The following is a 72,089-nucleotide window of genomic DNA, read 5'->3' as shown; positions in this document are numbered from 1 at the left end:
CAACTGTTTTTCATTGTTACTATGAATGACTGAATGACAAAATTATTTAAAATCCAACAATGACTTGATTGGTTAGGGGAAAGACATGCATCACTTCCTGTGTAATGTTTCCACCCATTTTCAACCATGTACTTTATGCAATCTAAAGATTTATTTGTTGGCCTACTTTACGGCAACCATTGCTTAGTGGTGCCATATCCCAGACACAGAATAAGCCTAGACCATGACTAAAAACATTCTCAATAGAGATTTTCCATTGAAAGAGCTATTTCGTCCAGGACTAGGCTTAATCTATGTCTGGGAAACAGCCACAACAAATTCGCGCTACCTTTAGCCACCTATAGCTAGCAATCAATGGAAGTGATAGGGAAATTGTGCAGGGTTTTTTTTATGGAAAAATGACCTTTAAGTAACATCAAACCAAATAGGGAGTTTGTTTGGCCATGAAAATTCCCCCTATCATTCTCATAGAATTTTTGATAGATGTGGCTAAAGTTAGCTGAAGTCTGTAGTTCATGTTTAGAGAAAACCGACCAACGGATTACATTTTGTAGTGACACATAGGCTACTTTCATGGAGTTAACATGAAGTTGTAAAATCCTGACTTTCCCTTTAACGCTGAGTGTGAAGCATAATGTGTAAGGTTGACTTACATTTATTTTAAGGTTTTAATATGCATTTTAATATTTTGCAACATTATCAGGTCAAATACAAATCCAGATTCTTTCAATTTTATTGACAAATGTATGAGACTCTTATCATATTCAAGAACAAAATAAGTTCAAATTACATTGATAATGCAATGAGAAATACCAAATATTTTTGCAAATATATATTTTAATAGATTTATGAAGTATGAGTTCATTCTATGATACAAGTTCAAATTAAACTTTGTGAACAGGGTTATAAATCTAAATTGTTCAGTCAAAAACGAAATTTGAAATGTATATGCATTGTTCTAAATGGTATGTAAAAAGAGATGACTGAACTAGATTATTAATTTCTTCTGAAGAGTTATGACATACAGTGCATTGGGAAGTATTCAGACCCCTTCCCTTTTTCCACATTTTGTTAAGTTACAGCCTTATTCTAAAATGGATTAAATAAATGTTTTACCTCATCAATCTACACACAATACCCCATAATAACAAAGCAAAAACAGCTTTTTTGAAATGATTGCAAAGGTATTAAAAATATTTACATAGGTATTTAGACCCTTTGCTATGAGACTCGAAATTGAGCTCAGGTGCATCCTGTTTCCATTGATCATCTTTGAGATGTTTCTGCAACTTGATTGTAGTCCACCTGTGGTCAATTCAATTGATTGGACATGATTTGGAAAGGCACACACCTGTCTATATAAGGTCCCACAGTTGACAATGCACGTCAGAGCAAAAACAAAGCCATGTGGTCAAAGGAATTGTCCATAGAGCTCCGAGACAGGATTGTGTAGAGGCACAGATCTGGGTAAGGATACCAAAACATTTCTGCTGCATTGAAGGTCTCCAAGAACACAGTGGCCATCATTCTTAAATGGAAGAAGTTTGGTACCACCAAGACTCTTCCTAGAGCTGGCCTCCCGGCCAAACTGAGCAATCGGGTGGGAAGGGCTTTGGTCAGGGAGGTAACCCAAACCTGATGGTGACTCTGACAGAGTTCCAAGGTTCCTCTGTGGAGAAGGGAGAACCTTCCAGAAGGACAACCCACTTTGAGGTTGCCAAAAGGCACCTAAAGGATTCTCAGACCATGAGAAACAAGATTCTCTGACCTGACAAGATTGAACTCTTTGGCCTGAATGCCAAGCGTCACGTCTGGAGGAAACCAGGCACCGCTCATCACCTGGCCAATACCATCCCTACAGTGAAGCATGGTGGTGGCAGCAACATGCTGTGGGGATGTTTTCAGTGGCAGGGACTGGGAGACTAGTCAAGATCGAGGTAAAGATGAACGGAACAAACTACAGCGAGATCCATCATGAAAACCTGCTCCAGAACCTCAGACTGGGGTGAAGGTTCACCTTCCAACAGAAAAACGACCCTAAGTACACAGCTAAGACAACACGGGAGTGTCTTCGGGACAAGTCTCTGAATGTCCTTGAGTGCCCAGCCAGAGCCCTGACTTGAACCTGATCGAACATCTCTGGAGAGACCTGAAAACAGCTGTGCAGCGACGCTCCACATCCGACCTGACAGATCTTGAGAGGATATGCAGAGAAGAATGGGATAAACTCCCCAAATACAGGTGTGCCAAGCTTGTACTGTAGCATCAAACCGAATAAGACTTGAGGCTGTAATCACCAAAGGTGCTTCAACAAAGTAGTGAGTAAGGGTCTAAATACTTATGTAATTTCAGTTTTATTTTTTTATTTAAAGGACATCTTCTAAAAACCTGTTTTTGCTTTGCCATTCCTGGGAATATTGTGTAGATTGAATTAGGGAAAAAAAATATTTAATCAATTTTAGAGTAAGGCTGTAATTTAACAACATTTGTAAAAAGTGAAGGGGTCTGAATACTTTCCGAATGCACTGTATCTGAAACACAGTACTGACACTTTTCTGAAACAAAGTTCACTCCCAGTCTGAACACCTGACATCAGAGTACACACTCTCCTGTGGTGTCTCTCTCTTCCTCTTTTAGTTTCTCTCAGAGAAACGCAATGCAGCATAATTAAACATATTTGCATCTCCATCCTAAAAATAACAATTCATGTTTAGGTATTTTGGTCAAATGAAACCGTGATACATATAGAACCCCAGTGATTATAATGGCCCTGAAAAAAAAGTATTATTGTAAAAAGAGACAGGAATATCAGATTGGGCTATACACAACCATTACAAGTTATGTCAACAGTTGTATTAAAAGTACTTACCTGACCACTTGACTGTTCACTAGTGGTCACACCTGATTCTCTGAGAGGCACTCACTGATTCCATGGATTAAAATAACAAAAGTCCAAATGAAGCAGATCTGTAACGACTTTCGTCGTCGGATGAAGAGTAGTCAGACCAAAGCGCAGCGTGGTAAGTTTTCATACTTTTTATTGAACTGAACACTATAACAAAAATAACAAAGAGAATGAACGAAACTGAAACAGTCCTGTCAGGTGCAGAAACACAAAACAGAAAATAACTACCCACAAAACACAGGTGGGAAAAAGCTGCCTAAGTATGAATCTCAATCAGAGACAATGATAGACAGCTGCCTATGATTGAGAACCACATCCGGCCAAACAAAGAAATACAAAACATAGAAAATGAACATAGAATGCCCACCCAAATCACACCCTGACCAAACCAAAATAGAGACATAAAAAGATCTCTACGGTCAGGGCGTGACAGTACCTCTCCGGCCGCAAAACCTGAACCCATAGGGGAGGGTCTGGGTGGGAATTTCTCCGCGGTGGCAGCTCTGGTGAGGGACGTAGACCCCGCTCCACCTCTGGCTCGGCCCACTTAGGTGACGCCTCTAGAGCGGGGACCCTCGCCGCCGACCCTGGACTAGGGACCCTCGTAGCGTGAGGGCCGGACTGGGCACCCTTGTAGCGGGCCCCGGACTGGGGACCCTTGTTGGGAGCTCCGGACTGAAGGGCGCCTCTGGAAGCTCCGGACTGAAGGGCGCCTCTGGAAGCTCCGGACTGAAGGGCGCCTCTGGAAGCTCCGGACTGAAGGGCGCCTCTGGAAGCTCCGGACTGAAGGGCGCCTCTGGAAGCTACGGACTGAAGGGCGCCTCTGGAAGCTACGGACTGAAGGGCGCCTCTGGAAGCTCCGGACTGAAGGGCGCCTCTGGAAGCTCCGGACTGAAGGGCGCCATTGGAAGCTCCGGACTGAAGGGCGCCATTGGAAGCTCCGGACTGAAGGGCGCCTCTGGAAGCTCCGGACTGAAGGGCGCCTCTGGAAGCTCCGGACTGAAGGGCGCCTCTGGAAGCTCCGGACTGAAGGGCGCCTCTGGAAGCTCCGGACTGAAGGGCGCCTCTGGAAGCTCCGGACTGAAGGGCGCCTCTGGAAGCTCCGGACTGAAGGGCGCCTCTGGAAGCTCCGGACTGAAGGGCGCCTCTGGAAGCTCCGGACTGAAGGGCGACTCTAGAAGCTCCGGACTGAAGGGCGACACTGGAGGCTCTGGACTGGAGGGCGTCGCTGGAAGCTCCTGACTGGAGGGCGACACTGGAGGATCCGGACTGGAGGGCGTCGCTGGAGGATCCGGACTAGAGGGCGACACTGGAGGGAGGAGACGCAGAGACAGCCTGGTGCGTGGGGCTGCCACAGGGCGCACCAGACTGGGGAGACCTACAGGAGGCCTGGTGCGTAGAGGAGGCACCGGATGAACCGGGCTGTGGGGGAGCACTGGAGCTCTGGTGCGCAGCCTTGACACCACTCCTCCAGGCTGAATGCCCACTTTAGCCCGGACCCTCCAGAGTGCAGGCACAGGTCGAACCGGGCTGTGGGGGAGCACTGGAGATCTGGTGCTTAACACTCGCGCCTCTCCATTAGGCTCAATGCCCATTTTCGCCCGGCACGGGCGGAGCGCAGGCATAGGACGAACTGAACCCTCCCAGCGCCCCGGAGACACAGTACGCAGAGCCGGCGCAGGATACCCCGGGCCGAAACGGCGCACCGGAGACCAAATGCGCTGAGCTGGCACAATCCGCCCTGGCTGGATGCCCACTCTCGCATGGCACTTGCGGGGGCTGGCATATAGCGCTCCGGGCTATGAGCGCGCACTGGAGACACTGTGCGCTTCACCGCATAACACGGTGCCTGACCAGTACCACGCTGCTTTCGGTAAGCATGGGGAGTTGACTCAGGTCTATCGCCTGACGTTTGGGGCTGCCTCTCGTGCTGCTGCGCTGCCTTGCCTCATATCGCCACCTCTCCGCTTTAGCTGCCTCCAGCTCTTTTTTCAGGCGGCGATATTCCCCAGCCTGTCTCCAGGATCCCTTACCGTCCAATATCTCCTCCCAAGTCCAGGAGTCCTGAACCCTCTGCTCCTCATTACCACGCTGCTTGGTCCGTTGGTGGTGGGTAGTTCTGTAACGATTTTCGTCGTCGGATGAAGAGTAGTCGGACCAAAGCGCAGCGTAGTAAGTGTTCATTCTTTTTATTGAACTGAACACTATAACAAAAATAACAAAGAGAATGAACGAAACCGAAACAGTCCTGTCAGGTGCAGAAACACAAAACAGAAAATAACTACGCACAAAACACAGGTGGAAAAAAGCTGCCTAAGTTTGATTCTCAATCAGAGACAACGATAGACAGCTGCCTCTGATTGAGAACCACACCCGGCCAAACACAAAAAAATACAAAACATAGAAAATGAACATAGAATGCCCACCCAAATCACACCCTGACCAAACCAAAACAGAGACATAAATAGATCTCTACGGTCAGGGCGTGACAAGATCTCACATAGATGCATGGGAAATGTCTCCCTATACACCACATTAATCAGAAATGTGGTGCCCAACAATTGGCAATATTATAGAGCTCACCTTTACAATGTTCACTTTCTGCCTTTGTGATCATTATCATCTGTAACAGAAATACAATCACACAGACACACAAACTGATGTCACTCCCAGTGCAATGACTATGATGCTTTATATAATACAAAATAAAATAAAATAATATTGATAATATTGTTTCAACGGGGAGATCCAGGATTAGAAAAACAAAAACAAAATGACCACCCCACCACTTATGTTGATAAGCAGCTAAAGGACAGGGCTGAAGAAATGTAGTTTTAACCATGTTTTGAGGCTATACAGTGTTTGTTTACAATGACATTATTTACAAACAATGGAGTAAAACAAGCTCCTGAGACATCTACTGTATAAGCTACAGTATATTATTTAAGAATCAATATCTATATATCATCAACATGAATTGAATCCAAGATTGTCCCCTTTAACACAATGCACTTCCATAAGCTACAAGCACTCTCCTACATGAGCCACTATGATTTGGATATAACAACTCACAATATAATATTCAGAAACTACAAATATCAATTTTTCTTCCTTTGCCAAACAGGATCTCTGTGGAAAAAGAACAACCTGTCCTGTTCCATTTCCAACCAATAAGCAGTTAGTGTAATCATAATGGAACAATAAATTCTCCCCATTCAAGAAACAACTCTAAAACATATATGAATGAGAGAGCCTACAAACCAAAATAACTTTAGTCCTGTGTCTTTATGATCCTGATCTTACTGTTTTGCTGTTGTCACAACATATTTAAGTAATAAACTTGTGGAGGATATGTATCTGAGACTACAGTTCTATAATGCTTCTCTTACTGTAATCTGTTGGCTCAATGCTTTAGGCTTACTAATTGATACCATACTTATGTCATATGTCTCTATTTGACCATAATGACTTTTGGGTGGTTTATTAGGCCTGCCTTTATGAGGAGTAGCCCACCCATCTCAGTTTGCCTCTCCTCAGTAAGATCTTAGCATAATCTTAACATAATGACTTCATAAAGTTACATTTTTACGTTAAAGAGATATTATACAGAAATATTAATTGACATGATGGTATAAAAATGCTGCTTATGACTTGAATTATGAATAAAATGGTTATAACGATAATTTGACTTTGACGGACAGCAAGAATTTGACCTCTTGTGAAATGAATAACAACCCAAAGACACTATACTAGAAATATTCAGTGATATCAAAGTATAATGATAATACTATAACATTCCTTTATTGCTTTAATTAGATGAGTGATAATGTATAAGAACAAAAATATTTTGCACATATGAACCAGATATGCTATGGTTCCATTCAACATTTAACTCAATGTTGCCAACATTTACATTTACATTTAAAGATGTTTTTTTTATTTTTTTTTATTTTCAAACAGTCCATTTATATTTTCCAACTGGGCTATACGTTTGGGTGAGATTTCTTTCTCGCCTGAGTAGCCTTGTTTCACTGCCCAAAATAAAATTAAACTATCTCGTGTTAGCGAAATAACAACACAATGTCAAATACAGGTAGCCTAGCCTAAATAATTAATAAGAAGGGACTAGAAGCGTCTTATATGATGAGCTACCGAGTGGCTAGGACAAGTAAGCCCCATACTATTGTGGAGGATCATACTGGGGGAAAGGCCCAAAAAACTATAAAGACAATGCCTCCAGCAAACAACACTGTTTCACGATGCATCAGTGACATGGCAGGAGATGTTTTGAAAGAATTACTGCATCTCATACAAGCCAGTGAATTATATGCGTTACAGCTGGATAAGTCAACAGACGTGGCGGGGCGGCGGGCCTGGCACAGCTCCTGGTATATGTCCGTTATGTTTATGGGGGGTCATTTAAGGGAGACATCCTCTTCTGTAAACCACTGGAAACCAGGACAACAGGAGAAGATATTTTTAAAGTACTGGACAGCTTCGTGACTTCAAATGGACTTCGGGGTTCAAGATGTGTTGGTATGTGTACTGATGGTGCAAAAGCCACTACAGGGAGACATAGTAGAGTGGTAACGCGCGTGCAAGCAGTTGCTCCCGACGTCACTTGGGTATACTGCAGCATCCACCAAGATTCTCTTGCTGCCAAGCGAATGCCTGACAGCTTGAAAGACGCTCTGGACACTACAGTGAAAATGGTTATCTCTGTTTAAGCAAAGTCCCTGAACCCTCATGTATTTTCTGCACTATGCAATGATATGGACAGCAACCATGTAAAGCTTTTACAGCATACAGAAGTGTGCTGGTTATCAAGGGGCAAAGTACTGACACTTATTTTTGAATTGGGAGAAGAGTTATAGTTTTCTTCACTGACCATAATTTTCACTTGTCTGACCACTTGCATGATGACGAGTTTCTCACATGACTGGCCTATCTGGGTGATGTTTCTTCTCGCCTGAATGATCTGAATCTAGGATTACAGGGCTCACCGCAACTATACTCAATGTGCGGGACAAATTGAGGCTGTGATTAAGAATTTGGAGCTCTTCTCTGTCTGCATTAACAAGGACCTTCCTCCATGCCCTGCCTCCAGTCCACTTACCGATATCTGAACAAGAGAGCCTCATCGAAATAGCAACAAGCGGTTCTGTGAAAATGTAATTTAATCAGAAGCCACTCCCAGATTTCTGGATTGGGCTGCACTCAGAGTTTCTTGCCTTGGCAAATTGCGCTGTTAAGACACTGATGCCCTTTGTAACCACGTACCTATGTGAGAGTGGATTCCCGGCCCTCACTAGCATGAAAACTACATACAGGCACAGACTGTGTGTGGAAAATGATTTAAGACTGAGACTCTCTCCAATACAACCCAATATTGCAGAATTATGTGCCTGCTTTCAAGCACACCCTTCTCATTAACCTGTGGTGAGATATTCACAATTTTCGATTAACAAATAAAGTTGTATATGTAAGATGGCTAAATAAAGAGCAAAATGATGTATTACTATTATATTATTATTTGTGCCCTGGTCCAATAAGAGTTTTTTGTCACTTCCCATGAGCTGGGTTGTGACAAAAACTCACACTCATTCTTATGTTTCATAAATGTATCGTATAGTGTGTGTGTATGTGTGTGTGGAAAGCTTACAATGATGGCAAAAAACAACATTTGAGAGTGCGCTGACCCTGGTGCTAGAGGGGGTACGCAGCTGGAGGTTGAATGTTTGAAGGGGTACGGGACTATAAAAAGTTTGGGAACCACTGGTCTATGGTATTGCATTAGGATATTGTAGTGTAATATTGTAAAAGTTCATCCAAAGCAATGTCTGAGAAACACCAAAACTCTTACATTTTGTCTAAATGGAGACGCTTGACTGAGATAATTTAGTCTATGCTGTATCTGAAACAAAGTTCAGTCCCAGTCTGAACACCTGACATCAGAGTACACACTCTCCTGTGGTGTCTCTCTCTTCTTTCTTCCTCTTTTAGTTTTCCTCTCAGAGAAATGCAATGCAGCGTAATTTAACATATCTGTGTTTGGCACCTAAGGAATAGAGTACAGTAAATAATAACTCCATTGTGCACAATAACAGAAAAGTAAAAATAATAACATTAACAATAATATGGTCAAGGGAAATGTGCATGCTGAAGCTAAGATTAAATTCTTAGCACAGGGCGCTGGACTGTCTACAACGCAGCTTTTAAAGTTATTTTCCCTGACATTTTAGGATATCGTATTCCCGGTAAACGCTGCAGATGTCAGCTCGGAAATTACCTTTTAAATTTAAAGCGTGCTATAACAAGGATCTAAAGTAGATCAGATTGAATACCGGTCTTGGTGTCATATTTTTTCATAATAGTTAATTACAGGTAATGGCTATGCAAAACCAATGTTTTAATAAAACAAAAACATTTCTAACGCCTTTACTTTGTAAAACCAATAACTAAGCTGATGTTTTCAGCATGTTTACATTGTAAAAGGTATTATTTTAAGTTACACTACAGATTTCTGAACAGCTTGTGGATATGAGGGTAATTTAACATCTTAAAGCCCCATACCAAAAATGAAACTATACATTGAAATAAAATTATTTTATCAACTGAGAGCTATTTTTATCAACTGAGAGCTGGCCACATAACACTGCCACAACATCTTATGGGTTACTGCTGTACTGAGTGATTTATTCACAAATATACACTAATATACACGTTCCTCTGTAACAGGTAATGCACCTCTTGTTTTCACACATTGGTTAATATAGATGTTACATACCTGACCACTTGAATGCTCTGATGAGAGGTTTTCATCACGCTGAATCAACAGATAGAAACCCAAGCATGAAAATGGAGATGGAATATACAGTATAACACTAAGCGCTCAATCAGAACATAAAGTTATATTTTATTTTTAAATTATCATAGCTTACACATTTGACACAAAACAATAGATATGTATCTGTAAAATGACTTACCTTTACAATGATCACATGTTTGTCTCTTGGTGTTGGTACAAGTTGGAATAAAACGTACAATCCCACACACAGCCACTGCTGCTCCCAAGCTGAGGACAATGGGATCCACTGTCTTTCCTGGTACGGAAATACATTCAACATACTTTTTATGTTAAGCATGCATAGTTGATAACACAATTTTTTCCATTTTGACCCATTCAAACTTAATAATGGTATGCATAAAATATTCTTGAATGTTTGCATAAAGATTTTCAAGTGTAAGGTGCTTTATCAATTTAACAAGAAGCTGTACCTTTAATGACGTTTTGTTCCGTTGCCAAACAGGATCTCCCCACATGTGGCCACAGCACAGTTGTAAGTCGCAGCATCAGAGAGGCTGAGGTTGTTGGAGAGGCTGTAGACACAGCTCTGTGTAGGAGAGGGCCTCAGGGCTCTACCCACACTCATCACTTCTGTTCCCAGGGGTGTAAATGACTCCTGGATGAGATTCTCCTTTGAATGCTCTGAACCAGTACACACTGTGTTCTCCTGTACAGGTCTCAGAGAGTACTGTACACTGTAGAGTCACAGAGTCTCCTGGATGGACTGGGTCAGATAGTCAGACCTCTGTCCGTTTCCTAAATTAATCAAAACATATTGAGTAATTATCAGACTTGCAAATAATATAAAAGATTTTATTGCAATCTTCTGTTAGCTTAGAAATCACAAAAGTGGCGAACATATGTTTTGTCATATCGCTGAACAAAATATTGCCTAATTGACATGACTTATCAATAGAAAGTACAATTATTTTACCTTTTCAAGACAGAATTGTGCCATCTCTAAATTTCACAGTAATCTCTCTTCCAATTGCACAATAGTACATGACTTAATCTTCTGGGAACGTCTTCATGAGAGTAAAGCGAAACATCCGTTGAGACAATTTTACATGGAAGTGTGAATTATTATATCCAGAGTGAAACACAGGCTCTGTTAAATATTTCTGCATTGATGCGACAAGTTGTGGAATACCTCCCACAGGTTGCTTGTACCAGTGCATTTGCTCATATGAACTCTTCTACTGGGAACACATAGCAGGGTTACAGGATCACCAAGTTGAACAGTGATCACTGGTTTTAGCAGGTTAACATGGTCTACATCTAAATCAAATGGAAACAGAAACACAAGCATACTGTAGCTATCACACATACAAGGACAAATGTTAAACAAGACAAAACAATTGTCTGTGAAAACATTTCAAATAATAGAAAATCAAGATGTGAAATATCTTCCAGATGTTTTACCTTTCTTTTGCTTACTTTGTTTATTAACACTGACTCAAGTTATTATTTATTTGTAGATGGTATGTGTGTTGGCTGAACTTTCTAAATGTCAATTTATCCTACCCTTCAAGAAGCTTGAACTGTTTGAACTGCACGGTTCCACAACAAGAACAATTTCGATATACTACCAGTGATGAAATTGTACTTAGACTGCACTGAGAAGAATCACAGCAACATCTAATCTGATCATCATGGTTTGTAGCCGCTGGGCTGGTAATGTTGCTTTGGTTTGTGCTTAAATGACAACTAAATATGAAACATTCAAACTTCAAAACATACCTCCATTGGCTGCAACATAGTGTTCAATCCTTTCTGTAAAATGGTCCAACCCGTGACCCATTTCTACGGTAAACCTGACATGCCTGTTATGGCATAAGGTCACCACTGTAGCTTTCACGTTACTGTTTAGTATGGTGTCTCATATATTGTTTATTTTTAAGTGTCTAATTGTCCTTTTATCCACAGTACTTTTTTGTTGTTGTATGGATACATGTGTATAGATGCTGTAATGTATTATAGATGACCCCTGTACCATGTTTGACCATGATTGTTTTTAGTGTCTCAAATGTGGTCTCAATGTGGTTTTTAAAAAGTCTGTATTTTGTATTATTATATCATTGTGGATTGACACTTAAAAACAATTGCGTAACTGTAACAATACCAATGAATTTCTTATTTTTTCTGTCTGTCTGCAAAGTACAATTGCTCTATATTGCCTGCCCTTTTCACTCATCTTGTTTCATTTAATTGTTTTTGGTATGAAAAGATCTGACTGAAAATTCATTTGTTTCCTTGTATGTGTTTTGACTACAAACTATTTTTTTCTTAATTTGTTACAGTTCAGATTTCATGGGTAAGACATTTAAAGACCTGCATCACTATACTGAGAGCTTGCCATTTCTAAAAGGACATATTTGGGTGTTTTTGGAGCCTTTGTTCATGTTTTTATTCAAAAACATGTGAAATCAGAGAAAGGCATCTGGGCCTTTCTATAACATGCCATTTACATAAAAAATAGAGATTTGGTTTAAAAAAATAAAACTTCTCCTTTAACCTTGAGACTCTCTTGGGCCAAGGTGGACAATTGGGCTTACAAGTCTCAGCCAGGGTTATCTCATCAGAGGACAAGTTTCCAAATCACCTCCGATACACCTGGATTCTACTCTAAAGTTCTCTTTGGAAGGCACTTCAATTGTGTTTTTAAGATGATATATAATGACATATAGCCTTCAGTGGCAAAGTGTGGCCTCACCTGGGGACCCCGGACCTAGAAGGTCACAGACCGGAAGCGGTGGTGCTCTCTTGTGGATGCCTTATGTGCCTTAAAGCACGAAGAGGATTACGTAAGTAAGTTGAGTAGCAAAAATGGTTATCTACACTGCTCAAAAAAATAAAGGGAACACTTAAACAACACAATGTAACTCCAAGTCAATCACACTTCTGTGAAATCAAACTGTCCACTTAGGAAGCAACACTGATTGACAATAAATTTCACATGCTGTTGTGCAAATGGAATAGACAAAAGGTGGAAATTATAGGCAATTAGCAAGACACCCCCAGACCACTTCTCAGTTCCTATGCTTCATGGCTGATGTTTTGGTCACTTTTGAATGCTGGCGGTGCTTTCACTCTAGTGGTAGCATGAGACGGAGTCTACAACCCACACAGGTGGCTCAGGTAGTGCAGCTCATCCAGGATGGCACATCAATGCGAGCTGTGGCAAGAAGGTTTGCTGTGTCTGTCAGCGTAGTGTCCAGAGCATGGAGGCGCTACCAGGAGACAGGCCAGTACATCAGGAGACGTGGAGGAGGCCGTAGGAGGGCAACAACCCAGCAGCAGGACCGCTACCTCCGCCTTTGTGCAAGGAGGAGCACTGCCAGAGCCCTGCAAAATGACCTCCAGCTGGCCACAAATGTGCATAATTACTAGCAACGATTAGCTGAGATAATGGATGGGGTGGACATGCCGAGAGATGAGTTTGGATTGGTATTGTGAGCTGCTCAGTATGTGTAGACAATCCTGTCTACTGCAGCTTTTTTGATGTCATGATGAACTGCAAAATTGTGCTACTGCTCTCCACTTTCTGGCGAACGATTGTGCCATGCTGACTCTCTGACTCTGAAAATGAATTAGACGATGATGAAATCACTGATTTAGGTAAAATAATTTTATTTTAACCAGACATTGTGGAGTCTTCTGAAGACAATGATTAGGAAAAAATGACGATCAACATTATTTTTGTCATGGAAGAAGTTGACTGAGTTTTAAAATCAGTGGAATGCCCGGTGGAAGCAGAGTATGATAGCTAAGGAGATGGAGAAATTCTGGTGTTTGATTGCAATTATGCAGAGGGAGTCGAAAGAGAACACAAAAGGCTGTTGTATAAAACCACTCTCTCCGGATTACATCTTCAAACTAAGGGCAACAATGGCATCCGTGTCAGAGAGGGAGAAGCATTCATCCATGTATATGGGTAAGTGTAACGGTCGTCTGTTGAAGAAGGTGTGGACCAAAGCGCAGCGTGGTAAGTGTTGATGCTTGTTTTATTAAAACTGAACACTATAACAAAAATAAACAAGAGAATAACCGAAACAGTCCTGTAAGGTGAAAACACTAAACAGAAATGAACTACCCACAAAAACCCTGTGGGGAAAAGCTACCTAAGTATGGTTCTCAATCAGAGACAACGATAGACAGCTGCCTCTGATTGAGAACCACACCCGGCCAAACACAAAGAAATACAAAACATAGAAAATGAACATAGAATGCCCACCCAAATCACACCCTAATCAAACCAAAATAGAGACATAAAAAGATCTCTACGGTCAGGGTGTGACAGTAAGAGTCCAGCTAGCTACATTTTCAGATTTTATACGGTTTGTCAGAAAGTTGTTTTCATTGCACGTTAAAGCATACTGTTAGCTAGTGTATGATCTGTGTAGTAATATTATAAGTACCTCAAAATGCCATTTTCATTGCTAGCTCTAGCCTAATGTTAGCTAGCTTGCTAACATTGTACCTAGAATGTTATCTTTAGCTACATGCAGATTAATGTATTGTGGCTAGCTATGACACTCAGTTTGGGTTGGGATTATTGCCACATTGAAAACAACTGAGAACTCGGAAATCTCTGACTTCCGACTTCAGTGCATTCAAGACAAATGGGAACTCTGAAAAAAACTGAGCTCTGACTGGAAAAAAAATAAAATATATATTTTGAACCGTCATCCAACTTGGAATTCCAACTCGGGAATTCACTGAAGATCACTGACATTGATTGATTAATTGATCGAATTCATTAGCCAATTTAAATTAATAAAACATATCTAAAGGCACTCCAGCCGATGACGCCTGCACATACAATTTAAGAAAATTGTATGTGGTCCATCATGATTTGACCTCGTATGTAAGTTTTCCAGTTGTCTTGAATGCACCAGCTACATGTCTAAACAAAAGACTCCACTTTGCCAGATGATTACATGACCCATGAAGTTAGCCAGGTGTCTCTGGATGTGATTACGGCAATCTATTGTATTTCATGAACATGTGTACATGTCCAGACAATAGTGACCCATCTACTTAGCTAGATGTGGCTGGGGGTGGTTATAGCATTTCTTTCACAAGAACCACCGATTTAGAGAACTGTGTCTGGTTAAGAATCATCTAATAATTGAAAATATATATGCATTAACCACTTCACTGTATTGTTTACACCTTCTGTATCCTATGTGATATGTATGTGACAAATAAATGTAGATTTGATTTGATATAGTGTGTTTCCCAGAGACGGTAGTGTGAAGAACAACATGACCTGCACCAAAGTCAGATTAGCAGAATTACTTTCCCATTGTTACTAAACTCTAGTGTATGATATATTGTTGTGTCTACATTTATCCAATGTAAAAAAACAATTTCAAATTTTACTACATAGGACCGAATCGAGCCGGTTGATCACAAATGATTGTGCATCTACAGTTGAAGTCGGAAGTTTTCATACACCTGAGCCAAATACATTTAAACTCAGTTTTTCACAATTCCTGACATTAAATCCTAGTAAAATCCCCTGTCTTAGGTCAGTTAGGATCACCACTTTATTTTAAGAATGTGAAAAGTCAGAATAATAGTAGTGAGAATGATTTTTTTCAGCTTTTATTTCCTTCATCACATTCCCAGTGGGTTAGAAGTTTACATACACTCAATTAGTACTTGGTAGCATTGCCTTTAAATTGTTGAACTTGGGTCAAACGTTTAGGTAGCCTTCCACAAGCTTCCCACAATAAGTTGGGTGAATTTTGGCCCATTCCTCCTGACAGAGCTGGTGTAACTGAGTCAGGTTTGTCGGCCTCCTTGCTCGCACAGGCTTTTTCAGTTCTGCCCACAAATGTTCTATAGGATTGAGGTCAGGGCTTTGTGATGGCCACTCCAATACCTTGACTTTGTTGTCCTTAAGCCATTTTGCCACAACTTTGGAAGTATGCTTGGGGTCATTCTCCATTTGTAAGACCCATTTGCGACCAAGCTTTAACTTCCTGACTGATGTCTTGAGATGTTGCTTCAATATATCCACATCATTTTCCATCCTCATGAAGCCATCTATTTTGTGAAGTGCACCAGACCCTCCTACAGCAGAGTTCCCTGACAAACATGATGCTGCCACCCCTGTGCTTTGCGGTTGGGATGGTGTTCTTCGGCTTGCAAGTCTCCCCCTTTTTCCGCCAAACATAACGATGGTCATTATGGCCAAACAGTTCTATTTTTGTTTCATCAAACTTTGGACATTTCTTCCAAAAATACAATCTTTGTCCCCGTGTGCAGTTGCAAACCTTAGTCTGGCTTTTTTATGGTGGTTTTGGAGCAGTGGCTTCTTCCTTGCTGAGCGGCCTTTCAGGTTATGTCGATATAGGACTCGTTTTACTGTGGATATAGATACTTTTGTACCCGTTTTCTCCAGCATCTTCACAAGGTCCTTTGCTGTTGTTCTGGGATTGATTTGCGCTTTTTGCACCAAAGTACGTTAATCTCTAGGAGACAGTGAATCATAAGTGAAATAATCTGTCTGTAAACAATTGTTGGAAAAACTACTTGTGACATGCACAACATAGATGTCCTAACTGACTTGCCAAAACTATAGTTTGTTAACAATAAATTGTGAAGTGGTTGAAAAACGAGTTACAATGACTCCAACCTAATTGTATGTAAACTTCTGACTTCAACTGTACCTTGGTAGTCTATTGGCCATTGCCATGTTGTCAAGTACCTCAGTAAACATTTGTGCCATATAACCTACATAATTGATACATTGACAAGTACAGTTGCTTTAAAAAAATACCTAAAGGAAAAACTGTGTTTAGGAACAGATTGAAATTTACTGTGGGGGAGAGGTTTCCAAAATGTTTTTCTTTTGGGAGGGTTGTGTGTTTTTGGGGGTGGCACAGGAGAGGGTAGTGCATTTTTTCCCTGGTTTACATTTGCTCTTCTGCTCATATTTTCCCTATAAACAATGGCTTGACTAACTTTTGATATTACCCTCATAAAGTCTAGAAATGTTTGTGAAGGTTTGGTATTGTGTGGCTATTATTAATCTTTAGCTACTGCAGGCCTATGGTATGAAGGCAGTGTGCCCCGGCGCTCCAACTGTTTCTGACAGTTGAACTTGAGGTGAGTAAGACTGTTTCAGGCCTTTCAGTAATTTTTCAGAGTTACTCCTATAATCTAACAATATAATGTTTATCTTTATACAAAATATTCTGATCGGAAATGTACTAAATCAGATTTCCCCCTAGCTGATCATTGTCTTTAGCGAGCACTGATCGTAGTTTAATGAAACAGGCAGGGTGAGTGAGCTCGTCTGTGGTGGTCAGTGAGCACTCAAACTAGCCCTGCGTGGCATCAACTGTGCCACAAAAGAATGCTACAGTTATTGTTATTTGTGGTTGTAAACATTATTTTGAGTTACTTCTATGAGCGGGGAGGATGTTCAGTTTATTTTACAGTAGAAGGGGAAGGTCATGTGAAAATATTTTTTACTTTGGGGAGGGGGGGGTGCTTTTTTATGACACTTTGAGTTGGACCAGCCCCTCACCCCAATACATTTGTATCTGTCTCTTAGGTAACCAAACAGGTTGTTGGTGGGAAAATTCAACAGGTAGTGTAGCATGATTTAGTTTTCGCCAGCCTATCAGATAGGTCTGTGAGTATGAACCTGCCTATATTTACACTATGTCCAATTTTGCATTTCATGGGCAGAGGACAACTGCACCAGACGTGTAAGAGCTACTCACCAAGATGGTCAAAATTGGAGTGATCGTGGTACTTCTCAGTGTGATGTGTAAGTGAAATTCCAACCTTGACCTATTTTTCAATAATGAATGGCTTAATTCCAAGACCCTAGTTCTGGACTAAAACTATTCTTAATGGAGATGGCCTAATCTGTGTCTGGGAAAGCTGCCGTTTATCATGTATTTCTGATATGCAGTTCATGATACTAATTTGAAATGTTAAAGGAAACACGGTGCATATGGATAAAAACTGTGGACATGTTTCACCTCAAACACAATTGAAGGTGTTACAGAAAAAATATTTACAGAAAAATATTTTCCCATTTAAGTTGAGTGTTTCTTGTAAATGCATTGCATTATAACTTTATAACGTAGGCAATAGTTGTATTTTAATTGCCATGGCTATAAAATGTGTTTTTACAGATGTGACACAATGCAGTGATGTTCAGTATCAAACTCCAGTTCGGGAGGTTCATTCTGGGGACCCAGTGACTCTCTACTGTGTTTTTTCAAAGGAAGATATCAATATGTTCTGGTACAAACAAATGGTTGGGCAAAAGCCTCAAAGTATTGTAACAATGACAAAATATGATATGCCTGTATGGCACAAGGACTTTAACCATTCACGTTTCAATGTGGAGAAGGCTGATGCTGATGGGATGTATCGACTTGCTATTACAAACACGGACCCAACAGATGAAGCTGTTTACTATTGTGCAGTGAGAACAGCCTATGAAGTCAACTTTATCAATGTGAGTCTTTTACTATTGAAAGGTAATCATAGTGCCTAAATACTATTAACATTAGTACATTTACATGTTATTCACACAGCTCCTTTTGTACCCACTGTGTTGTGTTGATTGTTTTAAATGCCAATAGTAGCATACACATATGTGTTATTACAAAAGAAAAACTCTCATTAATGTATACAATTAGCTGACAAAACTGTGCTCTTTGAATCTTTGTGAAGCATGTGATACATTAGAGAATGAAAACATGTATACCATTTAGGTAAGAATCACCAAAGATCACACTGCCATACTGTGGTGCAGAGGCCAGTGTCTGACTCAGTCCATCCAGAAGACTTTGTGACTCTGTAGTGTACAATACTCTCTGAGACCTGTACAGGAGAACACAGTGTGTACTGGTTCAGAGCCAGATCAGAAGAATCCTATCCAGGAGCCATTTGCACCCCTGAGAACAGGAGTGATAAGTGTGAGAAGAGCCCTGAGACTCCCTCTCCTAGACAGTGATGAATCAGCGATACATAAATTGGCTTAATTATTTATTTGCAAACTAACTAAATCCTCACACAGAACACGTAAACAGACACAGCATAGGTTATTGATTCCATACATAATACAATGAAAACAGGTCCCTAGTGGACTAACAAAAGCATGACCGTTCGGTTACACAATGGAAAGGGAGGGGTATGTAAGGAGATGGAGAGACAAAGAGAGTCAAGTTATCGTACATATATTTGGGAGCTACACTCACGGGAATATGAATACTTTGCACATGAACGACTGCTCATTCGGAAAAGAAATGCAATGTATATATTTACGCATAGATGTCTTTGTCGTCTCACTGTTGAACTCGATGGTTCAAATCAAATCAAATCAAGTTTATTTTATATAGCCCTTCGTACATCAGCTAATATCTCGAAGTGCTGTACAGAAACCCAGCCTAAAACCCCAAATAGCAAGCAATGCAGGTGTAGAAGATGGTTCTATGGAAAGTGGTTCGATGTAAGTCTCTGGTTGTCCACCAGAGATCACAATGTCCTAATTTGTAGGCTTCTTTTGTTTTGGAGTGTTCATTGGAATAGGTACTTCAAGTGTACCACACGGTGTTCAGAGGGATCTATTCTTCCCTCTCGTCTTTGGTCAAATGTACTAGACTACATACACAGCTGCAGACTGTGAATGTTTGGTCCAGTCTTTACCTTCTTCATTCGTTGAGAGTTTCAGAGGGTCCTACCATTCTCAGCTGTGTAGCCACCGATCCACCCTGTCTGGTTGTGTATTTTTAACCATTTCAACGTGTGGGCCACAGCCTCACGTTCTCTAGTCTTCAATGATTGATTATTCAGGGTTCAGCTCCCGACCACTATACACGCCAGAAGTAACCTGGCATGTTTTAGTCTAATGTACATTTTGTTAGCGAGTCCTTTTAAGCATTCTGGCCTTGGAGGGCGTTCCGTCATGTTGACACAAACTCTGAGGTCACTTGTGCGTGGCTACTGACTGGGCACAAGTTTGCATGAAACACAATTCTTGTTTAGAAGGCTAAAATCACATTTTTATATTTTCAAAAACAGTTTAATCGTTCTTCATATTGTATTAACAACATTTAGATGTAAACCTGATATACTCTGTATACAAGCTCTTCAAGTTACAATGTTCCCGTTATAACGTCTTTCTATCAATTTTAATGACATCACAAAATATACATACATTTTCCATATTCCATCTCCCATCATTCCCAACATTCGGATGTTGAAATTTATTCTCCCAGTGTTCCTTGTTTGATGTTGAAGTTTTGGGCAAGAGTCTATGTGTAACACAGGGATTTATTTCCCTTCTCATACTAAAAACCCAAAGGGAGAGTTTCTGCAAGGTATTTACGACCAGTTGTTAAGTCATAAAACCAGCCCAACTCCCCCTCCTCTCTCCTGTGGGAGATTGGGGGTTTGGGATGTCTGTCCGCCATGTGCCAAACTGATCTGGCACCTTTGATCCTGACCAAGGAGAGAGAGTCATGACACTAGCTTACAAAAAAGTATGTGAATACTATCTTACTTAATGATCAACATCAATGCTTTATTTTTCACTGAGACCAGCCATTTCAGATGTCTGCTATGCTACTCTACTATTCTGTAACAAAGACTTGTGGAAATGATTCGCTCATCTTGTGAAAAAAAAGATTCTGTCCATGTTTCTTCTCAGGGATTCAGTGGTGACTGGCTACAATACACTGGAGTGACCTTCACCACCAAGACAACTGGAACCAGGAGAAAGAAATGAAAGAACAGGGAGCATCCAGTCGGTCAACCATTTTAAGTAGCAACCTGACAGAAACAAGCAATCTTTTTTTATAGTCATCGATTACAGTTTGTTTTCTACAGTTTAAAGGTGTGTAATAAACCTACATTATATACAATGTTTAAGAAGTCATGCTATCTTATTGGTGGTTTCATGGGTTACAGTAAATACCACACCAATAATACATTTAAGAAAAATTATTAAAACAATAAAAATAGAACCATTGTGCAATTATACATTATTGAAAATAGAGAAAAATGAATCCTTGTCCAAGCCAGAATGCCTCACAGTGGCAGTAGCCTATCTTCCGATTCTATAGCGGAATGCAGCTTGATGTACAAGTACACCTCCTGGACAGGACACTTATCCCAATCCATCTCCTTTATGCTGAGTGCCAAGCAGAGAGGCATCCAGAGGTAGGTGCTAAACAGCTTACTGACTGTACATTGTACTGCATGATATTATTTATTTATTTATTTAACCTTTATTTATCTAGGCAAGTCAGTTAAGAACCAATTCTTATTTACAATGACGGCCTACCCCAGCCAAACCCAAACTCGGACGACGCTGGGCCAATTGTGCGCTGCTCTATGGGACTCCCAACCACAGCCGGTTGTGATACAGCCTGGAATCGATGCGAGAAGGAATACAACAAGTTGTTTTTATGTGGCTATGAAAGTGAGCAGTTTGTGTGTGATCAGGGGTGTATTCATTCTGCCGATTCTTTGTAAAATAAATCTTAAATGGATGAAAACGGAATGTAACGGGGAAAAACATACCTGAATGTTTCAAAAATAAACTCTAGTTTGTAACTGTTTGACTAATGATTGCACCCTAGATCAGCTAGATGCAGGCAAAAGTGTGCAAGGCGGTATTGAATGTGTCCTTGTCTGTCCATGTGTCACTGTCTGTCACCTCAAATCTTTCTCTCAGCCTGTGCGCACCTACGTTGTAAACTTTCATTCATAGGCTAGGTTGTGGCAAACTCGTGATGGGTATAGGGACAATTTTGCCACTGTCTTACTTGATAGAAAATGTCACTGTATCAGTAAGGCTAAAATGTCATGACTGTTTAAACACATTATATATTAAGAAAAGTTTATTTACCAAACTACACCCATTCCTCTGCACATGAACAAAGTTCAGTCCCAGTCTGAGTACCTGACATCAGAGTACATACTCTCCTGTGGTGACTCTCTCTTCTTTCTTCCTCTTTTAGTTTTCCTCTCAGAGAAATTCAATGCAGCATAATTCAGGGTATCTGGGTCTTGTTCCTGTGAATCATCATCATGTTCTTGGTTTTTGATACAAATGTAGTCATAATAATAGCCAGATAATTAGAGTATCTATTATCATATTGGATATCACCTACCAACAGGCCAATATTATAACAATTGTATTTATTTACCTGATCACATTCGGTGCTTGAGTTGTCATGTCCAATATGCTGAGCAACACTCACTGCTAACATGAATAAAAACAAGCATGACCATGATAAAAGTCAAGATAGGTAATAGACAGAGATGTTTTACTTGATAACAAGTATTGTGTATTAATCGTAAAATGTATTAGGTGTTCATCTACAGTTTGTAATACCAGAGAGCTCACCTTTATTATGTTCACAAATTGGCTTTGTATTTCTGGTGAAGACAAGGATAATGATCACAATCACACAGAAAACTGATGTCACTCCCAGTCCAATGACTACATGATCCAGCGATCTTTCTGAAAGGAAGAAAAAATGTAATAATAAGAGTCGACATACAGTATACCATTCTTATATTAAAATGGTAAGAAAGATATACAACCCATATATAAAAAAATATTGTAAGAGAGAAATAAATACCACCCTTATATTGAAATAAAATAGTAAGAGATATACACCACCATTATTTTAAAATAAAATAGTAAAAAAGATATATGCCACCGTTATATTAAAATATAATAGTATGAGAAATATATACAACCCTTATATTAAAATAAAATAATAAGAGAGATATATACCACCCATATATTAAAATAAAACAGTAAGAGATATATTTATACCACTTTTATATTAAAATAAAATAATAAGAGAGATATATACCACCATTATATTTCGTTTAAATATTAAAAGAGATAAATACCACCTCTATATTAAAATAAAATGTGAAGAAATATGTACTATCCTTATATTCAAATAAAATAGTAGTAGGGATATATACCACCATGTATATTACAAAAACATTGTAAGAAATATATACATATATATATATGTTTCTTTAAATAAGTTATTCATAACTATCAGCAGGTTGTATTGTATTTTGTTTACAACATCTAAGAATTTATAGCTGAACATTCATTTCTGGTCAATGATGAGAATATTGTTATAGCAAAAGGCACATAGCCTTCAACCACTGTGCTGTACACTGTCTGTACAAAACATTGTCCACAGGTGCCAGGCACACTGGTTTTAGTGTGTCAAGAACTGCAACTCTGCTGGGTTTTTCATGCTCAACAGTTTCACATGTGTATCAAGAATGGTCCACCACCCAAAGGACATCCAGACAACTCGACACAACTGTGGGAAGCATTGGAGTCATCATGGGCCAGCATCCCTGTGGAACGCTTTCGACACCTTGTAGAGTCCATGCCCTGATGAATTGAGGCTGTTCTGTGGGTAAAAGGGGGTCTAACTCAAGATTAGAGAAATGTTCTTCATGTTTTGTACACTCATTGTATATACACCTCTTAAATATTACTAAACCTTCTATAATTCCGACACTATAACACATAATATTCATTTCTTACCAATATTTAGGTTTGTTCCGTTGCCAAACAGGATCTCCCCACATGTGGCCACAGCACAGTAGTAAGTCCCAGCATCAGAGAGACTGAGGTTGTTCTTGGAGAGGCTGTAGACACAGCTCTGTGTAGGAGAGGGAGTCTCAGGGCTCTTCTCACACTCATCACTCCTGTTCCCAGGGGTGTAAATGACTGCTGGATGGGATTCTCCTGATCCGGCTCTGAACCAGTACACACTGTGTTCTCCTGTACAGGTCTCAGAGAGTACTGTACACTGTAGAATCACAGAGTCTCCTGGATAGACTGGATCAGAAACTGGTTGCTGCACCAATGTAGGGTGATTGTGTCCTATATTGTGTAATTGTATTTGGAAAATAATTATTCATAAGCTTGTAAAGTGGAGACGTCATAGAACTTTAAGTAGTAAACATTATTTTAGGCACATGGCAGTTTTGGAAACAGTGCTTTGCTTGCTAGAAAATAGTGGTGCGGTTGCTAATTAACTGTATACCTTTTATTTATTTGTCAGTTATTTTTCTAATTTATTCACCCCACAGTCAGCCAAGATGCTTAGCTAGCCAGCTTAAGAGTTGTTTACAGTAAAAGTTAGTTAGCTACCGTTTCTACACTATTTTGCTAGCTATACCGTAACATTGTCATTTCAAAATCCTGTCTCCAAAAATGACAAGTGTCTTTACATTTTACCATTATGACACGCATCCATGAATATCCACTTTCTAAGCATACAGCAGCAAGATTGTTTATACTTTTTCTGAACATCTACTGTACATGGCAGTGTACATCTACTGTATGTATAACAATACACAAAAACACTTGGTGAACATTGAAATACACAGTTAAAATTAAATTACCCTTCACAGCCAAAAATGTTGCATTTCCATAGTTCATCCCATACATTGTCCCAATTCCACAAAAGTATGTTGCCTCATCTAATGTGCTGATATTTCTGATTTTGAGATTATACCCATATTGAGATTCCTCCACATGGAAACGTGGGTTCTTAAACTCTCCTTTAAGTACAGGTTCTGATGCATAGGATACAGATGCGACAAGATGGGGCAATTGGCCAACAGTTTGTCTGTACCAGTACAGGAATTGTTCAGATTCCGCTTTAGGACATGGCAAAGATATAGTGTCTCCAAATAGACGAGTAGTCACTGGTATTGGTTGAGGAGTGTCTTCAGTCTGAATCATGTCTGCCAAAATGTGAACGTAATCAGATGTCAATTTCAAATGGACAATGTTCATCCTTTGAATAACACTGTATTTTCTTAATTAAGTCATCAAACTACTGCAATTCAAATTGTCTGAAGATATATCGGTCACATTGCTGTCCAAACTGAATATATTTCATTACCTTTAGATATGACTTTCCAATAAGATAGTGCTATTCTTTGCGAATTTCAATTTTACTGTTCAGTTAAATATTATGTGATATTAGGACATGCACTTACACACTTGAGAGAGAAGTCCCCAAAGAAGGCAGATTCTGATCATCTTGATATGGACTGACTGTAGCTTTAACAACTGTTTTTCTTTGTTACTATGAATGACTGAATGACAAAATGAAAAGAATTGTGGGCTGTTTAAAATCTCAGAAAGACTTGATTGGTTAGGGGAAAGACATGCATCACTTCCTGTGCAACATTTTCACCCGTTTTCAGCCATGTACTGTATGCAATGTAAAGATTTATGTTGTGCACACATTTTTTGGCCTACTTTACAGCAAGATATTGCTTAGTGGTGCCATAAATCCCAGACACAGATTAAGTCTAGACCACAAATAAAACCATTCTCAATAGAGATTTTCCATTGAAAGAGCCTAGTCCAGGACTAGGCTTAATCTGTGTCTGGAAAACAGCCACTACAAATTCACGCTAAATTTAGCCACCGATAGCTAACTATCAATGGAAGTGATAAGTCAATTATACAGTGTTTTTTTATGGAACAATCACTTTTAAGTAACATCAAACCAAATATAGAGTTTTTTTTGGCCATGAAAATTGCATGATTGCCCCTATCATTCCAATAGATTTATAGCTAGCTGTGGCTAAAGTTAGCTGAAGTCTGTAGTTCCTGTTTAGAGAAAACCGACCAATGGAGTACATTTTGTCTTGACTACTTTCACGGCGAGGAACCATCTTACATGAAGTTGTATAATGCTGAGCTTCCCCTTTAATGCTGAGTGTGAAGCATACTGTGTAATGTTGACCAAAAAAAAAAAAAGGTTTTAATATGCATTTTAATATTTTGCAACATTATAGGGTCAAATAAAAATGCAGATTGTTTACAGTTTACTGACAAATGTGTGAGACACTTACCATATGCAATAACAAAAAATAAATAATAATAATACATTGATGATACATTGAGAACTACCAAATATTTTACCAAATACACATATTCACAGTGGTGGAAAATGTATTTAATTGTTATATTTGAGTAAATGTAAAGATACCTTAATAGAAAATGACTTGAGTATAATGAGTACGTTTGGGTGTCAGAGAAAATGTATGGAATAAAAAGTACAATATTATCTGTAGGAATGTAGTGAATTATAAGAAAAGGTTGTCGAAAATATAAATAGTAAATTAAAGTACAGATACTAAAAAAAAAAAGACTTAAGTAGTACTTTAAAGTATTTTTACTTAAGTGCTTTAAACCACTGCATATTCACAGATTTATGAAGTATGTGGTCATTCTATGATACAAGTTCAAATGAAACTTAATCAACTAGGGTTATAAGTCTCTGTTATTCAGTTAAAAACTCAATTTGAAATGGATATACGTTGTTATAAATGGTATATCAACCAAGTATTATAAAAATAGATGAATGAACTAGATTTTGTATTTTTATTTTACCGTTATTTTACCAGGTAAGTTGACTGAGAACACATTCTCATTTGCAGCAACAACCTGGGGAATAGTTACAGGGGAGAGGAGGGGGATGAATGAGCCAATTGTAAACTGGGGATTATTAAGTGACCGTGATGGTAGAGGGCCAGATTGGGAATTTAGCCAGGACACCGGGGTTAACACCCCTACTCTTACGATAAGTGCCATGGGATCTTTAATGACCTCAGAGAGTCAGGACACCCGTTTAACGTCCCATCCGAAAGACAGCACCCTACACAGAGCAGTGTCCCCAATCACTGCCCTGGGGCATTGGGATCTTTGTTTAGACCAGAGGAAAGAGTGCCTCCTACTGGCCCTCCAACACCACTTCCAGCAGCACCTGGTCTCCCATCCAGGGACTGACCAGGACCAACCCTGCTTAGCTTCAGAAGCAAGCCAGCAGTGGTATGCAGGGTGGTATGCTGCTGGCAAGATCCTTAAATCTTCTGAACAGTACTGACACAAACAGTTACTTCGTAAAGTATTCAGACCCATTCACTTTCTCCACATTTTGTTAGGTTACAGCCTTATTCTGAAATAGATTAAATGGTTTTTTTTCCCTCATCAATCTACACACAATGCCCCATAATGACAAAGCAAAAACATTTTTTTTATCTTTAGTAATGTTAGCAAATGTATTTTCATAAGTATTCAGACACTTTGCTATGAGACTAGAAATTGAGCTCAGGTGCATTCTGTTTCCATTGATCATCCTTGAGATGTTTCTACAACTTGATTGGAGTCCACCTGTGGTAAATTCAATTAATTGGACATGATTTGGAAAGGCAAAAACCTGTCTATATAAAGCCCCACAGTTTACAGTGCATGTCAGAGCAAAAACCAAGCCATGAGGAAAAAGGAATTGTCCGTATAGCTCCGTGACAGGATTGTGTCAAGGCACAGATCTGGGGAAGGGTACCAAACAAAAGTTTGTAACCACCAAGAACCTTCTTAAAGCTGTCTGCCCAGCCAAACTGAGCAATCGGGCCTTGGTCACTGACAGAGTTCCTCTGTGGAGATGGGAGAACCTTCCAGAAGGACAACCATTTCTGCATCACTCCACCAATCAGGCCTTTATGGTAGAGTGGCCAGACGGAAGCCACTCCTCAGTAAAAGGCACATGACAGCCCGCTTGGACTTTGCCAAAAGGCACCTTAAGGATTCTCAGACCATTAGAAACCAGATTCTCTGGTCTGATGAATCCAAGATTGAACTATTTGTTCTGAATGTCAAACGTCACATCTTGAGGAAACCTAGCACCATCCCTACGATGAAGCATGGTGGTGGGAGCATTATGCTGTGGGAATGTTTTTTCAGTGGCAGGGACTGGGAGAGTCAGGATCGAGGGAAAGATGACCGGAGCAAAGTACTGTGAGATCCTTGATGAAAACCTGCTCCAGATCGCTCAGGACCTCAGACTGGGGCGAAGGTTCACATTCCAACAGGACAACGACCATAAGCACACAGCCAAGACAACGCAGGAGTGGCTTCGGGACAAGTCTCTGAGTCTCCTTGCCAAAGCCCGGACATGAACCCGAACCAACATCTCTGGAGAGCCCTGAAAATATCTGTGCAGTGACGATCCCCATTCTACCTGAGTGAGCTTGCAGAGAAGAATGGGAGAAAGTCGCCAAATACAGGTGTCACACCCAAGAAGACTCGAGGCTGTAATCGCTGCAAAAGGTGCTTCAACAAAGTACTGAGTAAAGCATCTGAATACTTTTTAAATGGTTTCTTTTTTTTAAACAATTTCTACACATCTGTTTTTTCTTTGTCATTATGGGGTATTGTGTATAGATTGATGAGGGGGAAAAAATGATTTAATCGATTATAGAATAAGGCTGTAACATAACAAAATGTGGAAAAAGTCAAGGGGTCTGAATACTTTCCGAATGCACTGTATGTGGACATTTAAAGATTAATTCCCTACTGCTACTAGTTGACATCATCTAGCTCAAAGTAAGTGAAGACATTTTGAGCAGAAACATGGATGTAATTCCATTGTCTATGGTATTGCATTAGGATATTGTATTGTAATATTGTAAAAGTTCATCCGAAAGCAATATCCTGAGATTATTTAACCAAAACGCTTACATTTTGTCTAATTAGAGATGCTTGACTGAGATAATTTTGTCCAGGCTGTATCTGAAACAAAGTTCGCTCCCAGTCTGAGTATCTGACATCAGAGTACACACTCTCCTGTGGTGTCTCTCTCTTCTTTCTTCCTCTTTTAGTTTTCTTCTCAGAGAAATGCAATGCAGCATAATTCAACGTATCTGTGTTTGGCACCTAAGTAATAGAGTACAGTAAATAAAAACTCCATTGTGCACAATAACAGAAAAGTCTAAATAATAACATTATTATTTTTAATTTTTCAGAGTAAAAGCCTGAAACAATGCCTAAAGACTGGCCACATGTAGAGGAAGCCATAGACTTTAAATGGAAAACAACCTTTCAAAATAATAGTACTTCCTGGATGGATTTTCCTCAGGTTTTCGCCTGCCATATCAGTTCTGTTATACTCACAGACATTATTTTTGTAAACTTTAGAGTGTTTTCTATCCAAATCTACCAATGCATATCCTAGCTTCTGGGCCTGAGTAGCAGGCAGTTTACTTTGGGCACGCTTTTCATCCAAAATTCCGAATGCTGCCCCCTACCCTAGTGAAGTTCATGACCAATACCTAAACTGACGTTTTAAGCATGTTGACATTGTTCAATATAATATTTTAAGTTACACTACAGGTTTCTGAACAATAAATAAGCTAATGAATATGAGGGTAATTTGACATCTTAAAGCCCCACATCTAAAATGTTCCTATATATTAAAATTAAACTATCAACCACTTTTTTGATCAACTGAGAGCTGGCCAAATTATAGCTGCAGGTTATAATTAAGAATATACAGGTTTTCTTTAATGATACACACAACATGGCCCTAGGACCATGCCTCAGGACTACCTGGCATGATGACTCCTTGCTGTCCCCAGTCCACCTGGCCGTGCTGCTGCTCCAGTTTCAACTGTTCTGCTATGGAACCCTGACCTGTTCACCGGACGTGCTACCTGTCCCAGACCTGCTGTTTTCAACTCTCTAGAGACAGCAGGAGCGGTATGAAAAGCCAACTGACATTTACTCCTGATTATTATTTGACCATGCTGGTCATTTATGAACATTTGAACATCTTGGCCATGTTCTGTTATAATCTCCACCCGGCACAGCCAGAAGAGGACTGGCCACCCCTCATAGCCTGGTTCCTCTCGAGGTTTCTTCCTAGGTTTTGGCCTTTCTAGGGAGTTTTTCCTAGCCACCGTGTTTCTACACCTGCATTGCTTGCTGTTTGGGGTTTTAGGCTGGGTTTCTGTACAGCACTTTGAGATATCAGCTGATGTAAGAAGGGCTATAAAAATACATTTGATTTTATTTGATTTTGATCACTCCTGTTCCCAGGGGTGTAAATGACTCCTGGATGAGATTCTCCTTTGACGGCTCTGAACCAGTACACACTGTGTTCTCCTGTACAGGTCTTAGAGAGTACTGTACACTGCAGAGTCACTGAGTCTCCTGGATGGACTGGGTCAGACTCTGGCTGTTGCTCCACTGTCTTGTAGTCAGACCTCTGACCGTTTCCTAAATTAATCAGAATATATTTATTAAACTAGTAATTATTAAACTCTCAAATAATATAAGACAAACAAATTTTACTGCAAACTTTCTGATAGCTGATAAATTACTAATGTACCGAGCAAATGTTTCGTTTAATTACTGAACAAATTCTTCTCCAATTAACATTGTATGGACAGATGCTGGAGACGAGAAGCAGGTACAGGGAGTGAACATTTAATAAAACACTGACATGAAACAGAACACGGACAGCTTCTGGACAGGGGAAACGTAAATGACTATAATGCTGACACGGGGATGAAACAGAGGAAACAGTCAGATATAGGGATGGCAATCAAATGTGAAGGAGTCCAGGTGAGTCCAGTGAGCGCTGATGCGCGTAATGATGGTCACAGTTGTGCGTAATGAAATGCAGCCTGGTGCCCTCGAGCGCCAGAGAGGGAGAACAGGAGCAGGAGTGACAAACATAACTTATAAATACAAAGTACAATTATTTAACCTTTTAACTTCTTATGGCTGCAGGGTGGTGCCGGTACACTTATGACAACAGCCCGTCCAAGTGCAGGGCGCGAAATTCAAAATATATTTTTTAGAAATATTTAACTTTCACACATTAACAAGTCCAATACAGCAAATGAAAGATACATATCTTGTGAATCCAGCCAACATGTCCGATTTTTAAAATGTTTTACAGCGAAAACACCACATATATTTATGTTAGCTCACCACCAAATACAAAAAAGCACAGACATTTTTCACAGCACAGGTAGCCTTCACAAAACCAACCTAACTAACCAAGAACCAACCAAACTAACCAAGAAACAACTTCATCAGATGACAGTCTTATAACAAGTTATACAATAAATCTATGTTTTGTTCGAAAAATGTGCATATTTGAGGTATAAATCATAGTTTTACATTGCAGCTACAATCGGAAATAGCGCCGAAGCAGCTAGAACAATTACAGAGACCAAATTGAAATACCTAAATACTCATCATAAAACATTTATGAAAAATACATGGTGTACAGCAAATTAAAGACAAACATCTTGTGAATCCAGCCAATATTTCCGATTCTTTAAGTGTTTTACAGCGAAAACACAATATAGCATTATATTAGCTTACCACAATAGCCAAAAACACAACAGCATTGATTCAAGCCAACAGTAGCGATAACGAATAAACCAGCAAAAGATATTAATTTTTTCACTAACCTTCTCAAAATTCATCAGATGACAGTCCTATAACATCATATTACACCATACATATATTGTTTGTTCGAAAATGTGCATATTTAGCGGCACAAATCGTGGTTATACAATGTGAATACTAGGCAAAATGCAATAACAATGTCCGGAGAAATCTTGGAGAGGCACCTAATCTAATCAAATAACTATTCATAAACGTTACTAAAAAATACATGTTGGACAGCAAATTAAAGATAGCTTAGTTCTTAATGCAATCGCCGTGTTAGAATTCTAAAAATAACTTCATTACGACATGCAGCTTACGTTATGGCGAGAGAGCGCCCAAAATCTGGGCGCAAACTAATAGTACACATGTTCGACAGATATATGAAATAACATCATAAATGGGTCCTACTTTTGATGATCTTCCATCAGAATGTTGTACAAGGGGTCCTTTGTCGGGAACAATCGTTGTTTGGTTTAAGAATGGCATTTTTCCCTCTTGAATTAGCAAGCACACTAGCCAAGTGGCGCGAAGCTCTCCTTCCTGAACAAATGCAGAGAACGCAACACGCCTAACCTCCTGAAAAAAATTCAATAATATGATAAAACTATATTGAAAAAACATACTTTACGATGATATTGTCACATTTATCAAATAAAATCAAAGCCGGAGATAGTAGCCGTCTATAACGACAGCTTTTCAGAAGGCAATCCCCGGTTCCTTCTCGCGTCTTCCAGAAAACAGGAAATTGGTGTCACGTCATGCCAAGAGCTCTTATTCGACCTCAGATCAAGCTATACACTCCATTTCTTCTCTCACTGCCTATTGACATCTAGTGGAAGGCGTATGAAGTGCATGTATACTAATACATATCAAGCAAATGAATAGGGATGCCCTGGAACAGAGCATCGATTTCAGATTTTCCACTTCCTGTCAGGAAGTTTGCTGCAAAATGAGTTCTGTTTTACTCACAGATATAATTCAAACGGTTTTAGAAACTAGAGAGTGTTTTCTATCCAATAGTAATAATAATATGCATATTGTACGAGCAAGAATTGAGTACGAGGCCGTTTGAAATGGGCACCTTTCATCCAAGCTACTCAATACTGCCCTTGCAGCCCAAAGAAGTTAAAGACAGAGATATGCCATCTCTAAAATTCACAGTCAGCTCTCTTCCAATTGCACAATAATACAGGGCTTCATCTTCTGGGAACTTCATGAGAGTAAGGAGAAACATCTTTTGAGACAATTTTACATTGAAGGGTGAATTGTTATATCCAGAGTGAAACACAGGCTCTGTAAAATATTTGTGCATTGATGCGACAAGTTGTGGAATACCTCCCACAGGTTGCTTGTACCAGTGCATTTCCTCATAGTTGAATTCTTCTACTGGGAACACATAGCAGGGTTACAGGATCACCAAGTTGAACAGTGATCACTGGATTTAGCAGGTTAACATGGTCTACATCTAAATCAAATGGAAACAGAAACACAAGCATACTGTAGTTATCACACATACAAGGACAAATGTTAAACAAGAGAAAACAGTAGTCTGTGAAAATCATTCCATTTATTTTGCTTTCTTTGTTAATTAACACTGACTCAAGTTATTATTTATTTGTAGATGGTATGTGTGTTGGTTGAACATTCTAAATGTCAATTTATCCTATCATTCAAGAAGCTTGAACTATATTGACTTGCACGGCACCAAAACAATATTTTTAATATTCTACCAGTGAAGAAATTGTACTTACACACTGCACTGAGAAGAATCACAGCAACCCCTAATCTGACCATCATGGTACGTAGTAGGGAGGTGGTGTTTGTTTGGTCTGTGTTTAAATGAGAACCCAATATCAGTTTTTAAACTTGAAAACATGCCTCATTGGCTGGAACATTTTATCCACATATCTGTATGTGACCGATAACATTTGATTTGATACGTTTTCTTTTTTACAATTAAATCTCTATGTTTGATGTAAATGTGACTCACCACCTGGATTCGGTCTTATCTTGCAAAATTTGAAATCGTTTTTTTTTACATTGGATAAAAGTAGAGACGTAGAGCTACAAAATGGTATATCATACAGTACACTGCATTTTAGAGGAACAAAGGGAAAGTATTTCGACTTTTAAAGTTGATACACTTGTAAACTCACTTTTGAGAAAAGGGCCTTTGAATGTTTTGGTACCTAGAGAGCTCTCTTTCATTCAGCATTGTTCACACCCTCTTAAGCCAGCCCCACCCATCTGTTTAAGGATTCACATGAGGTCATGTGCTAAACAGTGAGTAGTGTAGTAAAGATTAAGACTAAAAGTGGCAGTAGCCTATAATAATGAAAAATTCCAGGTAAACTGAAAGTGTCCATCAAATTTTTTAAAATAAATATTAGATGACGCTTACCCAGACACACTTGTCTAAATTGATGGGTCATGTAAAATAATTTTTTTAAGCCCCAGCCACATCCAGTGTTGGAAAAAGTACTAAATTGTCATACTTAAGTAAAAGTATAAATCATTTCAAATTCCTTATATTAAACCAGACAGCACAATTGTATTTTTATTTTTCTTATTGAGGGAAAGCCAGGGGCACAATGTACTCAAGCATCAAAAGTGAAAATATAAACCACTTCAAATTCCTTATATTAAGCAAACCAGACAGGACAATTGTATTATTTTTACTGACGGAGAGCCAGGGGCACACGCCAACACTCAGACATAATTTACAAACAAAGCATCTGTGTTTAGTGAGTCTGCCAGATCAGAGGCAGTAGGGATGACCAGGGATGTCCTCTTGATAAGTGTGTGAATTGGACAATTTTCCTGTCAAAATGTGACGAGTACTTTTGTGTGTCAAGGAAAATGTATGGAGTAAAAAGTACATCATTTTCTTTACGAGTTTAGTGAAGTAAAAGTTGGCAAAAAAATAATTTGAAAAGTAATGTACAGCTACCACAATATCAGAAATAGATACAAATAAACAATACATTACGTACAAGAACAACATCAATAACGATATCAGTGATTGACAAGGTTATTATATGCATACAATCAGGGATAAAGTGGCTGGGCAGCGGGATAAACCAAAAAATAGTGGCAGCAATGTATAGCGTGTGTGTTAGGAGTGAGTAATGTGAATAGAGGCACTGCAGATAGTGCCGATGACAGGTCCGTCCAGACCACGCATGAAGGGAATCTATATTCGGAGAGCCTGTTTCTGTCCTGCCCTTGACTTTGGTGCAGGGCATGTGATGTCCATAGCCTATTCGTCTTAAAACTCCTTGATCTTGTCAAAAAGTTTGTTTGTCTTGCTGTGTCCAGTCCAGGTGGTGCTTTTACAGGCAGACCATGTATGGAAGGAAGGATGTCAGCGTTACGCAGCATCAAAGCTGTTATACAGGGACAACCAAAATCAGAAGACATTACACCCCTGCACAACATCATTTCACCTCCCAACCTTAGATAAGAATAACCTCATACAATGAAAAGAATTTTCGTAATAATTTTACCTGATGTACTGGTACTGCTTGATCTGTGGCAGTGGCCTGAAGTACGGAGTCAGGTGTTGTTGCCAGCCTTAACTCCCGTTCCATCCTCCCCAGCTGACTATAATTCAATCTCCATCCCCATCATCTCAATTTGAATTTGTTGTGTTGAATGTTCGTTTGATTACAAGCTAAATAAATTATTATTATTATCATAGACATGGATTGATTGAAGCCACATATTGAAGGAGACATTTGATTAAATCGTTTTTTAAAACCAAATGTTTAAAGTTAAGTATAACTATAAATAGCTTGCATTTTGTTTGTAGCATTTAAGAATTTAAACAAAAACATTAATTTCTGATCAATGATGAGAATATTGTCATAGCAAAATCTTCACAACTGTGTTGGTGTGTGTGGACCATGTTAATTCCTTAGTGAAGTAGACACAAGGAACTTGAAGCTCTTGACCCGCTCCACTGCAGCCCTGTCAATGTGGTTGGAGGCGTACCTGCCCCTATGTTAACTGTAGAGCACAATCATCTCCTTGGTTTTACTTACGTTGAGGGAGAGGTTATTGTCCCAGCACCACACTGCCAGGTCTCTGACCTCCAATTTATAGGCTACCTCATTGTCGCCGGTGATCAGACCTACCACCGTCATGTCATCAGCAAACTTGATGATGGTGTTGGAGTCATGAGTGGTCGAGAGTAGCCACGCAGTCGAGGGTTAACAGGGAGCACAAAAAGGGTCTAAGCACACATTCCTGTGGGTCCCCAATGTTGAGAGTCAGCGTGGCAGAGGAGATGTCATGCAGTTGTTGGTGAACAGGGAGTACAGGAGGGGACTATGCACCGACCCCACTGTGGGGCCCCCGTGTTGAGGGTCAGCGTGGCAGAGGAGATGATACATACCCTCACCAGCTGGGGTTGGCCCGTCAGGAAGTTCAGGTTCCAGTTGCAAAGGGAGAGTTCAGTCCCAGGGTCTTAAGCTAAGGCATCCACCATGGCTCTCCACCTCCCTCTTTTCTCTGCGAGGGCGTTTGCCTCTTGTTAGGTGACCCCTGTTTTATTCAGTTCCTGTAGAGTGGAGCATCTCTAGTTGGTTTTTGGTCTGTTTATTTCTCCTTGTGGGTTGTAGCCCAGCGCTTGTCTTGTTATGTGTATTATGTCTTTCCTGAGTGATCCTGAGTGATCTCCATTTTCTTCTCCTCAGACTGATGATGACCTCTTTCTTCTTCATTCACAGGTCTTGGTTTGTTATGTTGTTGGGCGACTATATCCTCAGTATATACTGCACCATTGGAAGTTATTAATAAATATTCTGAGTGGAGCCCTTTTATATGATAATTGAATTGTGGCCTTAATCTTTCCTTGACCTGGTCCTAAAGCCGCTAAAGCAGCTATTCCTTGACCCTAAAGGCCTGGAGTAGAATAGCACTGTCCTATGCTATCCTATTTGTAGGGTAGGATCTCTGTAACATGTGTACCATTGCTGTACTTACACTCTACCTGCCTATGTAACCACCAGGTTAATACATAGGTATCGTTGGTAGACAATTACCTTTAACTAGGTGTAATTTCTAACAAAAGATAACATTAGAGTTGATGTTGTGCCATCATGATTATTATATTACCTGTACAATAAAGGTACAATGAGCTCAGAACTTTGAGAACTGTTTGTTGGATATTCCCCTTCACATAACTATTGGCAGTGACTACCTTTGGCATAACATTATCTGAAAGCTGTACAAATAGCAATGAAGCCTATTTGACATTACCCTCTTGTAAAGCACTTCAGGAAAGAGTTGCAGGCGTCTATATAATAGAAACATTGAAAAGTGACACAACTTTAGCAAATAACAGAATAGTGGCCTAAATGAAAAACTGCAGGGGTTTGGGTAACAAAAACACTGTTGCTAGTTCGGAAATGTAACAGGAAGTATTGTGTTTTTTACACCAGCCTATCAGGTTGGTCTTTGACTTCAGACCTGCATATTGGTACATACTTATTTCAAGTGTTTATCCGGTCAGAGGACTAACCTGAAGTTGGAGCTACACACAACAATGATCAGAATCGGGGTTGTTGTGGTATTATTCAGTACAATATGTAAGTTTTGTAATTCCTACCTTGACTTGTCTAACCGTAATGTGATTATGTTCACAATGTAAGAATTGGAGGGGGAAATTGTCTTTATGGGGTTTCTGATACTGTTGAGCTTTCGTCAGTCCTTCAGTCCTAGTTCATCTGATTAACCTAAACTTTTCTATCTGTTTTGCAATTTTAGATGTGACAAAATGCAACAATGTGCAGCGGCATATTCAAGTTCAGGGGGTTCAAATTGGTGACCCAGTGACTCTCTACTGTGTTTTCTCAAAGCAAGTATACAATGAAGGAAACATGTTCTGGTTTAAGCAAATAACGGGGGAAATCCCTCAAGTTGTTGCAAGGATGCAGAAATTTCAGCCCAGGCCTGAACTGTACAAGGAATTTAACAATTCACATCTCAATGTGGAGAGGGCTGAAGCTGACGGGATATATCGTCTTACAATCCCAAAGATGGAACCAATTGATGAAGCTATTTACTATTGCGCAAGTAGGACATGAAGTAAACTTGATCAATGGGACTTTTTTAGTATTAAAAGGTAATGAGAAGATGTTAATGCCCATTATTTTTAGTTCAGGGTTCTTATGTCTTCATATGTTTTCTATGTGTCTGTGTGGTTTTAACATTCATGTGCATTTAAGAAAGTTTTGTTTCAAATTGATTTATATGAAACAATAAATGTCCCATTTAGGTAAGAATCACCAGAGGTCTGATTACAAGACCGTGGTACACAGGTCAGTTTCTGACCCATTCCACCCAGGAGACTCTGTGACTCTGCAGTGCACAGTGCTCTCTGAGACCTGTACAGGAGAACACAGTGTGTACTGATTCAGAACCAGATCAGGAGAATCCCATCCAGGAGTCATTTACACCCCTGGGAACAGGAGTGATGAGGGTGAGAAGAGCCCTGAGACTCCCTCTCCTACACAGAGCTGTGTCTACAGCCTACAATGCAGCCTATTAAAAGGTTGGACAAAGAAGTTCCTGTTGTTTGTTGTTCATTATTATTATTTTGTTATTAGATCATAAAAGCTGTTTTCATTGTATTGTTATTATGTGTTTGTAGTTGGGATGGACTGTAACGCCCTGGTTCCAGTTGGTATTGGTCTGTGTGGAGCATTGATGTTGAATGCTGTTTTACTGTTCTTTATACACTCAAGTCAAAAGGAAACAAATGGTTAGTTTTGCATTGGTGCTGTAATTTAAAAAGTGGTGCTATAATTTGAAATTTTTTGACTACATGAAAAATTGAATTTTAAACAATTAATTAATTAATTAATTAAATTATATTTATCCAAAGCATCATGCTGGGAGACTATTCACAGCTGGACCATTTCGTTTTTAAAATAATGTAGTTCAAGTGCTCTAACTTCCCGTTTATCTTTATATATCTCTGACATTGTGTCACAGTGTCAACTTGCTCACACATTTCCAACATGCTGTTATGCAGGTACCATACTGTTATGCAGGTACCATACTGTTATGCAGGTACCATACTGTTATGCAGGTACCATACTGTTATGCAGGTACCATACTGTTATGCAGGTACCATACTGTTATGCAGGTACCATACTGTTATGCAGGCACCATACTGTAATCCTGGCACCATACTGTTATGCAGGCACCATACTGTAATCCAGGTACCATACTGTTATGCAGGTACCATACTGTTATGCAGCCACATTACTGTTATGCAGGCACCATACTGTTATGCAGCCACCATACTGTTATGCATGCACCATTCTGTTACGCAGGCACCATACTGTTATGCAGGCACCTTACTGTAATCCAGGCACCATACTGTTATGCAGGCACCATACTGTAATCCAGGCACCATACTGTATTGCAGGCACCATTCTGTTATGCAGAATTTTCTCTCTCATGTGCACTTTTACTAATCCAGCTGTGTCTGGATAAATCACACTATGTTGTTAATTTTATGAAGTTTTTTAAAATAATATTCTAATCATTTCAATTAGTTCTGCTGTGGAAACAGATGGCACATCTCTACAAATCTGTGATGCCATTCTCAGTGCTGACCTATTGGGTCAACAGGTACAAATACTAGCTTACAAATAAGTATGTGACAACTATCTTACTTAAAGATCAACATCAAGCCTTGTGGACATTATTCACTTATCTTATGAATTGGGGGGTTTTTCTCCATGTTTCTGCCCAGGGATTCAGTGGTGACTGGCTACAATAAACTGGAGTGACCTTTACCACCAAGACAACTGGAACCAGGAGAAAGAAATGAAAGAATTGGGGGAGCATCCTATCGTTCCAACATTGGAAGTTGCAAACTGACAGAAACAAGCAAATCTATTTTTATAGACATCGATCACAGTTTGTGTTCTACAGTTTAAAGGGGTGTAATTCCCAGAGTTGTGCTTTTTTGTTTCTTTGATTATTTCAGAAATGAAGTGTGAATGCATGTGCAGTAAGTTTTATTAGTAATCCATTTCAAAGAGTTGAACTTTGATGACAGTTGTGTAAATCAACCTTTGTACCATTATTAAAAGCTAAATTTTAAATAATGTGATGAATCAGACGATGTTTAATGATAAAGTGGTTTGATGATTCGACGTAGACCTACAGGTAAATTCTGGTACATTATAGCTATAAACTGTCATGGATCCCTCCGGAACTTTCATTACGCACACCTGTCCCCTATTCCCACTGATTAGTACTTGCATAAGTGTGTCCTTTGTTTTGTGGATCTGTTTTTTGTTGACTATAGCATAGTCTTCATATCCTAATTTTTTTTGGGGGGGGTATCATCTTTCTAAGGGTTCCGACTGAATTCACACACTGACGTTCCTCTGCATTGCCAAGCACAACTTTTTCTCAGCTGGCACAATTTGATTGGCTGCTGTCCGATTCAAACTGTAATCCGTTAAATGAAGAGTTGATGCGCTGCACACTTTTTTAATAGCATAATATTTTATATTTGGGCTTGGGGAGGGTATCAAGTCAGTTCGAGTCAAAGGGCTCAAGTCCAAGTTAAGTCACGAATCATTGGTGTTAAAGTCAAAGTCGAGTTGCAAATCATCATATTTGTAACTCGAGTCCACACCTCTGATTAAGAAAAACGAATATGCATTCCTGCGCCTGTCTCCCGAATCTCTTCATTCCAAAGTGACATAAACATGCTGTTGGAACTCAAGAAATACAGTAGAATGTAATTTACCTACATTATATACAATGTTTAAGAAGGTATGCTATCCTACTGTTTGTTTCATGGGTTACAGTAAATTCCACAACAATCATACATTTCGGAAAAATGATTAAAACAATAAAAATAGAACCATAATATAATTATACATTATTGCAAACAGAGAAAAAAGACTGAAAATGAGGGCTGATCAAGTCAAATGTTCTTTGAAGTATATTATTGCAACACACTTTACAGTAGAACAATAGGTAAGTAAGTAATCCTTGTCCGAGCCAGAACGGCTCATAGGGGCAGGAGACTATGTCCTGAATCTATAGCGGAAGGCAGCTTGATGTACAAGTACACCTCCTGGACAGGACACTTAACCCAATCCATCTCCTTTATGCTGACTGCCAAACAGAGACTAATCCGTTCCCATTTTTAGGGTAATTGATATGACTTGACCGGGGATCAAACTCTCAACCTTCCATTCTCACAGTGTACAATAAACACAAGGCCACTGAGTTGGCTCACAGTTAAATAGTGTATCTAAACAAAGGGCTAACATACAATAGATACAATACAAGAGAAGAACATAGAATCACTAAGGAAGTCTAAAATAACAATACAATCACAGATTAAGATTAAAGGCCAAGCTAAAAAGGTAGATTTTCCGGCATGATTTAAAGACCTCAATAGTTTCTGGCCCTCTACCTCACAGGACAAGCCGTTCCATAACAGTGGTGCTCTGACAGAGAACGCTCCTAGAAGAACAAGCTTATTCTATGACACATTATAGTGTATCAAATGTCATGACTGTCTGAATACATTATATACATCTATATTAACAAGAGTTTCTTGACCAAACTACATCCATTCCTCTGCACATGAACAAAGTTCACTCCCAGTCTGAATACCTGACATCAGAGTACACACTCTCCTGTGGTGACTCTCTCTTCTTTCTTCCTCTTTTACTTTTCCTCTCAGAGAAACTCAATGCAGCATAATTTAACATAACTCCTTCTTTATCCTGTGAATCATCATAATATTTTTTTATAAATAAATGTAGTCATAATAATAATAATTGTCAGGTAACTGGAGTATCTAGTATCATATTAAACATCTTCTACAAACAGGCCAAAATTATAACAATTGCATTTATATACCTGATCACATTCGGTGCTTGAGTTGTCATGTCCAATATGCTGTGCAACACTCACTGTTAACGTGAATAAAAACAGCATCAACATGACAAAAGTCAAGATTGGTAGAAGACAGAGGCACAATAGTTGGCGACAAGTATTGGGTATTAATCTTTAAATGTTTTAGGTGTTCATCTACAGTTTGTAATACCAAAGACCTCACCTTGATAATGTTCACAAATTGGCTTTGTATTTCTGGTGAAGATGAGGATAATGATTACAATCACACAGAAAATCGATGTCACTCCCAGTCCAATGACTACATGTTCCAGTGATCTTCCTAAAAGGAAGAAAACATGTAATAAATACAGTCAATATATACCACCCAAATATTATATTAAAGTAAAAAAATTAAAAAGACATATACCACCCTTATATTTAAAAAATAGTAAGAGAGATATATACCACCCTTATATTAAAATAAAATAGTAAGAGAGATATATACCAACCTTATATTAAAATAAAATAGTAAGAGAGATATATACCAACCTTATATTAAAATAAAATTGTAAGATAGATATGGACCAGCCTTTATATTAAAATAAAACAGTAAGAGAGATATATATATACCAACCTTATATAAAAAATTAAATAGTAAGATAGATATATACCACCCTTATATTAATATAAAATAGTAAGAGAGATATATACCAACCTTATATTAAAATAAAATTGTAAGATAGATATGGACCAGCCTTTATATTAAAATAAAACAGTAAGAGAGATATATATATACCAACCTTATATAAAAAATTAAATAGTAAGATAGATATATACCACCCTTATATTAATATAAAATAGTAAGAGAGATATATCCCACCCTTATATTAAAATAAAATAGTAAGAGAGATATATACCAACCTTATTAAAATAAAATAGTAAGATAGATATATACCACCCTTATATTAATATAAAATAGTAAGAGAGATATATACCAACCTTATATAAAAATAAAATAGTAATATATATATATACCACCCTTATATTAACACAAAGAGTAAGAGACATATACCACCCATATATTAAGATAAAATAGTAAGTGCGATATATATAGCACCCTCAAAATGTGTCTCCTCCATATGGACTATGGCGTCATGAGGTCGCCTAAGCATAGAGCTCTGTAAATATTGTACATATTTTCTTCATTTTAAAGTGTTTTCTTGTTGTATTTTTTTAATTCATGTTTTGGTTTTGAATGTTCTGTTATTTTTTTTTATTTTTTTTTACCAAGTCAGTTCAGAACAAATTCTTATTTATAATGATGGCCTACCAAAAGATAACAAGGACTGAAACTTTTCAGCAGCCATGGCATCACCCAGGTGGTTGCTACATTTCTTGTAATGGAGAAAAAGTACCTACAGAAAGGAGCGGCTTCTATGGAGGAACTGAATGCAGGAGAAACAGGTGTGGTGCTCCGATGAAGAGCCACTGGCCTGTTTGTCAGACTGTCTATGTCTCTCTCTTTCTGTACCACCGATGCCCCCTCTGCTCAAACTATACTGCCTTTCCAACCCAAACTGACTCAACTCCCGTTCATTCCTCCCCAGCTGACTATAGATATTCAATCTCCATCCCTATCATCTCAATTTGAATTTGTTGTGTTGAATGTTTGTTTGATTACAAGCTAAATAAATGATTATTATCATATTAAAGGCATTGATTGACTGAAGCCACATATTGAAGGAGATATTTGATTAAATAGCTTGTGTTTAAAGTTAAGTTTAACTATCAATAGCTTGTATTTTGTTTGTAGCATTTTTTGAATATATATTAACATTAATTTCTGGTCAATGATGAGAATATTGTCAAAGCAAAATGTACTTCAACCCCTGTGCTATATGCACCACTTAAATAGTACTATTTTCTACACTACAACTCATAATATTCATTACCTACCAATATTTAGGTTTATTCCATTGCCAAACAGAATCTCCCCACATGTGGCCACAGCACAGTAGTAAGTCCCAGCATCAGAGAGACTGAGGTTGTTCTTGGAGAGGCTGTAGACACAGCTCTGTGTAGGAGAGGGAGTCTCAGGGCTCTTCTCACACTCATCACTCCTGTTCCCAGGGGTGTAAATAACTCCTGGATAGGATTCTCCTGATCCGGCTCTGAACCAGTACACACTGTGTTCTCCTGTACAGGTCTTAGAGAGTACTGTACACTGTAGAGTCACAGAGTCTTCTGGTTGGACTGGGTCAGACACTGGCTGTTGCTCTACAGTCTGGTAGTGTGACCTTTTCTGACTGACACCTAGTTGATGTTGTTTTTATGAAAGAAATGTCAGTGTCACGTGAATTCAAAAATATTGCAGTTTGGCTCTCTAGAATCATATGTATGCAGCAACCTCAGCATCTATAACTATGGATAACTTATTAAACAAAACTGTTGTGATAAACATTGAGATAAATCATATTACTGAAATAAAGTTACCTTTTACAGCCAAGAATGTTCCATTTCTAAACTTCATCTCATACACTGTTCCTATTCCACAGAAGTATGCTGCCTCATCTGATCTGCTGATATTGTTGATGATGAGAAGATATCCAACTTTTACTTTCTCCATTGTGAAACGTAGGTCATTAAACTCTCCATTAAGAACAAAATTAGCTGATTTTCTCTTTTCTAGAGTTGCCACAACTTGGGGCATTTGACCAGCAGTTTGCTTGTACCAGTACAGCCACTGGAAATAATCAATTGTCTCTGAGAAGAAACATGGAAGAGATACAGACTCGCCGAGCTGAGCTGTGGTCAGTGGAATTTGCAGAGGAACTTCTTCAGAGTGAATCAGGACTACACAAAAATTGAAAGAAATCAGTTTTTCAGCTATGCTATCCATTCATTCAGACAATTCATATTTTTTTTTATATATAATTATATACATTATAAATATTGCAATCCAATCTTTGCACCTGAATTGCCCACAAATATATTGCCATCGTAATTGCATCATATTAAATCTGAAGACATACAGTATCTTTTCAATCAGACATCATTATATGATCAGTTTGAAATGTTTCTATCCAGTAAGACAGTACAGTATGGGACAGTTGGTTAAACTGGTACTTACACACTTGACTGACTAACATCCAAACAAGGTTGATTCTGATCATCTTGATGTGTTGTAACAGTTGGTCTACAGTCCCCAAGTGAAACGACTGATGTAAGGAGAAATATAGGCTGATTTGAATTCTAAGAACTACCTGATTGGTTGAAAAAAACTAAAGTTCAACATTTCCTGTTCCATTTCAAACCAATAAGCAGTTAGTGTAATCAAAAGACCAGTGATATGTATCTGGGACTATAGTTCTATAATGCTTCTCTTACTGTAATCTGTTGGCTGAACGCTTTAGGCTTACTAATTGATACCATACTTATGTCATATATCTCTATTTGACCATAATGCCTTTTGCATGGTTTACTAGGCCTACTTCTTAGCCCACCTATCTTAATTGCCTCTCCTCAGTAAGATCTTAGCATAATCTCTTATGTAAATTAACTTCTTAAAGTAAAATGATTGCCTTAAAGAGATATTATACAAAAATATGAATTTATTTGATGGCATAACAATTATTCTTATAACTTGAATCATGAATAAAATGATTTTATCAATAATTTGACACACAGCCATGCAATCAAGTGTAATTGTCAAGTCAAGTGTAAGCACTGTTATTGTGAAGTGGAAACATCTAGGAGCAACAACGGTTCAGCCTGCAATGTGATAGGCTACACAAGGTCACAGAATGGGACTGCCAAGTGCTGAAAAGCCTAGCGCGTAAAAATCGTCTGTCCTCAGTTGCAACACTCACCTCTGAGTTCCAAACTGCAACCGGAAGCAAAGTCAGCACAATAACTGTTCGACGGGAGCTCAATGAAATGGGTTTCCATGGCAGAGCAGCCACAAACAAGCCTAAGATCACCAAGCGCAATGCCAAGCATTCTTATGAAAGAAATGTCAGTGTCACGTGAATACACACTTATTGCAGTTTGGCTCTCTAGAATCATATGTATGTAGCACCCTCAGCATCTATAACTATGGATAACTTAACAAACAAAACTGTTGTGATAAACATTGCGATAAGAGTCTCCTGGATGGACTGGGTCAGACTCTGGCTGCTGCTCCACTGTCTTGTAGTCAGACTTCTGACCATTTCCTAAATGAATCAGAACATAATGAGTAATTATCAGACTTTCAAATAGTATAAGAATAACATATTTTACTGCAATCTTTCCATAGGCTGAGAAATTACAAATGTACCGAGCAAATATTTTGTTTAATTACTGAACAAATTATTGTCCAACTAACCTAATTTATAAATATAAATTAAAATGATTTGTGCCATCTCTAAATTCCACAGTCATCTCTCTTCCAATTGCACAATCGAACATGGCTTCATCTTCTGGGATCATCTTCATGATAGGAAGGCAAAACATAATCTGATCCAATTTTACATTGAAGTGTGAATTATTAAATCCGGAGTGAAACACAGGCTCTGTAAAATATTTCAGCATTGATGCGAAATGTTGTGGAATACGTCCCACAGTTTGCTTGTACCAGTGCATTTAATCATCGCTGAATTTTTCTACTGGGAAAACACATAGTGTCACGCCCTGGCCATAGAGAGGCTTTTATTCTCTATTTTGGTTAGGCCAGGGTGTGACTAGGGTGGGCATTGTAGTTTCTTTATTCCTATGTTTTCTATTTCTTTGTTTTTGGCCGAGTGTGGTTCCCAATCAGAGGCAGCTGTCTATCGTTGTCTCTGATTGGGAATCATACTTAGGCAGCCTTTTTCCCACCTGTGTTTTGTGGGTAGTTATTTTCTGTTTAGTCTCTGTTACCTGACAGAACTGTTCGCTTTCATGTTGTTACTTTGTTCAAGTGTTTTTTGATAAATAAATAATCATGAACACTTTTCACGCTGCGCTTTGGTCCACTCCTTCCAACGACAGGCGTTACACATAGCAGGATCACCAAGTTGAACAGTGATCACTGGTTTTAGCAGGTTAACATGGTCTACATCTAAATCAAATGGAAACAGAAACATAAGCATACTGTAGCTATCACACAGTCAAGGACAAATGTTAAACAAGACAAAACAATAGTCTGTGAAAATCATTCCAGATGAAATACGTTTATTTTGCTTTCTTTGTTTATTAACACTGACTCAAGTTATTATTTATTTTTAGATGGTATGTGTGTTGGTTGAACGTTCTACATGTCAATTTGTCCTACCCTTCAAGAAGCTTGAATTATATTGAATTGCACAGCACCACAACAAAACATTATATTCTACCAGTGATGAAATTGTACTTACACACTGCACTGAGAATAATCACAGCAACCCCTAATCTGACCATCATGGTATGTAACATTTGGGGAGGTGGTGTTTGTTTGGTCTGTGCTTAAATGACAACCAATGATCAAATATTCAAACTTGAAAACATACCTCATTGGCTGGAACATAGTGTTCAATACTTCCTGTAAAATGGTCCAACCCGTGACCCATTTCTTCGGTAAACCTGACAAGCCTGTTATGTCACAGGTCCCGTGTGGCTCAGTTGGTAGAGCATGGCGCTTGCAACGCCAGGGTTGTGGGTTCAAATCCCACGGGTGGACCAGGATGAATATGTATGAACTTTCCAATTTGTAAGTCGCTCTGGATAAGAGCGTCTGCTAAATGACTTAAATGTAAATGTAAAATAAGGTCACCACCGTAGCTTTCATGGTACTGTATACTATGGTGTCTCATATATAGTTTATTTTTAAGTGCCTAATTGTCCTATCCACATTACTTTTTGTTGTTGTATGGATACATGTGTACATTTTATATAATGTATTATAGATGATGCCTGTACTATTTTTGACCGTGATTGTTTTTAGTGTCTCAAATGTGGTCTCAATGTGGTTTTAAAAATATTTGTACTTTGTATAATTGTACCATTGTGGTTTGAAACTTAAATACATTTGTCTAACTAACTATATCAATGAATTTCTTATTTTTTCTGTCTGTCTGCACAGTACATTTGCTATATATTTCCAGCCTTTTTACTTGTCCTGTTTCATTGAATTGTTTTTGTCATGAAAACATCTGACTGAAAATGCACTTGTTTCCCTTGTAGGTGTTTTGACTACAACACTGTGAGGTCCTATATCGAAGTGGTCTGGGATCATTTAAGGTAGACTGGGTTGGTTACCTGAAAGCTCTCAAGTGTCCGGCTAAACAGGCAGTAACCAGTGGACCACTCAGGAACCTATGGTCTTAAAGGATACAAGCACAACAACATCTGTTAAATATGTGTATGTGACCTATAAAATGTTATTTTATTTGATATTTGTTTTTTACAACCAAATGTCTATTTTTGATGTAAATGGCATGTTATAGAAGGGTCCAGACACCTTTTTGTCATTTCAAATTTTTGAGAAACTTACCCCAAATAGAAAATCACTTCCTCATTATCGTGTAGTACGGAGGCCCTGAAAAAACACGAACAAAGGCTCCAAAAACACCCAAATACATCCTTTTAGAAACGTCAAAGCTCTCAGTATAGGGATGCAGGTCTTTAGATGTTGTACACATGAGATGACATAAACTTCTGACCCACTGGAATTGTGATACAGTGAATCATAAGTGAAATAATCTGTCTGTAAACAATTGTTGGAAAAATTACTTGTGTCATGCACAATGTAGATGTCCTAATCGACTTGCCAAAACTAGAGTTTGTTAACAAGAAATTTATGGAGTGGTTGAAAAACGAGTTTTAATGACTCCAACCTAAGTGTATGTAAACTTCCGACTTGAACTGTATATATATAAAAATATGAATATCATGGTGGACACCTAAGACTTTGTATGCAATGCCCTGATACATTTAGTGCTCAAATCTCTGATAACTGAACAATGAGGTGGACACAAGGAATAGTGTTTTTGTAATTTGTTATAGGCTGTTTATAAGGACACTTAAATGTGGCTCATTTGACCAACATCCCTAATTTATTGATGGTGCTGGCTGCGCCAGGTTGGATCTGAATGCATGTGGATGTCCATAAACATTTTCATATGGCATATTGCTTTTATGAAGATTTTAGAATATTCACATGAAAATCTGTCACTAATTGGATGGAAACCTAGCTAAAGACACCCTAGAGACTCTGGCAAGTGCACCAGTCCAGTGTCACTTTGATTATGCCTGCACATCAAGGTTCACCAGCAGCCACAAACATCTAAGGATTATGCTTCCAGCCAAACAAACTTGTAAGAATTGTACCTGAACTCCCCTCTCATCTGGAGGTTGAGCATCTCTGTAATGTGTCTGTTTCTATGTAATTGTAGATGTATTTACGTACAAAATAGGGACCACAATGGAAATAGGTCCCCGACTTTATTGTGCAATACACACAAAAAAAACAAAAAAATTACTGACAAATAAGGTCAATCAATCAATCAATCCAAACTGTGCAGCAGCCAATTGATGAATGGAAAAAGACATCTGAAACAAAACACCAAAAAGTTTAATGACATTCGGAGATTGTCAAGCAAAGCCTTCAATACTTGGTAAGTCTACAAGGTAGGGAGGGATGTATTTTCTGTTTGTCGAGATTGCCATAGTCTAGTTATTGTGGTGTTGAAACCGAAAACTGTCACGTTCCTGACCTGTTTTCTCTTGTTTTGTATGTGTTTAGTTGGTCAGGACGTGAGCTGGGAGGGAATTCTATGTTGTGTGTCTAGTTTGTCTGTTTCTATGTCAGCCTAGTGTGGGTTCTCAATCAGAGGCAGATGGTAGTCGTTGTCTCTGATTGAGACTCATATATAGGAGGCTTGTTTTGTGTTGGGAGTTTGTGGGTGTTTGTTACCTGTCTCTGTGTTTGTGGTCTGCACCAGATAGGTCTGTATCGGTTTTCACGTTTGTTATTTTGTAAGTTGTTTGTAGTGTTCACTTGTTCTTGAATTAAACATGTTGAGCACTGGCTACGCTGCATTTTGGTCCTCTCCTTCACCTCAGGAAGAAAGCCGTTACAAAAACCATGATAATGACATGCCCGAAGTCAGTAAGCTTTGTTTATTGGTTGTGTGGTGCATTGGCACATAAACTTGTCGGTGGAAAATTCATTGCATATATTTTATATAATCATAAATATGGCATCAAAATGTTGAAAATCTGATTACCTCTAGCTGATCATTGTTTGCAGCTGGATCTGATCGTAGTGTAATGAAACAGGCAGGGAGAGTGAGCACATCTGTGGTGGTCGGTGAACCCTCAACCTTCGGGCCCATAGCCCTGCGTGGCATCGACTGTGCCACAAAAGCAAGCTAAAGTGGCAAAGTCAATATCCACATTTATAAACACAGTTATTGTTATTTGTGGTTGTAAACATTATTTTGAGTAAATTCTATAAGGGGGGAGAGTGTTTAATCTATTTTACAGTAGAAGGGGAGGGTCATTTGAAAATATTTTTCACTTTGGGGAGGGGGGTGCTTCTTTTATGACACTGAGTTGGACCAGCCCCTCCCCCCAATAAATGTATGTCTGTCCCTTAGGTAACCAACCAGGTTGTTGGTGGGAAAATCTAACAGGAAGTGTAGCATGATTTAGTTTTCTCCAGCCTATCAGATAGGTCTGTGAGTATAGACTTTTCATTTTTGCATTTCATGGGCAGAGGACAACTGCACCAGACGTGTAAGAGCTACTCACCAAGATGATCAAAATTGGAGTGATCGTGGTACTTCTCAGTGTGATGTGTAAGTGAAATTCCAACCTTAACCTATTTTTCAATAATGAATGGCTTAATTCCAAGACCCTAGTTCTGGACTAAAACTATTCTTAATGGAGATTCTGAAAAGCATTCTACATGGAGATGGCCTAGTCTGTGTCTAGGAAAGCTGCCGTTTATCATGTATTTCTGATATGCAGTTCATGATACTAATCTGAAATGTTAAAGGAAACACGGTGCATATGGATAAAAACTGTGGACATGTTTCACCTCAAACACAATTGAAGGTGTTACAGAAAAAAATATTTACAGAAAAAAAAAATCCCATTTAAGTTGAGTGTTTCTTGTAAATGCATTGCATTATCACTTTATAACGTAGGCAATAGTTGTATTTTAATTGCCATGGCTATAAAATGTGTTTTTACAGATGTGACACAATGCAGTGATGTTCAGTATCAAACTCCAGTTCGGGAGGTTCATCCTGGGGACCCAGTGACTCTCTACTGTGTTTTTTCAAAGGAAGATATCAATATGTTCTGGTACAAACAAATGGTTGGGCAAAAGCCTCAAAGTATTGTAACAATGACAAAATATGATGTGCCTGTATGGCACAAGGACTTTAACCATTCACGTTTCAATGTGGAGAAGGCTGATGCTGATGGGATGTATCGACTTGCTATTACAAACACGGACCCAACAGATGAAGCTGTTTACTATTGTGCAGTGAGAACAGCCTATGAAGTCAACTTTATCAATGGGACTCTTTTACTATTGAAAGGTAATCATAGTGCCTAAATACTATTAACATTAGTACATTTACATGTTATTCACACAGCTCCCTTTGTACCCACTGTGTTGTGTTGATTGTTTGAATGCTAATAGTAGCATACACATATGTGTTATTACAAAATAAAAACTCTCATTAATGTATACAATTAGCTGACAAAACTGTGCTCTTTGAATCTTTGTGAAGCATGTGATACATTAGAGAATCAAAACATGTATCCCATTTAGGTAAGAATCACCAAAGGTCACACTACCATACTGTGGTGCAGAGGCCAGTGTCTGACCCAGTCCATCCAGGAGACTCTGTGACTCTACAGTGTACAGTACTCTCTGAGACCTGTACAGGAGAACACAGTGTGTACTGGTTCAGAGCCGGATCAGGAGAATCCCATCCAGGAGTCATTTACACCCCTGGGAACAGGAGTGATGAGTGTGAGAAGAGCCCTGAGACTCCCTCTCCTACACAGAGCTGTGTCTACAGCCTCTCCAAGAACATCCTCAGTCTCTCTGATGCTGGGACTTACTACTGTGCTGTGGCCATATGTGGTGAGATCCTGTTTGGCAATGGAACAAACCTGAATATTGGTAGGTATATATGTATATATCTCAAATCTAAAACATTCTTATCAACTGAAGCCATGATTAAAGTTTGAATAGTATCAGTTCTTGAGGTACACCTAAAAAAACATCCAAAGAACTTTTTTTTACATAAGTATGAATGCCAAAACTATAATTTTGTTGTACATTTCTAGAAAAAGCAACAGATCCTGTAATCATTGCTCTGGGAGTGACCTCGGCCGTCTGTCTGATTGGGATCATTGTCCTCATCTGCACCAGACATACTAGACCAGTTTGTGAACATTGTAAAGGTGAACTGTTTAACGTTGCAAATTGTTAAGGATTATCTCAAACTGTTTGGCAAATTTCCCTTTGAAAGTCTAGTAATTTTGATGCTTTATTTTTATGAATGGAAACAGTGGGTGCTTCTCAGCATATCGGACATGACAACTACACTAGAGAATCAAGCAGCAAGGTAAACACAGCAAAGTTGTCTAAACAGTATTGTCCAGAAATGTAACATGGCATTACTTTTCTCACCTTATTATTTAAAACTACGTATCATGTTAGGGTTTAATAGTTTATAATAGTTTGATGAAAATATTACTATTCACAGGATCAAGATGCAGATACCCTGAATTATGCTGCATTGAATTTCTCTGAGAGGAAAACTAAAAGAGGAAGAAAGAAGAGAGAGACACCACAGGAGAGTGTGTACTCTGATGTCAGGTATTCAGACTGGGACTGAACTGCAGTGCAGAGGAATACTTTTTGGTCAAAAATCGATTTTTTTAATTGCTATTATATACTTTAATTGTCAAGACAAAAAAGCAACACTCTTTTTGTATCATAGGGCATCAGGGTTTTTCTCATCTCTGCAACCCAGAAGCAAATCTAATGTCTAGACTAATGTGAGTAGCAGAACCAAGAACAAATCCTCTTTCCTCTATTTTATTGTTCATGTTTTCACGTAATTCAAGAATTGATCCCAATTGTTGTTGTAATGTTAAATTAACCTTGTGATATTTATTTTTATTTTTTATCTAGTATACTTTGTGTAGTATCATTGCATACCACAGCATTTCTTGAGTTTGAATTCATGAATCTGTTGATGTACAGTATATTTTGCTTTATTAATTACAAAATGTACCATTGCATATTAAAACACATTTCGCCCATAAAATATTGTTTCCATGTGAACCCAGTGCAGACTCTCAAAGTTGCATTAACAATGTCATAATGAAATCATGAAAAACCACCATAACCCATACTGCTTCCCAGTGGTGATCTGGGCACCCTTTCCAACCATGTACATACTGTATGTCCACATGGTACCGTCTCCATTCAAGGACTTGACAGCACTCCCTCTTACAATTCCTGCAAGATACCCACACTGCAGTGTCACTTACACCCTGTTCACACTGCTAAACTGAGCTTTACTGCACTGCCCTGGTTGTCTGGCAAGCATAAAGATGTATGATCTTAATTTGATCACCCTGTTGCATGATCAAATTGTATTTTTCACATGCTTTGTAAACAACAGGTGTAGACTAACAGTGAAATGCTTACTTAAAATAATAGAAAGATAATAACACGAGGAATAAATACAAAACTAGTAAGATTAACATGGCTATATACACATGGTACCAGAACCAGTACCGAGTCATTGTGCGGGAGTACGAGGTAATTGAGGTAGATATGTACATTTAGGTAGGGGTAAAGTGACTAGGCAACAAGCTAGATAATTAACAGTAGCAGCAGCATATGTGAGTCAAAATAGTTAGTGCAAACAGGATCAATATAGATAGTCTGGGTAGCTATTTGGTGAAATATTTAGCACTCTTACGGCTTGGGGGTAGAAGCTGTTCAGGGTCCTGTTGGTTCCAGACTTGCTGCATCGGTACTGCTTGCCATGCGGTAGCAGAGAGAACAGTCTATGACTGGGGTGGCTGGAGTCTTTGACCATTTAGTGCTTTAGTGCCTTCCTCTGACACAGCCTGGTATAGAGGTACTGAATGGAAGGGAGCTCAGCCCCAGTGATGTACTGGGCAGTATGCACTACCTTCTGTAGCACCTTTAAAAAATAAATAAAAAATAACCTTTATTTAACCAGGTAGGCTAGTTGAGAAAAAGTTATCATTTACAACTGCGACCTGGCCAAGATAAAGCAAAGCAGTGCGACACAAACAACAACACAGAGTTACACATGGAATAAACAAGCGTACAGACAATAACACAATACAAAAAAAAGAAAGTCTATATACAGTGTGTGCAAATGGCGTGAGGAGGTAAGGCAATAAATAGGCTATAGTAGCGAATTAATTAACATTTAGCAAATTAACACTGGAGTGACAGATGTGCAGATGATGATGTGCAAGTAGAAATACTGGTGTGCAAAAGAGCAGAAAAGTAAATAAAAACAATATGGGGATGAGGTAGGTAGATTGGATGGGCTATTTACAGATGGGCTATGTACAGCTGCAGTGATCGGTTAGCTGCTCAGATAGCTGATGTTTATAGTTAGTGAGAGAAATATAAATCTCCAGCTTTAGCCATTTTTGCAATATTTTCCAGTCATTGGCAGCAGAGAACTGGAAGGAAAGGCGGCCAAAAGAGGTGTTGGCTTTCGGGATGACCAGTGAAATATACCTGTTGGAGCGCGTACTACAGGTGGGTGTTGTTATCGTGACCAGTGAGCTGAGATAAGGCGGAGCTTTACCTAGCATAGACTTTTAGATGACCTGGAGCCAGTGGGTCTGGCGATGAATACGTAGCGAGGGCCAGCCGACTAGAGCATACAGGTCGCGGTGGTGGGTAGTATATGGGGCTTTGGTGACAAAACGGATGGCACTGTTATAAACTGCATCCAGTTTGCTGAGTGGAGTATTGGAGGCTATTTTGTAAATGACATCGCCGAAGTCAAGGCTCAGTATGATAGTCAGTTTTACAAGGGTATGTTTGGCGGCGTGTGTGAAGGAGGCTTTGTTGCGAAATAGGAAGCCGATTCTATAATTAATTTTGGATTGGAGATGTTTAATATGAGTCTGGAAGGAGAGTTTACAGCCTAGCCAGATACCTACTGTAGGTATTTGTAGTTGTCCACATATTCTAATTCAGAACCATCCAGAGTAGTGATGCTAGTCGGGCGGGCAGCGAACGGTTGAAAAGCATGCATTTGGTTTTACTAGCGTTTAAGAGCAGTTGTATGGCATTGAAGCTCGTTTGGAGGGATGTTAAATTCTTATGGGCAGGTGGGACGGTAGCGTACCAACATCCGGTGAAATTGCAGAGCGCGAAATTCAAACTGCAGAATTATAAATATTTAACTTTCATAAAATCACAAGTGTAATACATCAAAATAAAGCTTAACTTCTTGTTATTATTCCAGCCGCTGTGTCAGATTTCAAAAAGGCTTTACGGCGAAAGCACACCATGCGATTATCTGAGGACAGCACCCCGCATACAAAACCATGAAAAACATATTTCAACCAGGCAGGTGAGACACGAAAGTCAGAAATAGCTAAATAATATATGCCTTACCTTTGATGATCTTCTTCTGTTGGCACTCCAAAATTTCCCAGTTACATCACAAATGGTCCTTTTGTTCGATAATGTCCTTCTTTATATCCATAAAAACTCAGTTTAGCTGGCGCGCTTCAGTCAATAATCCACCCAGTTTCCCTTCATCAAAATGCATACAAAATTAATCCAAAACGTTACTAATAAACTTTTCCAAACAAGTCAAACAACGTTTATAATCAAACCTTAGGTACCCTAATACATAAATAAACAATACAATTTAACACAGTGTCCAAAGAAGGGCCAGATGTATACAGATTGGTGTCGTCTGCGTAGAGGTGGATCAGGGAATCACCCGCAGCAAGAGCGACATCGTTGATATATACAGAGAAAAGAGTCGGCCCGAGAATTGAACCGTGTGGTACCCCCATAGAGACTGCCAGAGGTCCGGACAACAGGCCCTCCGATTTGACACACTGAACTCTGCCTGAGAAGTAGTTGGTGAACCAGGCGAGGCAGTCATTTGAGAAACTAAGGCTGTTGAGTCTGCCGATAAGAATGCGGTGATTGACATAGTTGAAAGACTTGGCCAGGTCGATGAAGACGGCTGCACAGTACTGTCTTATCGATGGTGGTTATGATATTGTTAAGTACCTTGAGCGTGGCTAAGGTGCACCCGTGACCAGCTCGGAAACCGGATTGCACAGCGGAGAAGGTACGTTGGGATTCGAAACAGTGATCTGTTTATTAACTTGGCTTTCGAAGACTTTAGAAAGGCAGGGCAGGATGGATATAGGTCTATAACTGTTTGGGGGGGATTCAAAGAGGGGGATGACCGCGGCAGCTTTCCAATCTTTAGGGATCTCGAACGATACGAAAGAGAGGTTGAACAGACTGGTAATAGGGGTTGCAACAATGGCAGCAGATAATTTTAGAAAGAGAAGGTCCAGATTGTCTAGCCCAGCTGATTTGTACGGGTCCATGTTTTGCAGCTCTTTCAGAACATCTGCTATCTGGATTTGGGTGAAGGAGAAGCTGGGGAGGCTTGGGCAAGTAGCTGTGAGGGGTGCAGAGCTGTTGGCCGGGGTTGGGGTAGCCTTGCGGTCGGATGCCAAGCAGTTGCCATACCAAGCGGTGATGCAGCCAGTCAAGATGCTCTCAATGGTGCAGCTGTAAAACTTTTTGAGGATCTGAGGGCCCATGCCAAATCTTTTCAGTCTCCTGCTAGGTAAGAGGCGTTGTCTCTTACGTTTGTATTTCCATTTCTATTTATTAGGGATCCCCATACACTTCCTGGGGTCCAAACACACTAAAGCACCCACATTATATATAAAACTAAATATAAAACAGTGAACTATGTTTGTACTAAGTGACCTAAAGATAAAACAGTACATCATATAACATCCCTACACCACCACATATCCACAGCTAAAATGTTACATACCACCATACAACAATATCACAATGTGTGAGTATGCATGTGTCTGTACCTTTGTGTGTGTCTCTTCACAGTCCACATTGTTCCATAAGGTGTATTTTTACCTGTTTTTTAAAATCTGATTCTACTGCTTGCATCAGTTACCTGATGTGGAAAAGAGTTCCATGTAGTACTGGCTCAATGTAGTACTGTGCACCTCCCATAGTCTGTTCTGGACTTGGGGACTGTGAAGAGACCTCTGGAGGCATGTCTTGTGGGGTATGCATGAGTGTCCGAGCTGTGTGGTAGTATTTTAAACAGACAGCTTGGTACATTCAGCTTGTCAACATATCTTACAAAAACAAGTAATGAATTAATAGTGCCAGACATGCACACAAACATATACAGTTGGCATTGCTGCTATGATTGTAGTTGTCCTTGATGTCCTTTGTTATTAAATTTTTTTTGCACTGTTGTTTGCTGTTTTCTTCTGCCTTCTTCTTTTTTCTCTTTTGTTCTTGGTGCATTGGGGGGGGGGGGTTCTTGGGGGTGTGGAATGGAATTATTATACATTTTTTCTTCTGGGGGGGAGACTGTGGGAGGGGTCTCGAATGGTTGAGGGACAACTATTGGGGAACTGTGGGGGGTTCTTGGAGTGTTCGGGTTCACATTTCTTGGCCGGGTGGGAGATCTGTCAACGTGCTCTTGAGCAGGGCATTGACCCTGGATGCTTCTGTGTGTCGCTCTGAATGGGAGTCTGTTGGATGACTGGTATGGTGTAGTTGTTGAGAGGCTTCACTGCAAGTATATTGTATGTTTTGGATATTCAATTTAAAATATATGATAATTTAAAAAAAAGTAATGATGAAGTCAATCTCTCTTCCACTTTGAGCCATGAGAGATTGGCATGCATGTCATTAATGGTAGCTCTCCGTGTACTTTTAAGGGCCAGCCGTGCTGCCCTGTTCTGAGCAAACTGCAATTTTTCCAAGTCCCTCCTTATGGCACCTGACCACACAACTGAACAGCAGTCTAAGTGTGTCAAAACTAGGGCCTGTAGGACCTGTCTTGTTGATAGTGTTGTTAAGAAGGCAGAGCAGCGCTTTATTATGGACAGACTTCTCCCCATCTTAGCTACTGTTATATCAATATGTTTTGAACATGACAGTTTACATTCCAGGGTTACTCCAAGCAGTTTAGTCACCTCAACTTGCTAAATTTCCACATTATTCATTACGAGACGTAGTTGAGGTTTATGGTTTAGTGAATGATTTGTCCCAAATACAATGCTTTTATTTTTGGAAATATTTAAGACTAGCTTATTCCTTGCTACCCATTCCGAAACTAACTGCAGCTCTTTGTTAAGTGTTGCAGTCATTTCAGTCGCTGTAGTAGCTGACGTGTATAGTGTTAAGTCATCCGCATACATAGACAAACTGGCCTTACTCAAAGCCAGTGGAATTTTGTTAGTAAAGATTGAAAAAAGTAAGGGGCCTAAATAGCTACCCTGGGGAATTCCTGATTCTACCTGGAATATGTTTGGGAGGCTTCCATTAAAGAACACCCTCTGTGTTCTGTTAGACAAGTAACTATTTATCCACATTATAGCAGGGGGTGTAACGCCATAACACATACGTTTTTCCAGTAGCAGACTATGATCGATAATGTCAAAAGCTGCACTGAAGTCTAACAAGACAGCCGCCACAATAATTTTATCATCAATTTCTTTCAGCCAATCATCTGTCATTTGTGTAAGTACTGTGCTTGTTGAGTGTCCTTCCCTATAAGTGTGCTGAAAATCTGTTGTCAATTTGTTAACTGTGAAAGAGCATTGTATCTGGTCAAACACCATTTTTTCCCAGAAGTTTACTAAGGGTTGGTAACAGGCTGATTGGTCAGCTATTTGAGCAAGTAAAGGGGGCTTTACTATTCTTGGGTAGCTAAATTACTTTAGCTTCCCTCCAGGCCTGAGGGCACACACTTTCTAGTAGGCTTAAATTGAAGATGTGGCAAATAGGAGTGACAATATCATCCACTATTATCTTCAGTAATTTTCCATCCAGATTGTCAAACCCCGGTGGCTTGTCATTGTTGATAGACAACAATATTTTCTTCACCTCTTCCACACTAACTTAATGGAATTCAAAAGAACAAATCTTGTCTTTCATAATTAGGTCAGATATACTTGGATGTGTAGTGTCAGCGTTTGTTGCTGGCATGGCATCGCTAAGTTTGCTTATCTTGCCAATGAAAAAGTCATCAAAGTAGTTGGCAATATTAGTTGGTTTTGTGATGAATGAGCCATCTGATTCAATGAATGATGGAGCCGAGTTGGCTTTTGTTCCGAAAATGTCATTTATGGTGCGCCAAAGCTTCTAACTATCATTCTTTATATCCTTTATTTTTGTTTCATAGTTTATCTTTGTTTTTATTTAGTTTAGTCACATGATTTCTTAATTTGCTGTACGTTTGCCAATCAGTTGGACTGCCAGACTTATTTGCCATACCTTTTGCCTCATCCCTCTCAACCATACAATTTTTCAATTCCTTATCTGTTATGCTGGTGAATGAGGACCCAAAAGCGACTTAATAGAAACAGAGTCTTTATTCCAGTCTTAAACAAAAAACGATACTCCTGGATATTATCTTAGGTAAATCCAAAACAGGCAAACTGAAATCCTCTCGTCAGTAGAGAGGAACGACTGGAGACGCGACCACAGACTGCAGGTCGCTTCGGGAAGGCACAGGCCGTAGCTGACATAGACACCTGCTCACACGCAGCATCTGAAGAAGGCAAAAACACGACAGGGCGGAACAAGGACACAGAACAGCAAACATCAAACAAGGATCCGACAAGGACAGAAGCGGAAAACAGAGGGGGAAATAGGGACTCTAATCAGAGGGCAAAATAGGGGACAGGTGTGAAAGAGTAAATGAGGTAGTTAGGAGAATGAGGAACAGCTGGGAGCAGGAACGGAACGATAGAGAGAGAGAGCGAGAGAGGGAGAGAGGGAGGGGGAGAGAGAGGGATAGAAAGAGGGAAAGAACCTAATAAGACCAGCAGAGGGAAACGAATAGAAGGGAAGCACAGGGACAAGACATGATAATCAATGACAAAACATGACAGTACCCCCCCACTCACCGAGCGCCTCCTGGCGCACTCGAGGAGGAACCCTGGCGGCAACGGAGGAAATCATCAATCAACGAACGGTCCAGCACGTCCCGAGATGGAACCCAACTCCTCTCCTCAGGACCGTAACCCTCCCAATCCACTAAGTACTGGTGACCACGTCCCCGAGAACGCATGTCCATGATCTTCCGTACCTTGTAAATAGGTGCGCCCTCGACAAGGACGGGGGGGGGGGAGGGAAGACGAACGGGGGCGCGAAGAAAAGGCTTGACACAGGAGACATGGAAGACAGGGTGGACGCGACGAAGATGTCGCGGAAGAAGCAGTCGCACAGCGACAGGATTGACGACCTGAGAGACACGAAACGGACCAATGAACCGCGGAGTCAACTTGCGAGAAGCTGTCGTAAGGGGAAGGTTACGAGTGGAAAGCCACACTCTGACCGCGACAATACCTAGGACTCTTAATCCTACGTTTATTGGCGGCTCTCACAGTCTGCGCCCTGTAACGGCAAAGTGCAGACCTGACCCTCCTCCAGGTGCGCTCACAACGTTGGACAAAAGCCTGAGCGGAGGGAACGCTGGACTCGGCGAGCTGGGACGAGAACAGAGGAGGCTGGTACCCAAGACTACTCTGAAACGGAGATAGCCCGGTAGCAGACGAAGGAAGCGAGTTGTGAGCGTATTCTGCCCAGGGGAGCTGTTCTGCCCAAGACGCAGGGTTTCGAAAAGAAAGGCTGCGTAATATGCGACCAATCGACTGATTGGCCCTTTCTGCTTGACCGTTAGACTGGGGATGAAACCCGGAAGAGAGACTGACGGAAGCACCAATCAAACGACAGAACTCCCTCCAAAACTGTGACGTGAATTGCGGGCCTCTGTCTGAAACGGCGTCTAACGGGAGGCCATGAATTCTGAACACATTCTCAATGATGATTTGTGCCGTCTCCTTAGCGGAAGGAAGCTTAGCGAGGGGAATGAAATGTGCCGCCTTAGAGAACCTATCGACAACCGTAAGAATCACAGTCTTCCCCGCAGACGAAGGCAGACCGGTAATAAAGTCTAAGGCGATGTGAGACCATGGTCGAGAAGGAATGGGAAGCGGTCTGAGACGACCGGCAGGAGGAGAGTTACCTGACTTAGTCTGCGCGCAGTCCGAACAAGCAGCCACGAAACGGCGCGTGTCACGCTCCTGAGTAGGCCACCAAAACCGCTGGCGAATAGAAGCAAGCGTACCCCGAACGCCGGGGTGGCCAGCTAACTTGGCAGAGTGAGCCCACTGAAGAACAGCCAGACGAGTAGAGACAGGAACGAACAGAAGGTTACTAGGACAAGCGCGCGGCGACGCAGTGTGAGTGAGTGCTTGCTTTACCTGTCTCTCAATTCCCCAGACAGTCAACCCGACAACACGCCCTTCAGGGAGAATCCCCTCGGGGTCGGTAGAAGCCACAGAAGAACTAAAGAGACGGGATAAGGCATCAGGCTTGGTGTTCTTATTTCCCGGGCGATAAGAAATCACGAACTCGAAACGAGCGAAAAACAACGCCCAACGAGCTTGACGTGCATTAAGTCGTTTGGCAGAACGGATGTACTCAAGGTTCTTATGGTCAGTCCAAACGACAAAAGGGACGGTCGCCCCCTCCAACCACTGTCGCCATTCGCCTATGGCTAAGCGGATGGCGAGCAGTTCGCGGTTACCCACATCATAGTTGCGTTCCGATGGCGACAGGCGATGAGAAAAATAAGCGCAAGGATGGACCTTATCGTCAGAATGGAAGCGCTGGGACAGAATGGCTCCCACGCCCACCTCTGAAGCGTCAACCTCGACAATGAATTGTTTAGTGACGTCAGGAGTAACAAGGATAGGAGCGGATGTAAAACGCTTCTTGAGGAGATCAAAAGCTCCCTGGGCGGAACCGGACCACTTAAAGCACGTCTTGACAGAAGTCAGAGCTGTGAGAGGGGCAGCCACTTGACCGAAATTACGAATGAAACGCCAATAGAAATTAGCGAAACCGAGAAAGCGCTGCAACTCGACACGTGACTTAGGAACGGGCCAATCGCTGACAGCCTGGACCTTAGCGGGATTCATCTGAATGCCTTCAGCGGAAATAACAGAACCGAGAAATGTGACAGAGGAGACATGAAAGGCGCACTTCTCAGCCTTCACGTAGAGACAATTCTCTAAAAGGCGCTGGAGTACACGTCGAACGTGCTGAACATGAATCTCGAGTGACGGTGAAAAAATCAGGATATCGTCAAGGTAAACGAAAACAAAGATGTTCAGCATGTCTCTCAGTACATCATTAACTAATGCCTGAAAGACAGCTGGAGCATTAGCGAGACCGAACGGCAGAACCCGGTATTCAAAATGCCCTAACGGAGTGTTAAACGCCGTTTTCCACTCGTCCCCCTCTCTGATGCGCACGAGATGGTAAGCGTTACGAAGGTCCAACTTAGTAAAGAACCTGGCTCCCTGCAGAATCTCGAAGGCTGACGACATAAGGGGAAGCGGATAACGATTCTTAACCGTTATGTCATTCAGCCCTCGATAATCCACGCAGGGGCGCAGAGTACCGTCCTTCTTCTTAACAAAAAAAAACCCCGCTCCGGCGGGAGAGGAAGAAGGCACCACGGTACCGGCGTCGAGAGAAACAGACAGATAATCCTCGAGAGCCTTACGTTCGGGAGCCGACAGAGAGTATAGTCTACCCCGAGGGGGAGTGGTCCCCGGAAGGAGATCAATACAACAATCATACGACCGGTGAGGAGGAAGAGAGTTGGCTCTGGACCGACTGAAGACCGTGCGCAGATCATGATATTCCTCCGGCACTCCTGTCAAATCACCAGGTTCCTCCTGAGAAGAGGGGACAGAAGAAACAGGAGGGATAGCAGACATTAAACACTTCACATGACAAGAAACGTTCCAGGATAGGATAGAATTACTAGACCAATTAATAGAAGGATTATGACATACTAGCCAGGGATGACCCAAAACAACAGGTGTAAAAGGTGAACGAAAAATCAAAAAGGAAATGGTCTCACTGTGGTTACCAGATACTGTGAGGGTTAAAGGTAGTGTCTCACATCTGATACTGGGGAGAAGACTACCATCTAAGGCGAACATGGGCGTGGGCTTCCCTAACTGTCTGAGAGGAATGTCATGTTTCCGAGCCCATGCTTCGTCCATAAAACAACCCTCAGCCCCAGAGTCTATCAAGGCACTGCAGGAAGCAGCCGAACCGGTCCAGCGTAGATGGACCGACAAGGTAGTACAGGATCTTGATGGAGAGACCTGAGTAGTAGCGCTCACCAGTAGCCCTCCGCTTACTGATGAGCTCTGGCTTTTACTGGACATGACATGACAAAATGTCCAGCAGAACCGCAATAGAGGCAAAGGCGGTTGGTGATTCTCCGTTCCCTCTCCTTAGTCGAGATGCGAATACCTCCCAGCTGCATGGGCTCAGTCTCTGAGCCGGTGGGAGGAGATGGTTGAGATGCGGAGAGGGGGAACACCGTTAACGCGAGCTCTCTTCCACGAGCTCGGTGACGAAGATCTACCCGTCATTCTATGCGGATGGCGAGTGCAATCAAAGAGTCCACGCTGGAAGGAACCTCCCGGGAGAGAATCTCATCCTTAACCTCAGCGTGGAGTCCCTCCAGAAAACGAGCGAGCAACGCCGGCTCGTTCCAGTCACTGGAGGCAGCAAGAGTGCGAAACTCTATAGAGTAATCCGTTATGGATCGATCACCTTGACATAGGGAAGCCAGGGCCCTGGAAGCCTCCTTCCCAAAAACTGAACGATCAAAAACCCGTATCATCTCCTCTTTAAAGTTCTGATAATCGTTAGAACACTCAGCCCTTGCCTCCCAGATAGCTGTGCCCCACTCCCGAGCCCGACCAGTAAGGAGTGATATGACGTAAGCGATCCGAGCTCTCTCTCTTGAGTATGTGTTGGGCTGGAGAGAGAACACAATATCACACTGGGTGAGAAAGGAGCGACACTCAGTGGGCTGCCCAGAGTAACATGGTGGGTTATTAACCCTAGGTTCCGGAGACTCGGAAGACCAGGAAGTAGCTGGTGGCACGAGACGAAGACTCTGAAACTGTCCTGAGAGGTCGGAGACCTGAGCGGCCAGGGTCTCAACGGCATGACGAGCAGCAGACAATTCCTGCTCGTGTCTGCCGAGCATTGCTCCCTGGAACTCGACGGCAGTGTTGCGAGAATCCGTAGTCGCTGGGTCCATTCTTGGTCGGATCCTTCTGTTATGCTGGTGAATGAGGACCCAAAAGCGACTTAATAGAAACAGAGTCTTTATTCCAGTCTTAAACAAAAAACGATACTCCTGGATATTATCTTAGGTAAATCCAAAACAGGCAAACTGAAATCCTCTCGTCAGTAGAGAGGAACGACTGGAGACGCGACCACAGACTGCAGGTCGCTTCGGGAAGGCACAGGCCGTAGCTGACATAGACACCTGCTCACACGCAGCATCTGAAGAAGGCAAAAACACGACAGGGCGGAACAAGGACACAGAACAGCAAACATCAAACAAGGATCCGACAAGGACAGAAGCGGAAAACAGAGGGGGAAATAGGGACTCTAATCAGAGGGCAAAATAGGGGACAGGTGTGAAAGAGTAAATGAGGTAGTTAGGAGAATGAGGAACAGCTGGGAGCAGGAACGGAACGATAGAGAGAGAGAGCGAGAGAGGGAGAGAGGGAGGGGGAGAGAGAGGGATAGAAAGAGGGAAAGAACCTAATAAGACCAGCAGAGGGAAACGAATAGAAGGGAAGCACAGGGACAAGACATGATAATCAATGACAAAACATGACATTATCAATCCAAGGAGGTTTAACAGTTTTTCCAGTCATTTTCTTAATGGGTTTGTGCTTATTACTAACTGGAATAAGCAATTTCGTAAATGTGTAAAGTGCTGCGTCTGGTTGCTCCTCATTACACACCACAGACCAGCAAATATTCTTTACATCATCAACATATGAATCAAAATATTCACTACGAAACTTATTGTATGACCTCTTATACACTATATTAGGCCCAGCCTTTGGAACTTTGGTTTTTCTCGATATGGTAATTATATTGTGATCACTACATCCTATGGATTTGGATACTGCTTTAAAGCAAATTTCTGCAGCATTAGTGAAGATGTGATCAACACATGTCGATGACTTCATTCCTGTGCTGTTTGTAAATACCCTGGTAGGTTAACTGACAACCTGAACCAGGTTGCAGGCAATGGTTACAGTTTGAAGTTTTTTCTTGAGTGGGCAGCTTGATGAGAGCCAGTCAATATTTAAATCCCCCAGAAAATATACTTCTATGTTGATATCACATACATTATCAAGCATTTCACACATATTATCCAGATACTGACTGTGAACACTTGGTGGTCTATAGCAGCTTCCCACAAGAATGGGCTTTAGGTGAGGCAGATGAACCTGTAGCCATATTACTTCAACAGTATTTAACATTAGATCGACTCTAAGCTTTACAGGAATGTGGTTATGAATATAGACCACAACACCGCCCCCGTTAGCATTTCTGTCTTTTCGGAAGATATTAAATCCATGTATTGCTACCACCGTGTCATCAAAGGTATTATCTAAGTGAGTTTCAGAGATAGTCAGAATATGAATGTCATCTGTTACATGCAAGTTATTCAAATCAAATCAAATGTATTTATATAGCCCTTCTTACATCAGCTGATAACTCAAAGTGCTGTACAGAAACCCAGCCTAAACCCGCAAACAGCAAGCAATGCAGGTGTAGAAGCACGGTGGCTAGGAAAAACTCCCTAGAAAGGCCAAAACCTAGGAAGAAACCTAGAGAGGAACCAGGCTATGAGGGGTGGCCAGTCCTATTCTGGCTGTGCCGGGTGGAGATTATAACAGAACATGGCCAAGATGTTCAAATGTTCATAAATGACCAGCAGGGTCAAATAATAATAATCACAGTGGTTGTCGAGGGTGCAGCAAGTCAGCACCTCAGGAGTAAATGTCAGCTGGCTTTTCATAGCCGATCATTAAGAGTATCTCTACCGCTCCTGCTGTCTCTAGAGAGTTGAAAACAGCAGGTCTGGGACAGGTAGCACGTCCGGTGAACAGGTCAGGGTTCCATAGCCGCAGGCAGAACAGTTGAAACTGGAGCAGCAGCACGGCCAGGTGGACTGGGGACAGCGAGGTGTCATAATGCCAGGTAGTCCTGAGGCATGGTCCTAGGGCTCAGGTCCTCCGAGAGAGAGAAAGAAAGAGAGAAAGAGAGAATTAGAGAGAGCATACTTTAAATTCACACAGGACACCGGATAAGACAGGAGAAGTACTCCAGATATAACAAACTGACCCTAGCCCCCCGACACATAAACTACTGCAGCAGAAATACTAGAGGCTGAGACAGGAGGGGTCAGGAGACACTGTGGCCCCATCCGATGATACCCCCGGACAGGGCCAAACAGGAAGGATATAACCCCACCCACTTTGCCAAAGCCCAGCCCCCACACCACTAGAGGGATATCTTCAACCACCAACTTACCATCCTGAGACAAGGCCGAGTATAGCCCACAAAGATCTCCGCCACGGCACAATCCAAGGGGGGGCGCCAACCCAGGCAGGAAGATCACATCAGTGACTCAACCCACTCAAGTGACGCACCCCTCCTAGGGACGGCATGAAAGAGCACCAGTAAGCCAGTGACTCAGCCCCTGTAATAGGGTTAGAGGCAAAGAATCCCAGTGGACCTTGTTTCTCAGGCTGCATATGTTAATATGGGCTATGTTTTAGCACTTTTTGGGTTGCTTGATTGTTTTTAATGCTTTACTGGGAAGCTTATCAGAAGTAGACTTGCTCCTATTATTTGTATTGGAGCTGATAGTGCAGGGTGAGCTGCACAAATTGGTCTTCCTTCACACCGCCTCAGTGTTAACAGTGTGACTCAGGTTCATAGGCTCATGATTACTCATGATTACTGCATACAATAGCTGTAGGATCAAAGATATTAAGGGCAATTCGGGGGACAAAAATTAAGTTACTTACATTGTGTCTGCCAACGCCCCTAGGATAATATACATTTGATGCAACATTATGATGACTCATTGTCACAATGGTAGGGATTAACTGAGCTGGTCTTAGGTCATTGATAAGTCATTGTTTCAATGCAGCCCTGAAATGTGTGGACAGTGTCCAGGAGCCAAGAGGATTTGGATGGACTCCGTCATTCCTGTAGAGTATCTTCTGTTTCCAGAAGGTGTCAATGTTATCTATAAAAGTGACTCCAGCAGAGGTACAGTAATCTTGTAGCCAGATGTGTAATGCCAGTAGCCTGCTGAATCTTTCACACCCACGGCCCAACGATGGTACCTGACATTATTGTCTTTCAATGTTAAAATCAGTTCTTTAAAATCCATTTTCAGATGTTCTGAGCTAGCCTTCCTGATGTCGTATGACCCCACATGGACTACGACAGTGTCAGCTCCCGTCAATTGTTGTAGCACAGTTGGAAACAGCATTGTGACGTCCTGTACTCGTGCTCCTCGGTAGCACTGGGTTTTTGCCTTGGGAAGGAAATGTTTCTCACCATAGAGTTGCCTATGATGACTGCTGGTGATGTTGAATGGGCCGGTCTCTCAGGCAGCCTCGTGGTCTGATGAAGGTGGGAGCTCCGAGGATCTTTCTTTCTCTCTCGGAGGAGGACCTGAGCCCTCGGACCATGCCTCAGGACTACCTGGCCTGATGATTCCTTGCTGTCCCCAGTTCACCTGGCCGTGCTGCTGCTCCAGTTTCAACTGTTCTGCCTGCGGCTACGGAACCCTGACCTGTTCACCGGACATGCTACCTGTCATGCTACCTGACATGCAACCTGAGATACTCTGAAAGATCGGCTATGAAAAGCCAACTGACATTTACTCTTGAGGTGCTGACCTGTTGCACCCTCGACAACACAGTGATTATTATTATTTGACCCTGCTGGTCATCTATGAACATTTGAACATCTTGGCCATGTTCTGTTATAATCTCCACCCGGCACAGCCAGAATAGGACTGGCCACCCCTCATAGCCTGGTTCCTCTCTAGGTTTCTTCCTAGGTTCTGGCCTTTCTAGGAAGTTTTTCCAAGCCACCGTGCTTCTACACCTGCATTGCTTGCTGTTTGGGGTTTTAGGCTGGGTTTCTGTACAGCACTTTGTGACAACAGCTGATGTAAGAAGGGCTTTATAAATACATTTCATTGATTGATTGATCTGAACCTGAGGTACAAGCCACCAGAGAGGGAGACAGAACCGAGGACGAAGACACAGGTACCTCCGGATCCGATCTTGAATCGGAAGCCCCCAAGGAAGAAGGCGCCAGAACCTCTGGATCCAGGGAAGCAAAGCCGTTTCTGGTCTGTGTCAGGTCCAGCCTCAACATCTCCAAGGAGACTCCCGTTGCCAGAGAACACTTTCTTCGACTTCCACGGCGAGTGACGTATCTCCATGGCTGGTTGGTTGGGTCGAGAATAGCTCCGATCTCCAGGGAAGGGGGAGACCCCTTCAAGGATGGAACCCTGCTGAGCACTGGCCAGTCGGCAATGGAGAGCCGACACGGCAGCGACACTTCCACCAGACCAGATCGGTGTCCCGCTACTGGGATGGAAGAAAAATAAAAAGTTAGTAGGCGTGGATTCCCCAGTAGTTTGTGTAGGTTTGCTACTTGCAAAGAGTAGAAAAAGTATATAAAAACACACAGCTTTACTAAAACAATAAACCAAGGTCTCTCGTCCAGCTTTCAACTTTTGGCGTTTCAACATCGTTCAACAACAAACATACGTTGCGCTCAGATGACGTTGGTGTGTGTGGACCAGGTTAATTCCTTAGTGATGTGGACACCGAGGAACTTGAACCTCTCGACCCGCTCCACTACAGCCCTGTCAAAGTGGATGTGTGAGTGCTCGGCCCTCCGTTTCCTGTAGTCCACGATCAGCTCCTTAGTCTTGCTGACGTTGAGGGATAGGTTGTTGTCCTGGCACCACACTGCCAGGTCTCTGACCTCCTCCTTATAGGCTGCCTCATCGTCGTCTGTGATCAGACCTACCACCGTCGTGTCGTCAGCAAACTTGATGATGGTGTTGGAGTTGTGAGTGGTCATGCAGTTGTTGGTGAACAGGGAGTACAGGAGGGGACAATGCACCGACCCCACTGTGGGGCCCCCGTGTTGAGGGTCAGCGTGGCAGAGGAGATGATACATACCCTCACCAGCTGGGGTTGGCCCGTCAGGAAGTCCAGGATCCAGTTGCAAAGGGAGGTGTTCAGTCCCAGGGTCTTAAGCTAAGGCATCCACCATGGCTCTCCACCTCCCTCTTTTCTCTGCGAGGGCTTTTGCCTCTTGTCAGGTGACCCCTGTTTTATTCAGTTCCTGTAGAGTGGAGCATCTCTAGTTGGTTTTTGGTCTGTTTATTTCTCCTTGTGGGTTGTAGCCCAGCGCTTGTCTTGTTATGTGTATTATGTCGTTCCTGAGTGATCCTGAGTGATCTCCATTTTCTTCTCCTCAGACTGATGATGACCTCTTTCTTCTTCATTCACAGGTCTTGGTTTGTTATGTTGTTGGGCCACTATATCCTCAGTATATACTGCACCATTGGAAGTTATTAATAAATATTCTGAGTGGAGCCCTTTTATATGATAATTGAATTGTGGCCTTAATCTTTCCTTGACCTGGTCCTAAAGCAGCTAATGCAGCTATTCCTTGACCCTAAAGGTCTGGAGTAGAATAGCACTGTCCTATGCTATCCTGTTTGTAGGGTAGGATCTCTGTAACATGTGTACCATTGCTGTACTTACACTCTACCTGTCTATGTAACCACCAGGTTAATATATAGGTATCGTTGGTAGACATTTACCTTTAACTAGGTGTAATTTCTAACAAAAGATAACATTAGAGTTGATGTTGTGCCATCATGATTATTATATTACCTGTACAATAAAGGTACAATGAGCTCAGAACTTTGAGAACTGTTTGTTGGCTATTCCCCTTCACATAACTATTGGCAGTGACTACCTTTGGCATAACATTATCTGAAAGCTGTACAAATCGCAATGAAGCCTATTTGACATTACCCTCTTGTAAAGCACTTCAGGAAAGAGTTGCAGGCGTCTATATAATAGAAACATTGAGTGACACAACTCTAGCAAATAACAGAATAGTGGCCTAAATGAAAAACTGCAGGGGTTTGGGTAACCAAAAACACTGTTGCTAGTTCGGAAATGTAACAGGAAGTATTGTGTTTTTTACACCAGCCTATCAGGTTGGTCTTTGACTTCAGACCTGCATATTGGTACATACTTATTTCAAGTGTTTATCCGGTCAGAGGACTAACCTGAAGTTGGAGCTACACACAACGATGATCAGAATCGGGGTTGTTGTGGTATTATTCAGTACAATATGTAAGTTTTGTAATTCCTACCTTGACTTGTCTAACCGTAATGTGATTCTGTTCACAATGTAAGAATTGGAGGGGGAAATTGTCTTTATGGGGTTTCTGATACTGTTGAGCTTTCGTCAGTCCTTCAGTCCTAGTTCATCTGATTAACCTAAACTTTTCTATCTGTTTTGCAATTTTAGATGTGACAAAATGCAACAATGTGCAGCGGCATATTCAAGTTCAGGGGGTTCAAATTGGTGACCCAGTGACTCTCTACTGTGTTTTCTCAAAGCAAGTATACAATGAAGGAAACATGTTCTGGTTTAAGCAAATAACGGGGGAAATCCCTCAAGTTGTTGCAAGGATGCAGAAATTTCAGCCCAGGCCTGAACTGTACAAGGAATTTAACAATTCACATCTCAATGTGGAGAGGGCTGAAGCTGACGGGATATATCGTCTTACAATCCCAAAGATGGAACCAATGGATGAAGCTATTTACTATTGCGCAAGTAGGACAGACTATGAAGTAAACTTGATCAATGGGACTTTTTTAGTATTAAAAGGTAATGAGAAGATATTAATGCCCATTATTTTTTGTTCAGGGTTCTTACGTCTTCATATGTTTTCTATGTGTCTGTGTGGTTTAACATTCATGTTCATTTTTGAAAGTTTTGTTTCAGATTGATTTATATGAAACAATAAATGTTCCATTTAGGTAAGAATCACCAGAAGTCTGATTACAAGACCGTGGTACAGCGGCCAATGTCTGACCCATTCCACCCAGGAGAAAATGTGACTCTGCAGTGTACAGTACTCTCTGAGACCTGTACAGGAGAACACAGTGTGTACTGGTTCAGAGCCGGATCAGGAGAATCCCATCCAGGAGTCATTTACACCCCTGGGAACAGGAGTGATGAGTGTGAGAAGAGCCCTGAGACTCCCTCTCCTACACAGAGCTGTGTCTACAGCCTCTCTAAGAACAACCTCGGCCCCTCTGATGCTGGGACTTACTACTGTGCTGTGGCCACATGTGGTGAGATCCTGTTGGGCAATGGAACAAAATTGGACATGGCCACTGACACGAAATGCAATGAGTCAGGTAGAATCATTTGAATTAAAGTGTACAGATGTAGGATCTTCATTTGAGCCATTTTTCTAAAACAGGAAAATAATCCTTCAGCAGCATGAACTGTGGATATAATTAATGGACGTTTTTGTGGGGGTTGATACGTTTTTTGGTCAGGGCAAATTAAGTCTGAAATTTCAAAGTGGAAATTACCAACTTTAGAATCCTTCAGAAAACTCAAAGCACTACAAGTCGCATTTCCTGATGTACAGTAAAATTCTTATTAACATAAGTGTGATCAAATTAAGATCTTACATCTGTAGGCCTAATCATTCATTTATAGTGCCAATACATTAACCTAAGCCAATACATTTTTCTTGGATAAAAATGATGATAGATACTTCATGATATTCATATTTATCTTTGTTTCAGAAAAGGCTATGGTAGCGGTTGTTGTTGGTTTGGCAGTGGCGTTGGTGTTGTGTGGGATTGGGATCATCTTCCTTGCCTGCACCAGAAGTAAAGAGCAAGTCTGCGACAATTGCAAAGGTAAGCAATACAATTACGAAAATATGCAAGATAACTTTTGCTACCCTGAAGATACAGTAGTTTTGAATTGCTATGGAGATGTATCTTGTCTTTCATCCCTGTCTGATGAAAACCTTGTAACTCCATTTTTGCCAATGTAATTTTTTTTACACTTATTGAAACATGGTCATTTTTCCAATTTCCTGACACGTTTCTGTTTTGGAGATAAGAGGTTTTCATCAGACAGCGAAGCTTTGTTTGATTTATTGTTTGTTTTCTTTTGAAGCAGTAGATGCCTGTCGGGGAGGAAGACATAATGGATTAAGGGGAGAACAGGTATATTTACATTGTGAAATGGATCAATTCCAATTTGAGGGTGAAATTCGTCAATGACTCTACTATATAGCTCATGATAACGCTTGAAAACAACTCTATGTGACTAATAACGAGCCAGTAATTATTATGAAGTATTTTCCAACCAATATGTGGCCTACTGTCTCATAGAAACTTTTAGTATTTCTGTGAACATAACCTTTAATGGTTTGAAAATGTAATATGAAAAACATGTAATTGAAAAGTATTTATGTGTAATAATCATGGTGTTACTGTGTTTCTAAAATATGTTCCTCCTTAGGATAAAGATGGAGATACGTTGAATTATGCTGCATTGAATTTCTCTGAGAGGAAAACTAGAAGAGGAAGAAAGAAGAGAGAGACACCACAGGAGAGTGTGTACTCTGATGTCAGGTGTTCAGATTGGGAGTAAACTTTGTTTATGTGCAGAGTAACTTAGCCAGTGAACTTAGCATCATCATTCTAAAATGTAACATTAATAATACTTACATTTGTAAGTCAGTGCCCCTTCTACACAGAGAATTTGAAAATATGAGAATATGACAAATTTAATAAAAAATTTATAAAAATCATGATCAAGCAGAACATTAATTAACTCAATGGAAGAAAAG

The 72,089-nt window shown here is 40.5% G+C and overlaps 3 protein-coding genes across 4 annotated transcripts in view; 2 read left to right on the top strand and 1 right to left on the bottom strand.

Moving 5' to 3' along the window:
- Window positions 1-18,791: 18,791 nt before the first annotated feature.
- On the bottom strand, window positions 18,792-24,872 carry LOC139574562 (signal-regulatory protein beta-2-like). Its single transcript, XM_071399268.1, has 6 exons — window positions 24,795-24,872; window positions 24,192-24,536; window positions 23,326-23,667; window positions 22,144-22,260; window positions 21,944-21,999; window positions 18,792-21,809 (listed from the first exon to the last, which is right to left on the bottom strand). Exons 1-6 carry the CDS (start codon window positions 24,835-24,837, stop codon window positions 21,678-21,680), a joined length of 1,035 nt encoding a protein of 344 aa, XP_071255369.1. The 5' UTR covers window positions 24,838-24,872; the 3' UTR covers window positions 18,792-21,677.
- Window positions 24,873-49,633: 24,761 nt separating this feature from the next.
- On the top strand, window positions 49,634-52,250 carry LOC139572522 (uncharacterized). The gene is made up of 6 exons (XM_071395243.1): window positions 49,634-49,736; window positions 50,136-50,486; window positions 50,723-51,079; window positions 51,247-51,363; window positions 51,472-51,527; window positions 51,669-52,250. The coding sequence occupies exons 1-6, from the start codon at window positions 49,694-49,696 to the stop codon at window positions 51,798-51,800; spliced, it is 1,056 nt and encodes a 351-aa protein (XP_071251344.1). The 5' UTR covers window positions 49,634-49,693; the 3' UTR covers window positions 51,801-52,250.
- Window positions 52,251-69,483: 17,233 nt separating this feature from the next.
- LOC139572521 (uncharacterized) overlaps window positions 69,484-72,089 on the top strand; it is a 2,741-nt gene continuing 135 nt past the window's right edge. The window contains exons 1-6 of one of the 2 annotated variants that reach the window (XM_071395241.1): window positions 69,484-69,552; window positions 69,731-70,093; window positions 70,246-70,629; window positions 71,029-71,145; window positions 71,411-71,460; window positions 71,759-72,089. The exon at window positions 71,759-72,089 is cut by the window's right edge and continues 135 nt beyond it. In XM_071395241.1, coding sequence (XP_071251342.1) covers window positions 69,510-69,552; window positions 69,731-70,093; window positions 70,246-70,629; window positions 71,029-71,145; window positions 71,411-71,460; window positions 71,759-71,890 — 1,089 coding nt within the window. In that variant the 5' untranslated portion in view covers window positions 69,484-69,509 and the 3' untranslated portion in view covers window positions 71,891-72,089. The remainder of the gene's footprint in view (window positions 69,553-69,730; window positions 70,094-70,245; window positions 70,630-71,028; window positions 71,146-71,410; window positions 71,461-71,758) is intronic. The other variant, XM_071395242.1, reaches the window with a different exon arrangement.

The sequence above is a fragment of the Salvelinus alpinus genome, chromosome 4 (assembly GCF_045679555.1).
Source record: "Salvelinus alpinus chromosome 4, SLU_Salpinus.1, whole genome shotgun sequence".
Taxonomy (NCBI): Eukaryota; Metazoa; Chordata; class Actinopteri; order Salmoniformes; family Salmonidae; genus Salvelinus; species Salvelinus alpinus.
The sequence above is the reverse complement of the archived record's forward strand: the minus strand, read 5'-3'. Positions and strand labels throughout refer to the sequence as shown.

What these genes read in the sequence shown, in the direction of transcription:
- LOC139574562 (XM_071399268.1), bottom strand. Translation starts at nt 24,837, where the DNA reads ATGATCAGAATCTGCCTTCTTTGGGGACTTCTCTCTCAAGTGT. An exon ending in AACATTTTTGGCTGTGAAGG is followed by an intron (nt 23,668 to 24,191) that starts GTAATTTAATTT and finishes TACACAATATAG; the next exon opens with GACACAATCACCCTACATTG. An exon ending in CGGAACAAACCTAAATATTG is followed by an intron (nt 22,261 to 23,325) that starts GTAAGAAATGAA and finishes TCTTCCTTTCAG; the next exon opens with AAAGATCGCTGGATCATGTA.
- LOC139572522 (XM_071395243.1), top strand. Translation starts at nt 49,694, where the DNA reads ATGATCAAAATTGGAGTGATCGTGGTACTTCTCAGTGTGATGT. An exon ending in GGTACTTCTCAGTGTGATGT is followed by an intron (nt 49,737 to 50,135) that starts GTAAGTGAAATT and finishes GTGTTTTTACAG; the next exon opens with ATGTGACACAATGCAGTGAT. An exon ending in TGGAACAAACCTGAATATTG is followed by an intron (nt 51,080 to 51,246) that starts GTAGGTATATAT and finishes GTACATTTCTAG; the next exon opens with AAAAAGCAACAGATCCTGTA.